Source organism: Manis pentadactyla, chromosome 5, assembly GCF_030020395.1.
Source record: "Manis pentadactyla isolate mManPen7 chromosome 5, mManPen7.hap1, whole genome shotgun sequence".
NCBI lineage: Eukaryota > Metazoa > Chordata > Mammalia > Pholidota > Manidae > Manis > Manis pentadactyla.
Genome location: NC_080023.1, coordinates 146,256,912 through 146,323,745, shown reverse-complemented (window position 1 = coordinate 146,323,745; position 66,834 = coordinate 146,256,912). Strand labels below are relative to the sequence as shown.

The 66,834-nt window shown below is 43.1% G+C and overlaps 1 protein-coding gene across 2 annotated transcripts; it reads right to left on the bottom strand.

Annotated features, from left to right (window-relative positions):
• Positions 1–9,152: 9,152 nt before the first annotated feature.
• Positions 9,153–21,215, bottom strand: PROKR2 (prokineticin receptor 2). 2 transcript variants are annotated; one of them, XM_036885072.2, is made up of 4 exons: positions 21,078–21,187; positions 19,660–19,729; positions 18,418–19,022; positions 9,153–12,398 (listed from the first exon to the last, which is right to left on the bottom strand). In XM_036885072.2, the coding sequence occupies exons 3-4, from the start codon at positions 18,957–18,959 to the stop codon at positions 11,702–11,704; spliced, it is 1,239 nt and encodes a 412-aa protein (XP_036740967.1). In that variant the 5' UTR covers positions 18,960–19,022; positions 19,660–19,729; positions 21,078–21,187; the 3' UTR covers positions 9,153–11,701. The 2 variants fall into 2 exon arrangements, with proteins under 2 accessions (XP_036740967.1, XP_036740968.1); XM_036885073.2 differs by lacking the exon at positions 19,660–19,729 and having other exon boundaries at positions 21,078–21,215.
• Positions 21,216–66,834: the final 45,619 nt, after the last annotated feature.

Here is a 66,834-nt window from a genome sequence, read left to right as displayed (position 1 = left end):
TATTTCCTTTTTCTGTCCTGTCCCCTTATCCCTTTCAGCACCTCCACAACAGAGTGTAAGGGTAGGTAGGAGGTGTAAATTTTTAGTTAGAAGAGGTGTGTAAAAGTCTTGCTTTTATTTCTCTATAACAGATTTGATTAGCTCTTGAGCCTTGATTTTTACATTTTGGAGAAAACCTAATTTTGCCAATTCCCATAGGTACATGCATCTGTATCTGGGACTTCATATTCTATTTCAGTGGCCTATTTGTCTATTCAGGTATTGTTCCTGAATACCTCACTGTTTAAATTACAATCGCTTTATAATAAATATTGTTCTCTGTTAGAATAAGTCCCTCCTTCAAAAAGGTGCTGTGGTTTGAATTTTGGGATAAGCTTGTCAAGTTCACTATGATTTTTGTTTCTGGATCTTGTAGCCAAGTAACTTGCTGCACTCTCTTATTTGTTCTATTAGTTTTGACTAAATTATTTCAGATTTTCTGGGTAGGCAATCACATTATCTGCAAATAATGACAAGGACATTTTTCTTTTCTTTTGTTATAGTGTTTTTTTCCCTTGTCCTATTATGCTGACTTCTAATAGAGGTCGAATGGAAGGGATGAGAGCAGACATTGGTATCTTGTTCTTGATTTAAAAGGGAGCTCACCCTTCTCCTTAGTTCTCACTGTGGGACTCCCACTCAACTTTCTAGAAACTCCACTGGCTACCCAAAGGATCTGCCTCACCCAGGATCTGTCCCTCTTCCCTTGCCAGTACTTTCCCTGGTGCTGAGGAGCCCCATCTGTCAGAATGCTCTGGGGATGGGGGTCAGGGCTCTAGAAGGGCAGATCCAGGTGGCTTTTGACTTTCCAAATCCCCCAGAGCAGCCCCAGAGGAACTCTTCCTTCCACATCTGCTCTCCATTTGCGTATTTTGTAGGCACACCTCTTCATCCTTCCCATTTTTCAGTGAGTGGCTGTTGAATCAGGTGGCAAGGCATGTGACTATATGTTCTCTCTATCCCCCTCCCGCCCTCTTTCCTCTTTCTCTCCCCAAGAAGAAATGATAATTGTCAGAGACAGTGAAAAACCACAAAGAGGCAGAATAACATTTTCCTTCATGCCCCATAATTTTTTAAAACCATGTCTCTTCCATGGAGTTAAACTGCACATTTTTATGTGGAAGATTGCTGGCTCCTTTCCTTTGTCTCAACCTTCTCCTTCAGACTGTGCACCTGGGTGCCCTGTGCATGAGAAATAGGGCTTAGTAGCTGTTCCTTTGAAAAGCTTTGAAATCGCCCTAGTATGGCTCAATTAAAGTCTTAGCCGAGGGCTACACTCCTTTCCACACTGGGATGAGGAGACTGTGTGGTTTTCTTCTTCTTGTTCCATAACAATAGTATAGAACACCGATGAGCTATAAGCTTTCAAGCTCAGTTTTTTTTTTTTTTTGAATGGGGTCCCCAGAAAGTGTGGCCTGAGTTTTCGTTAAATATGTGTGTTCCCATAGCAGACCTTCCTTTCTAAGGGGTTTCAATTGGCATCAAAGTGGCACACTCATGTAGGAGGGATGGCGGGCAGACATCTGTGAGAAGTGGCAATTTGACCAATTCAAGCCTTGGACCCCATGGTTTTATTCAACTAGCACCTCAAGTTATGTCTTGTGACAAACAAGGTTTGAAGTCAGGAGATTGCAATAGATGATTCTCATTATACGGAGTAGCTACGTGTAGAAAGTCACCTCCAACACTGAATTATTAAATATTGGACCACTTATCCTAGAGGAATTTCAGGGTTAGGTTTCTATGAGCCTTTGACCACAGCATTTTGTCAACTAGTCAATACATAACCTTGTTCTATGTGTGTTTCTGTTTAAAGACACTTTTTAAAATGTACACCCTTGATTCATTAACATTGAACCAATGGCCAACAGCATATAACTCGTGTCCGAAGAAAGCCAATCTTCATATGTTTTCTCTTTCTTCCTGCCTTGGGGGCCCTTCAGCTGTCATTTAAATGGCAAAAACCAACAAAAAAGCACAAAAGAGCAGAAACCATGGCACTACACCGAGAACGACAGGTGTTTGCAGTGTGGGAGCTGGAACAAGGAGGCAGAGCATCAGCTTCGGGGCCCCAGCTGGGAGCATGTGCTTTGGGTGACTCAGATTTTTCCCTGCTCTGTGCACGTCTGCAAACGACCATGGAAAGGCCATGAGTATTGATTTTGGGGTTACAAATAAATTTTAGTATGTAAGAGAATTCACAAATACAAAATCCAAGAATAATGAGGATTGACTGCATATAGAAAAAAGGCTATACATTAAAAAACATTTGTCTATTTAAATACATACTGTAAACTTATTCTTTGAACAATTCCTCGGTGGTCTTAGGTGCCTAATGCTCCCGACAGCTATTCACAAGGGGGCCCTGATAACAATTTCCATTTCACTTTGCCTATTGATTTCACTCTTACATCAAGGGCTTCCAGATGAGGCAAAGGTACAGGGATTTAACCATCCTTAATCAATGAAGTGAAATGACACAGAGGTTTAAACGTGCTTCCACAGGTCAGTTGTATTTCACAGAACCTGCCTACCAAGAAGGTGCCTTCTTATATCCTGTCCTTTTCATCAGTTTGATTTCACCTCTTTTAAGAATGGTGCCAGGACAGTAAGAGGATAGTTGAGAATGGAGAGGATGTAAGCTAACCACTCTGGCTTAGGAATTCCTAAATTTCTAAGGAGGACTGAGCCTAGATTTACTGCATAAGAGCGAGTGCTGTAAAGCCAATGGAGGCAGTACTTGGCTTTGGATGACGTGTTTTCTCTATGGCCTGAGAGGTCTGATGAGTGCATCCAGATAAGAGGGAACTCAGCCACTTAGTTCTGTTCCAATTTTAGTGTAAGGCAGGATTTTCCCAGGGGCCTTTAACCTCTTCCTGTGGCAAACAACTCCCCAATTCTCTTGACCTGCCCAGGAGCTGAGAACATCAGTCTGTTCCTTGGGGCTGAGTTTGCTGTCTGACTGCCTGGACTCTGCCTATTCCTCCTGCTTTTATTGCTCTCCATAAACTTGATCCTTAGGCTGCCTTGACGGACAGTATTGCCCTGTCCATTTCTGTATCACCTGTTATGTGTCTTCCAGATCAGCTTCATGCTATGGCTGTCCTTGCTGATGCGACAATAGGAGGGTAAATATCTATCCAAAGTGCTCCCAGATTACCCTCAAAGAAAACAGTGGAATTGGTATCTGGCTGTATTAGTCTCCCATAGCTGCTGTAACAAGTAGACACAAATTTATCAGCTTAAAATAACACAATTTATTATCTTACGGTTCTGGAGGTCAGAAGTCCAAAATGACTTTGTGAGGCTAAAATCAGGGTGTCGACAGGGTTGCGTTCCTTCTGGAGATTCCAGGGGAGAATTTGTCTTACTGTCTTTTTCAGCTTTTAGATGGTATCTGCATTCCTTGGCTGTGTCTCCTTCCTCCATCTTCAAAACACGTCATTCCAACCTCTGCTTCGTCATCATAACTTCTTGTTCTGACTTTGTTCTTCTTGACTTCCTCTTATAAAGATTCTTGTGATATACATTGGGCTTACTCCAGTTAATGCAGGAGTATCCCCTAATCTCAAGATGCTTAATCACACAAGCAAAGTCCCTTTTGCCATAAGATTACATGTTGACAGGTCCCAGCAACTAGGACTTGGGAGGTCATTATTCAGTTCCCCACAGGGGAATAGAAGATCACTTGGAGTCACTTCAGTGGTTTGTAAACCCAACATTAAGAGAAGTTTTTACCTAAAATCCTGCTTGAATCAAAGAAGTCAAGCTCAGGTGGAATAAACTGAGAACTAGAAACATCAGCATAATGTGTTTTTATGATACTATAATCAGAATTATATTTAAAAAATAAGAATTTTAAGATGCTATAATAAGAGATGAAGTTGGGTTTTCCCTTTCATGAAATGATGCTCAGAGATGTGGAATGCAGTGGCCTAATTATAAAACAATACTGTTATGAAAAGTGGCTGTGGATAGCAGTGCATTTCTGGGTCAGCCATGGACTTCCCAATTTTCTGTTTCTTTCCCTTGATGGTCCTACAACTCTCCGCATATGGTAAATGGTGATAATAATGAGGAGGAGGAGGAGGAGGGAACTAATTCTCAGAGTTCGTCTACAGCTGCCTCTACATGATACAATGACCATTGCTGAAATAAAATAAAAAGACAGGACCTCAGGCATATTATCCAGGTGAGTATGTCAAACCATGCGTGAGGCTTTTGTGAACAAATCAGTCAAACAATTTGAATGATGAATGACTTATCCAAGTGTCTGCTGTCCCTTCCATATCTCTTTCAGGGATCCAGACCTTTGATAATCTTGCCTTCTCATGATTAAATCAAGTAATGGGTAAAATCTTTAGGTTGACACAGAACCTTTAATCAATATATTTTTTTTAACCAGCTAAAACTCTATCTAGTTAAAATATCACTTAGTCTATAAATCCTCTGTTTTCCCACAATGCTCCCTTAAAAGAAGGCATCAAAAATTTAACTGAAGTCTAGAAAAGATAGAGCTTTGACATTCTTGAAGGATTAACCCTAGACCTTTGGGAATCACCAGTTATATGACCAGCACATGGCGTATAATTTCTTTCATAAATGTAATTTTTTTCCTCACAGGCTGGAGCATTTTCTGAGGGTGTTATGAGTTATTTCTTATTTGTGTATAAAGTGTATATTCAATTCATTCATGCCATGGACTGGAATAAGCAAATATGTCATTATCTTCCTTAAGTTCACCTATTCTCTGGTTAAGAATTATCATTTTCTTAGGGGATACTTAACTTCTCACCTAGTAGCATCTTAATTTCTTTCTTCACTTTCCACATCAGCACCGGTTTCCCTCACCAGAAAGCCACTGGCTCTCATTGAGGGGGAATTGTTTTGGTTTGTGTTACTAAGAAATACGATATTTTATAATTTCGTGAGAGCAACTGGATATACAATGTTGAGAAAAGAACAAGAAAGCACCATTGACATGGCGACTGCCATGTCGTTGGCTGGCCAAGTCATTGGTACGCAAGATGGAAACTTCTGCCTCCCAAAATAACAAATAATCACATCAGGACTCTTTGTTATTGAAAGTTGCCAATATCAAGGGCTACCACATACTGTATCAACCATTCACATTGAAGACATACTCTCTTCTCTTTATTATTTTGGGCACTACTCCAAATGGTCTGGATCTGGATTCCGTGGGACATTTCCCATTCTTGTCAGGTGTCCATTGTGACAGCTTCTCTTCCTCTTTTTGCCCTACTCAGGCCCCGGCTTCTGCTGCCTCTTCATCACTGTGATGCATGTAACGTTGGCAGACCCACCACTTGAGTGAACAGGGAAAATGTAGCTGCTTGACTTTTCTGTCATTGATCAAAGCTTCACGAACCCCCATCTCATTGGGAGGTAGAAAAGCAAACTTAAACTTAGCTGTTAATGATATATAGTCTTTTTGAACTTAAACAGACTCCCCTCAGTTTAAATCACCCACTTTCAGACACATTTTGGATTTCAGTCCCTGTGCCCTATTCCTTCCTAATGTGGTGGAGTTTTCTGTGGCCTCCTGTTGGAGGACAGGCGAAGGAAGACTCAAAATTATGGGCTGCTATATGGATCCTGGATCCTTGCTGGCTGTGCTGAAGGATGGACTGCTGAGAAACAGTGGGTCCTGTCTGGGCTCCTGGCTACTTGTTCTTGACTGCAGAGACCTCACATACACATAATGGCCTCTTTGACCCAACCTCAGGCTTCTGTCCTGCCATCTAAGTGGGGCACATGGGTATTTATGGATCTCTGCATGTCACTGCTTGCTGCCTCAGACTCCTGTATCTTGTGGCCTCCTCTGCTGCTGTTTTGCTATCTTGCTGGGTCATATACAGGGCTCCTCATAGGGGGCTGGGTCCTTCTCCATTGAGCCTGGTGAAGCATTCTCTATCCCTTGATCTTAGGCTTCCCTGTAATTTAGATGCTTCTATTGCATCTCCACCTCCACTACCTAGATTTAGCCCATGAAAGAGAAAGAAAGGACAAATGCATCTGGTCTTCAACTAACTTCTGTTTTTCTTTCCCAACATCACAGGGACTGGAAGGGGTGGGCTCTGTTTTCTTCTTTCTCTATGGAAAGGACTTCCCCTACATCATAGTATCCCCTCCTGGGGGAGTCATTAAACTTCTTGTCTCAGCCTTAATAGTGGAAGGGCATCCTCTACACTATGGAAGAAATCCTGTGATTTGAGCTGGCCCAGTATGATTGGGAGTCCAAGGTGACTAGAGACTTGGGAACACAGAAAGTAAAAATACTCTGGCTTAATGATGCCAATATTATATCCATTATACATGCCATAATGTGTATATCCAGGATTCATCTAGAAGTTATGTTCCCATAATTAATCATTCTAAAAATAACGTAATATCTATTGACTTCTTATGATGTGCTTGGCATTTTTCTAAGATATATACTTAATCCATATATAATCCTATGATGTAAATACTATTGTTATTCCTATTTTATACATGAGGAACTAAGGCCTAGATAAGGAGTATCTTTCCAAATTCATATAGTTAAGTAAGAATTACTACTTGGACTTGATTCTGTCTGATTGTGCAGCCCAGGCTCTTTCAGGCCACTCCCAGCCCCTGGCATCTTTCATCACCCTACTCTTCAGCCTGCTGCCTGAGTTCTTCCCCTAAACATGCTGTATTCTTTTATACCCATCAAACCAAACAATTTCTGTCCTGCTTATATTCCATCTCATGTCCTCTCTTCTATGTCTTTGCTCATCCTGTTCCCTTTGCCTGGGATACCCTCTCCCCCAATTCCCCATCTTCCAAGGCCTGGCCTAACTACCCCTCTACCCTATACCTTTTCAGATCATCATGGCTAGAAGGAATCTGTCGTCTAAATTCCCTCCATTTTTGTGCTTCCATTGTCTCTCCAGTGCGTCAACTTTGACATTGAATTAATCATATATTGTTTCAAGAGTCATCTTGAGCTACAGGCTTGCATCTCCATCACCTTTGTTTCTCTACATCAGCCAGCACAGGGACAGGAGGAGGGAGCGGAAAATCCTTTTCTATGTGCACTGCACCATCCCTGCAGCTGAGTTCAGTCAGGGGATTATATTGGGATTTTGCCTAGGCACTGGATCCAGAGCTGAAACCCAAGGTCAGCATTAAATGAGATTCTGGAGACAACCTCTTTCATGTCAGCTTGTGACTCATACGTGGAAATTCAGTACAGAGAGTTAACAAAAGAATGCAAGAACCTTGTGTCTACATGACCTCCTGTTCCAAGGGCTGACCTCCCTGCTTCTTGGAGGCAAACCCCCTACCTACTTCCCTGTTCATGGATAACTTGTATGTTCCAATGAGCCCCGTGCTTCCCATCAATTTATTGTATCTGTAGAAAGTGCCAAATACATCTTTTTCCCACACTAGCTTATCTCTTGGAAAAACTGTCCTATTTTTGTAACTCTGTGAGCATCTGTAAAGGAGTAAGTGGCTTAAGCAACTCCTGGAAGTGATGTGTACCTGGCTGGCATACTTCAGGAGAGAGACTGACCAGAAGCACCATTTGGTTCCTGGGAGGCACGAAGAATGACCGCTGCTGAGGGTCAGCCAGCAATAACTTGTGTGAAGACTGCACACTGACTTGGGTGACCTCAGACTGACTTTGCCTTTGAATGTGAGCAGCCCCTTCTCCCACCAACTACTCCTCCTCAGGCCAGGGTCACCTCCCATCACAATATGCTTTCTCATGTGGCTCTAGCATATTGAAGGGGTTCAGAACAAGCCTTCCTAAAACATACCACTTTGGCATGGGGATTATTTTGAGCTGTAGACAATAAAGACCTGAAAGAATCAGGAAGAGCTTTTGCCTCTCCCTTAACTGCCTCTAAGAATTTAGATAGAGGACCTGGGAGAGACCTGTCCCCAGAGACGCCTAGGAAGAGTATAGGCTAGGAGTGGCAAGCGTGGGGGAGCTTGGCAAAGCCTGCTTGTTCAAGCACCTCTCTCTGTCCCATGTCTCTGCATGGTAGGACAAACGTTTGTTTACCACATGTTTCCATCTTCCTGTGAATTGTCTTCTTTCTCTGTGAAGCCCCACCCCTACCCCTTCGCCTTAGCTCAGGATGGCATATAAGCCTCAATTGCCTACCTGTTCTTTAAGCCTCTCACATCTTTGTGGGGTTCCTGAACAAACAAAATTAAATTTGTTTTTCTCTTTTTAATCTGTCTTATGTCAAGTTAATTAATAGACCAGTCAAAAGAACTTAGAAGGGAAGAGAAAAAATTTTTTTCTCCCCTATATTTTCCAAATAGCATCATGTACACTTGAGTCTGACATGTTCTACATTCCCCAATGGGGACATTTCTCTTATTAGGGAAAAAGAAGTCAGGAGCATTAGGGTGGCCCTTGTGTCATTCTCTCTGGTTTTTCTGGAATCCTGGAGTCTGGATTATGAAGGCTCTTGGATGGAATGCACTCTGTTTGCCAGAGAGAGGGAAGGTCTCTTTTGTGCACCTAAAATTCTCCCAAGAGGTCAGAAGCCAGTTCTAAATGGCCGTTTAAGCATTCTTAGCAAGGGTTATTTCCTTTGGAGATGGGAGGCAGTTACTGAGTGAAGTTACTGGACCAGAAGAAGGTCCTGGGGCAGTGTTCCAGCTCCAACCAGCATTAGCTTTGCCCGTAGCAAGTCATTTCCCCATTTGGAGTTCAGAGCTCCTCACCTAAGAAAGAAGAGAGTTGAGTTATATGCCCATAAAAGGCCTTTTTTCCTGCTCTGGTGTCTTATTGGTGCATGGATGTGCCTTCTTGAGCCCGAGGGAGAGATAATGGTTAAATTGAGGAGATATATTTCAAAGCCATCATTTTCCCCTAGAAATAGAACTCATGTTCACTTTTCTAATCACCTCCCATGTGTCATATTCTTCGTCATAAGTCTAGAATTGGTTTTTGTGTCTGAGAGCTTGACGCCATCTGCTTTCTTCCATTTGAGAAGCAACTGATTTTAGACATTGGATGCTGAAAGAAAAATCTCTAATAGTTTCATCACAAAGTTGTCTTTTCTCTTATTCTGGCTGAGAAAATGGATCTGTTTTGTCAAATGAGATGAAATTTCCACTATATAATTGTATATATAAATGGTTACATATCTTAGCATGTTAAAAGTATCTTAAGCTTATCATTAATTCGTCTTGAGAAGGAAAGGGTAAATTCAAATTATTTTATTACTTTAACACCAGTTAGATGAATGAACACTCTCCATGCAAACAGCAGTTTTCATTCAACAAACAAGATAATTTTAAAATGAAGGGATAACATGGGCACAGAGTAGTGGTTCTCTGCTTATTTGCATGCATGACTTCTTCTAGGCTGTTAAGCTTAAGGGATGTAACCAAGATGGGATGGGACTTGTTGCTGGTATGAGCTACCACTACTCTAAAAATGCCTTCAACAACTTCCTTCTCTGTTTCAGAGTTGAATTGTTTAGATGGCTATTACTTATATCTAAATACACTAACATATATGAAAGATCAGTGGGGCGGGGGTGGAGGGGAAGCTTGAACACCGTGTGGTTGAGACTCCTTATGTTACTTAATTTGATAACATAACACTTCTATTCAATGGAAAAATCACAAATACACAAGGGTATTTACAAAGGTTGTTTCGGTTAAAATAAATGAAGGGAGGATGGGACATTTTTGGATTAAGAGGAAAAAGGGGGTTGAATTCTTTTGACAAACATAATTGGTACACGGTCTACCCTTAAAGAGTCTTATTAGAAGCATCAGGATGGGGTAATAAATAAAAATACAGTTATTACTATGTTCGTAACCCCAGACACCTACTTGCCTGGCTTTAGAATACACTCAGAATTTATAAACCATTTGGCTTAGGCTAATATTAAAGTAAGTTTACATTTTCTGAGGGTACAGACTGGGCTGAAAGTGAGTCTGCTGGGTGCTGATGGAAGAAAATGTTGACTGAAACTTCACTGTTGGATAAACAAACCAAAAATGAATTAAAAAAAAAAAGACAAGCAAACAACTAAATAACTCCTACTCTATAGAAAAGTAGTTGTCCAAATGTGGATGGGTTATTCCCAAACCAGACACCATTTGTATAGTCTCTGCTTCAAAATGATTCAGGAAGAGATAAGGGCAAATATACACAACCACCACAGATGTATAATAATAGAAACAGATTATGCAGCCCTGGGGAGTGCTGTTTGGCAACATTCAGGAAGATTGTTAACACTTCTAGGGCTGTGGGATGCTGAGTCTGGAGGGGTCACTCAGACCCTGCCAGTGAATCTTCCTGATTAGAACCCAGGCCTTTTTTGCTCCAGCAGAGATGGGCTACACTATGGAGAGTTCAGGGATCCAAAGAATAGGTATGAAAAAGTGCAAGTGTTTCTTCATAATAAGCCGTAGTGGATGGGGTTTCCTTTGTGCAAACAAACTGTTCAGTATCACTTACCCATTTTTATCACTTGATTGTTGAAAAGCACTTCTACAAATTATGACCTCAATGGGGATACTCCCAATAGTCCTGTAAGCTAGACAGCACAGGTATTTTCATTATCCTTATTTCATTGAAGCAAAGCTGAGATACAGAGAGAAATATCCAGGTCATACGAATCTTGGAGTTAGGACTTCATTCCAGCCCTTTGGATTCCAGGCAGAGCTCATCTTGTAAAAGGGGGTTTGTTCTAGAAAAGTGGTCCAGGCCTTAGCAAAATGGCCACAAAGATTATGTTCATTGCCAGGTGCAAGCTCTGTCTACCCTTTTCTCTGTCTCCTTCCTTCATGACATTAGAGCCCTTGAAATCCTTTACACTAAGGAGTCAGAATCTGGACGTGTTCCTCCCTGAAGGACTGTATATGTTCATCCAAAAGAATAGTGAGCTTTCAAGCATCAGTGGAAAAGAGATTTTTTTTGGTTCTTTCCTTTGAAATTATATCACTGTAGACAATCAAGGGCCTGGTTATGAGAAAAATTCTTTTCTGGCAGCTAGAATCTTCGAGAATATCCTAGAGAGGTAGTAGGAGCTGAGTGGGAAAGCTCAATGTGATGGCATGAACTCTCATTCCATAAGGCTGTATGTAAACCCCACACTCGGACAAACGTTATTTGTACACTTCCACTGTGTCTAAGTGCCTTATTCTATGGCCTTCTCACGTCTGAATTGATGAGACACAGAATAAGGGAAGATGGAAAGTGACTCCAGACTCCAGATAGCCATTTGTGGCCTCTGTCTGGTCATCTATACATCTGGATATAGCTTGATGACCCCAATAACTTCTACCATTTTGTTCTGTTATTTAAATATTTTTGTACACAGTGGGTAATCAGCCCAGTCTTATCTCACTGTTGTGGCTAGCACACAGTAGACATTCAGTCAATGTCAGTTGCTGTTACCTGTGTCTGGGCTCACGGGTGTGGTTGTGCACACATGATGTGTTGAGCTGAGATCAGGAAATGTTAGCTGCTGTGGTTTGTGTCTAGTCTCACTGTGCTTTAAGGCCCAGAACATCCAGCTCTCCAGGGTGCTGAGGTGTGAACCTAGTTGCCCTTTCCCCATGCAGCCTACGCGCTTGGGTACTGGTGAAGTGTGCTCTAAGGGTTGGCTTTTTGGGTGTCTGAAACACCAACGGATCACTTCAGCCTGATACAGTCCACCTCTTCTGTGGCCGGCATGCCGCTCGTTTTGAGGTCGAGGTCAGCACTGGACTTGCTCCCGTGGTGGGAGGGACGCCAGTGGAGCAGCATCATCTTCTTGAAGTACTTCATGGTGTTGTTCTTAACCGTCACGAAGCACACGGTGTTGATCATGCTGTTGCTCATGGCGATGCACTCAACGATGTAGAAGGCCGTGAGGTAGTGCTTCTCCTTGATGAACACTGTGGGGAAGAAGTCGCGCACAATGGTGAAGCCGTAGAAGGGCGCCCAGCACAGCACGTAGGCGGTGAGGATGCACATGAGCACCAGGACCGTCTTCCGCCGGCAGCGCAGCCGCTTGCGGATCTGTTCCGTCTGAAAACCAGGCACCGCCTTGAACCAGAGTTCCCGCGAGATCCTAGCGTAGCACAGGGTCATGGTCACCACTGGGCCCACGAACTCGATGCCGAAGATGAAGAGGAAGTAGGACTTATAGTAGAGCTGCTGGTCCACTGGCCAGATCTGGCCACAGAAGATCTTTTCCTGGCTTTTGACGATGAAGAGAACTGTTTCTGTGGTGAAGTAGGCCGATGGGATGGCGATGAGAATGGACACCATCCAGACCAAAGCAATCAGGAAAGAGGCCGTCTGATAATTCATCCGTGGTTTCAAGGGGTGAACGATAGCGAGATACCTGGTGGGGGAGGGGAGCCATCAATAATAATGAAGTGTGCTTGGAAACACGATGAGTTTCCAACTAACCCCAAGGACACACACAAACAGACAAAATGGCACAGCGGGGCCCTGCTTACCTATTATCCAGCGTCAGCAAGTTTCATCTTACGTTAGTAACATCATTTGGCATTTGGAGTAGTGATTTAGTGGACACAGCACAGCCTTTGATTGAATGCAGGAATAGATTTTGGCTTTTTCCCGGATTGGTTTTGGTGTCTGGAATGAATCACTTAATCTCTCTGAGATTTGTTTCTTCAAAGCAACATGGGGTAAAATGACACCTACCTTGCAGTGCTGCTGTGAACGTTAAATATGACAATGTTTGTAAAATGCTTGGCAAATAATAGGTGTTCAATAAATACATATGGTCTGTTAATATTATGAGTCCTTGGTTTTCAACCTCGCCACTCTGCCCAAGAGCATAATACTTTCAAAACTCTTCATTCCAAATATCTTACGGTTTAGAGATGAAAGCAGGGCTGTGGACCTCAGAGAGATGGAGAACTTTCTCAGGGCAGTGGACTAAGGCTTTCTCTCTCCTCCCCCTAGGTGTCATTTTACCTTACAGAGCATGAGGTAGGGTGGGTTTGTTTGGGGGGAATCTAAGGCATCTAATGAAGTAAATGACTTGCCCAAATTCAGTTGGTCCAGGGATTAGAATCCAGGTTCCTCATACAAAGTTTTTACATCCAGTACGCTGGGCTGTCCTAAGCTCAGATGAGAAGATATGTGGTTGAATACCTTCTTTCCAAAGACCTAACAACACCTACTAAATACTTTAGTGCTCTGGGATCATTTCTGTGCATTTTATGGGGAGAGAGGAAGAGGTGGCAGGAGAAGGTGGAGGAAGAGAAAAGGTATGAGGGGGCAGGGAGGAAACAATTCAACCTTGGAAATGAAAGTGTACACCTTACCTGGAGCTTGAGTCAGATTGGGACCAAGAGCATGAAGCCACTTGTAGAAATTCTATTAAACTTATTCTTCCTTTATAACCAGACCCTTTGGTCCACCTCTCCAAGTTTCTAACTTGACCAAGAAGGCTTTCTTGCCATGTTATTTCTGCCTATCCCTGCATATTTTGCCATGAGATTGTTTTATCTTCTGTGGCCTGCCCCTGGTTCACTGGCAACTCTGACCTATAGAATTCAGCTAGACCATAGCAGTAGGCCTCTCCCCAGCTTGCAGTTTTTTGAAGATCTGAGATGAAGCTGAATCCCATCCCAACCATTCACTGCACCCTAGCTGGATGTGTTAATGGAAAGTGGTTGCTGGAGTTCTTCACCCATCCATGGCACCCAGCCTCACCAACCTAACCTGCATGACTTGCCTGGGTGGCACAAGGCTCACAGAGCTGGAGTTTCGAACGAATGGGCTGGCCCATCCTTGACTGGGACAGGGACATCTCACATTTACTGTCTCTCTGCGATGGCTGAGGGTGTTAGCTTCCAGTTGCTGCTTTAACAAATTACCACAAACTTAGTGGCTTAAGTGACACAAATTTATCCTCTTACAGTTTTGGAGGTCAGAAGTTTGACATGAGTCTTAATGGGTTAAAATCAAGGTGTTGGTAGGTTTGTGTTCCTTTCTGGAGGCTCTGAAGGGAGAATCTGATTTTTGTTGTTCTTTTTCCCTTTTCTAAGTTGTGCATTCTTTGGCTCATGGCCCACTTCCATGTTCAAAACCATCAATGACCACTCGAGCTTTTCCCACATTGCATCACTCTGATCCTCTGACACTGACTCTCCTGCCACCCTCTTGCACATTTAAGGACCTTTGTGATTACATTGGGCCCACCCAGATAATCCAGTGTAATTTCCTTGTGTTAAGATCAGCTAATTAGCACTTAATTCCATCTGCTACCTTAATTCCCCCTTGGCATATAACATAACATATTCACAGGTTCTGGGATTAGGATGTGGGTATCTTGGGAGGGGCATTGTTCTGCCTACCATGCTGAATCCAAAGTCCTTAGATAATGCAGAACAAATTCAGGACTGAATAATTCTATCCCTCAGTCTGGTTCCAGCATGAAAAGTATCTCAATAACCAATGTCAAAGAGAATTTCCACATTACTGCTTATTCTGTTGTCAACTCTTTTAAATTCTTTTTCATCCAGGAACTTCTTTCTTACTCTATAGGATATTCCAAAATCCATAGTTGTCATCAAATATATCAGAAAGGGAAGAACACTGGCCTAGGAGTTATTCAGAAGACCTGGATTCCAGCTGTACACCTGAATCCAAGCTGGGAACTTGGATAAATCACTTAGGCTCCTGGGACTTGGTTTCTTCATCTGTGAAATGGAGATAGTAATGACTTTCCTGACAACCTCTCAGACTTTTTGTCAGATTCTTAGGAAGTAAACATACATAAAGCATGTTGGAAGCTATAGAACTTTGTTAAAACCTGTCTTTTCCCCTGACTCTTTCATTGGCAAGAGGGACATCTGCAAGGTCTTTGTTGCTATCTGCTTGGATCTGTGTTTCTTGAGGTCAGTACTCCTTCTAGGGTCTGCATGATTTGAAATAGCATATCTTCCAGGTCCTCTGCACAGGAACCTTGCTCTTTTCTGGCTGTGGCATCCAAGATGGCAGTAGGTAGCCCTTCTGATATTTGTACATAGTAGGACAGGCATATTTTACCAAGGGGTAAACTGAAGTACACAGAGGCCCATGCCTCTCCTACCCTGGCTGTGTTAAGGTTTGCAGGTCTATCTAATATTGAGTATGAAGTGGTCCCTCTGCCCACACATAGAAATCTTGTAATCTAATATCCTTGTCATCACAACAAAAGTGAGTTAGGCCATGCATCTTATCATTTTGCCTTATTTTTCAATTGGTTTAGAACCTGAATGAGAAAGAGGGCCACTATTTATTAGGCTTCTGTATTGTAAGACCTGAAATTCCAGGTGCTGCTTTGACATCTTTGAGCCCTGCAGGGCCCCAAAGGCCTAGCCGTGGGTTCCTCTGTTCTTTGCCCCTCAGGAAAGGCTCCTGTCCCACTAGTTCTTCCATCAACTGGCCCAACTATACCCCAATCCTCAACCTAATGGGTGTCACCTCTCTGTCAGTTGGCCAAATTATTCAAACAAGCCAATCCCATTCTCCCAGGATAGCAAAGGGTCACTCATCCTCTCATTCATATGAAACCTGCTATCCACAGCCCCTACTGGTTCATTCTATACCCAAGTGCAACTCCAGATGGCCCTGCATGGGTGTAGTGTCCTTCTCCCCTGGGCTCTGAGTGTATGTGACTAATTTACTGCTGTCAGTCTCATCTGCTCAGTGTCCAGGCAAGAGAAAACTGCCTTCATCAATGGGGTAAATGGGAGGTGGTCAGAATAGCATACTTGAATCTCAACATCTTCATGAAGCTTTCCCAGACTATACCAATAACATAATGATCATGCCTTCCTTCAACTTAATTTTGATTTATTACTTGATTGCTGTAGTTTTTATGTAGATGAAAAGCTAAGGTCAAGGACTGTGTCTTCTGCAACTGTATGTTTCCAAATACATAAGTTGGGCACATAGCAGGACTAGCAACCTGCTGTGGATTTGCCAGGTTGTAGCAAACACCATTGGTACCCCTCTTATATCCCTTTGCTCTTGTCGCTTCAGTGCACACCTGTCCACTCCCACCTGTCAACACCTGCATTTCTTTGGCTGGCTTCCAGATTCCTGTTGGCTACTTGCATAGCATTTCCAGAGCAGCCCTTACCAATGACTTCTGAAAGTTGGTGTATAAATATCTCAGCTCCCTCCCTCCTCCCCCTCCTGGGTGATCTCTGAGGTGTGATCTACATCTGCTCAAAGAGTTCCTCAGCAGGAATAAGCTCCAGTTGCCCCCAGTGGAAACTTGTTCATTAACACAACCTGTATTGACTGCCTTCCCTTGCCTGCCTCAATTCCCACCCCTTTATAGGTGCTTCCTGGTGTCACCTGCACATGGGTCTTTGTTTCAGAGTCTATTTTGGGAATAAACCAAACTAAGACACAGGTATAAGGTTGTGTGCTAGTCACTGTGCAGACAGAAAGAAGGCATATGATTAATGAACTTGAAATACAAGGTTCTTTGGAAAAGACCATCTGTATTTCCATACACAGCATAAGATTGGAAAGACAGGTTGGCCTTGAATTACAAAGGCTGTGGGATGCTAGACTCAGAGTTTGGCATGCATTCTGTAGAGGGCTTGGCTTGTAGGAACTTCTGCAGGTTTTGTGAGCAATGAAATATTTTAAGAAGATTCATCAATGGTGATATTCTGATGCTTAATATGGATGAGTGTGGATTTCAGGGGATAGTCAGGAGCCCCTGAAGGGGTGGGGAGACAGGCTGGAGGAGCATTATGAAGGTCCAGCCATAACTTGCCAAGAAATGAGGCTGGAGAGACAGTTGCCCAGACTTGGTGTGGTGTTGAGCACAAAGGGTGGGTAGGTGCGGCTGGGGCAGGGAAAAAGGCAAAGAATGATGGTGACATTTCCTGCCTGGGTGAAATGGGAGAACTGCTGATGGAGCTGAGACCACCTGGGCAGAGCTGGTTTGGGCTGAAAAAGGAACTACTTTTTGTGTTGTAACAGGATAGCTGTTTCCTAAGAAACTCCTATGCTACCAAAAAACCCTGACATGATAAAGACAAAAGTTTCAATGAGAAAAAGGGATGAGGACAGTGATAACTTCTCTCTTTAGAACCACTCAGGGCATTGGATAAAAATGCAGATTCCTGGAACTTAGCCCAAGGGATTCCCATTCAGTAGGCTGGTGTAGGGCCCAGGAATCTCATTTTGTATTATTGTATCAAATGATGCTTTGTATCATTTCACTCGGGAAATTTTGTGCTGCTGGTTGATAGGTACATTTCATAAACACTGGTTGCAGGGCTGGAGAGCCTCAGAGTTGTAATAACAAAATTGTTCTTCTTGAAGGAATTATGTTATAAAGAGGAAGATGACTTTTAAAGCTGTATTTATTATTTATCATAAATGAAAAATAATCAACTGGTTGATTAAAGAGGACAACAAACCTAAACAGTACTCAGAACGAGGGAAAAATGGAAGAGGTGAAAGGAGACAAAAGAGAGAGAAGATGATGAAAAAACACGTTTTCAAAATGAGTTTCAGCACAGCTCATAATGGTGGACAAGAGGATGTGACCCCAGTTGTCCCCCTCAAACAGACCCACTGGTGGTCCATGGCTGGCCTACAGCTGTTTACATAACTAAAACGTGTCAGATTTGTCACAAGCTGTTTTAGAAATTTTACCTTATATAGTTATAATAGAGCAAGGACTTCCAGGACATCTCATGCAAATGTATGCAAATGATCCCATGGATATATGCAAAAAAAAAAGATAAGCATGTCCTTCTCTTTCTTGCAAACAAGCCCTGTTGTCTTATTTTAAAATTACCTGTGCAACAAAGTCACTAGAAACAAGAGTACATATTGTATGGTTCCATTTTTATGGTCTAAGAACAGGTAAAATTAAACTGGGATGATAGAAATGAGATCAGTGGTTGTGTGTGGGAGGGAGAATGACTGGTAAGGGGCACAAGGAAGTTTTCTAGGTGATGGAAATGTTCTCTATCTTGATCAGGGTAGTGGTTCCAGGAAAAACTTGGTATATGTTATCTTGATGGGAAATTGCCCTGGTTAACTTTCATGTGGTTTCTAAACAGTAAGGTGACTACACTTTCTCCTCTTGCTTTTGCATTTGATGGCACTCAAGGTCATGTGACATGCCTGCATCTGAAGTGGACATGGTATCTGGGAGCATGGCCCAGAGCTGGGGTGCTCAAGAATCTCACCCTTGCCCCCATTTGGGGGGCCATCAGCCAGAACTGGGGAAAACAGGTTTCCTCTTGCCCCGTGATGGATCAGCGAGCACTCAAATCTGGACCAATGCCAACTTGCCAGGGATGAAGTGAGGGAAGGTGCAGCCTGGCCCAGAACCCACCATTAGCCCTGCCCCACATCCTCACCTGTCAAGAGCGATGGCCAGCAGGGCGTTGGTGGAGACGTAGAGTGACACAGTCCGCAGGTAGTTGACAGAGGCACAAAGCACGTGGCCGTGTTCCCAGGAGAGCTGGCGCACCACATAGTAGTCCATCTCGAAGGGGCAGCAGATGATAGCCACCAGGAAGTCGGAGATGGCCAGGTTAGCAATGAACAGGTTGGTAAGGTTGCGCAGCTTCTTATAGCGGGCAAGGGCAGCAATAAAGACAAAGTTGCCAATGCCACAAACCAGCATGATGCCTGCCAGGGCCACACCAATGACTATCTTGGCTGCAAAGAAGGTCCGGGTCTTGGTCATATCCTCATCCTCATCCAGAGGGAGGTCATAATCACCGTAACTGAAGTTGAAGGGGAGGGAGGAGGCATGGTCTTCGTGTGGAGTGAAGTTGGGTGCAAAACTACTGTTGCCATTCTGGGTTGCCATGGGGAGGCTTGGAGGTGGAGTGGAGTGTGGGAGTCTCAGGGGTCTGAGCACTCTGAGCAGGGGATCCAGACCTTCTGCTCTCATGAGGTCAGAGAGCCTAGGACCCTGCTCACACCTCTGGGGAGAGTCAACCTGCAATCCTGGATCCTGGAAGGAGACACAGCCAGCTGATAATATGCAGAACACCTGGTAGTATTCCCCCAGGGCTCTCCAGGTATAGGCCAATCAGACCCAGTGCCTACCCACAGACAGAACTACCCAGGGTGCAGGGGAGAGGAGACCTGAGATCTGGAAATTGGACTCAAAGAAATTGATCCACGGGCTGTCAGAAGTCCTAGGAATAGGACAGATTGGACTCTCCCGAGACACCCAAGAAGAATGTGCATGTTTGCCTTTTCCCCAGGGGCCACGACCAGTTTGCCTGCCTAGCCATACTCCCCTTCCTCCACCAACTCCCATAGGGTCTTCTGGAAGTTTTACAAAGCTGCTCAAGCAGCTGGCCCAGGCTTCTATGGCAGTCACAATGCTGCACCATCTCTTGGCAGGGACAACAAAGCCAGAGGACTGGGAGGCGGCAGGATCTCTCCTCCAAAACAGTTCACTGCTCCTTCTGCCCTGGCCAAGCCACAGACTTGGAGATCACCAAATCCACTTTCACATCGACAGGCTGAGGTTACAGGAAGGTTTACAATCTTCCCATAAACCAAATTCCTGCTGCCTAGGCCAGGGCATGGCACATAGTGGGGGCGGGACAGGAATCTGTTGAATGAATGAATGAAAATACCAGGATTCTGCAAGAAGCTGGTTGTGGGTGGGAGCGAATTCCCTGCTGCTCCTTGTGCTTAGGCAACGGGCTCTAAAAAAAAATCCTTTGTCTGCTTCCCTTCCCTGCTCCCACCCTTTCGATCTGCTTCCTTGTCCCCTTCATGAGGCTCCCAGTTCCTATCTCAGAATCAGCCCTGACTGGGAGGCACTACATCTTATCACCAAGGTGTGTGTCCTCTGAAAGTGGTGGCTGTTCCAAGACCTGGCTTAATTCTAAACAGCTCCCAAGGCCAGGGTGGCCAGCGAGGACCCAGGAGTGCCCGAGGGCTGAACTGCCCCTCATTGCCTACGTCCTTTATACTCTCAGTGCCTCAGGATGCCCATACGAGAGGAAAATAAAGTGAAGTTCTGAGCCCTCAGGCAATAGGGCACCTTTCGGTTCAAGACTTTGGAGGGACAGGAAAAAAATCCCTATCACAACACCCCCAGGATGGGGAACACAGCCGTCCAGCTACGAACGGCCGAACATCCCACCCGCTCTCCCTGAACCCCAGCCGCCCTAGGACGACCTGGGAACGACTTGGGGCCGCGGGATGCCGGTAGCAAGAAGAGGACCACACTGGACAGTACGATGGGCCCGGCCATGTGAGAAGAGCCGGGAGCGAGGGCCAGGGGCAGTAACAGAGCGACAGCAGTAGCAGAGCTGCAACCCGCGGCACCCCGCCTGCCGCGTGCCCGACGTTAAAAACCTCCAGAAGTGAGGATCAAGGGTGCCCTCCGCGTTGCCTCTTCGTCACCCGCGAGGCCCCAGTCCGCGCAGACACGGCTCAGGAGTCACGCCGTCTGGGCTTCTCTGCTCGGTGGCTCTCTAGTTCCCAGACCCCAGAGGTGACCCCAGAGGCTGAGGCAGGTCCTGGCCCCATTGTCGCGGGGTAAATTCCCTGCCCTCGACCCGCTCCAGGAGCCCCTCCCTTCCCTTATCAGCCGCCCGGCGAGGCAGCACGGTCCCCGGAGGCGCCGCCCTGGCAGGGGCGGGAATCGAGCCAGAAATTTGGGCTCGGAAAGCAAAGCACGCGGGGCTTCCGGGCTGGAAGAAAAATGGGGGTAGGGGTAGGATGCGGCGAGCGGGAATGTCCCGGAGACGCTTGCTCTTCTCTGCTCACCTCTGGCGGGTGCCGCAGCCTCGCCCTCCTGGGGGCCCCGGCGCTCCCGTGCCAGCTTCCCGTGCCCTGCTCATCCCAGCGGGCCCGCGGCGGGTGGGGGGCCTCTCCCGACACCAACTCCTCCACGTCCAGCCAGCCCGGTAGAATCCCAGACTGGCGGGAGGCAGAGCAGCCCGAATCCCGCGGAGAAAGAGGCGGGTGTCAGCGCCCCAGCCAGGGCGACGTCCCCCGCCCCGCCAGCGGGGCCCGGGGCTGCGCGGAGCTCAGCACCTACCTGCCTCGGCGCCTCCTACCCGCGCGCTCCGCGGCCCGGCCACTCGGTTCCCGCCTCTGGGACCCGGACCTGCGCGTGCCGAGGCGCGGCGCCCGGCTGTTGCTCTTTCTTCCTCGCCCCAGCGCGCTTCCCGGGCGCGTCTCGGTCTCTGTCTTCCCGCTGGAGTTGGCGCTCCGCCCCCGCAGCTCCTCGCCGCGCCTCGGACCCGGCCCGGTGCGCCCCGCCCCGCGCTTGACTCCGCCCCGGGGTGCCCTGCCAACCCCCGCGCGGAGGCAGAGGGTGGGCGCTCCGCTTTTGCACCTGGTGTGCCCAGGGCGCAGGACGCACCAAGCTCTGGCCTCCTTAGCGTGGCCCCCCGCAGGGGTTTCTGCTCCCTGGCGCCCCGGTGTGAATGGGACCCCAGCAGCCAGGTTCAGATGGTGAGATTCCGAGGAACCCGCAAAGCCCTGTGCGCCCTGCCGTGGCGGCTCATGAGCGTCGCCAGTGGGAGAGCTGAGCGCGTCCTGTCTTCGGCTGGAGCCCAGTGCCAGCGTCTGCTCCCGCTACAAGGTGACTCCTTCAGGAGGAGCCCGGGGTGCATTGCATTCTGCCTGGGAACTGGTGCTGGGTAGACTCCTAGGAGTTTGGAATGAAACTTTTTGGGGTGGGCCATTGTAGTGGAGGAGGCCCCCCACTCTAGGAGGATGGTGGGGATCGGCCGCAGTTTGTGCTGCTCAAAGCCCCTACCCTGAAATCCTTACGCAAACCCTGCAATGCCCACCACTGCCGGATTCGTTGGCCATTCAAAGACCATTCCCAGTTAGGCTGCTTCTGCTAGTCTGGCGGGAGACCCTCGAGCACTCCATCTTGCTTCCAACAGACTCTGATTTTAGTCAATTTCCATGACTTCCTTGTCCTTGGTTTCCTTATACTTTGAGCGAGGGGGTTAAACGCTCAGGACCTGCTCATTCTAACTGCTGGAAAGCACGGAGGGAGGCTCTGGGTCTACAGAATTGGGACCCGAAGCTGTGGCTGGAGATCGAAGTTCGAAGGGTTGCTTACGGTTAAAACCCAGCGGGTTATTGACATCTTGAAATATGGACTCTGCTTTGTCAGATCTCCCCATTTTTCCAGAGTCTGGGATTTCAGAACTTTATAACCACTCTGTTGGGTTAGTTAAAATGAAAACCTTGTGTTGGCCAAACAAAACGTATCTCAGGATGAATAAAAATATCCATTGAGGTGCCCGCTTAAAATTCCTGAATAGATGATCAAAAAGCCCTTTGGGTGGTGATCTTTTGTGATTCTGCCTTTCCCACATTATGTGGGACTAACTCCACCTTCCTCCTCCCCTTGAAAAACTTTTTATTTTTTCCAGCTTTATTGAGATATAGTTGACATGCATTGTGTAAGTTTAAGGTATATAATATGATGATTTGATATGTGTATATTTTGTGAAATGATTACCACAATCATGATACTGTGACATAATTACCTCATCTTTTTTGTGTGGTGAGAACATTTAAGATTTACTTCTTGGCAACTTTTAAGTTTATAATATAGTATTGTTTAGTCACCACACTGTATATTATATCCCCCAGAACTTATTCATCTCATAATTAAAACTTTGTACCCTTTGACCAACATCCCCCATTTCCCCTGCCCCTGAGCCCCTGGCAACCACCATTCTGCTCTCTATGAGTTTGGCTTTTTAAATTTTTTCTTTCAGATTTCACATATAAGAGAGATTATACAGTATTTGTCTTCCTCTGTGTAACATCTCACTTAGATAATGCTCTCAGGTTCCATCTGTGTTGTTACAAATAGCAGGATTTCCTTTTTTATGGCTGAATATTATTCCATTGTATATACACTATTATATGTGTGTGTGTATATATACACACACACAAACACATATACGTACATACACCATCCATTCATCCATCAATGGGCACGTAGGTTGTTTCCATGTCTTGGCTATTATGAAAAATGCTGCAGCGAACATGGGAGTACAGATACCTCTTCAAGTTAGTGATTTCATTTCCTTGATATATACCCAGAAGTGGAGTTGCAGTTTCAAATGGTAGTTCAATTTTTTGAGGATATTTCATTCTGTTTCCATAGTGGTTGCACCAGTTTACATCCCCACCAACAGTGCATGAGGGTTCTCTTTTCTCTACATCTATGCCAACACTTATCTCTTGTCTCTTGGATGATAGCTGTTATAATAAGTGTGAAGTAACATCTCATTGTGGTTTTGATTTGCATTTCCCTAATAATTAGTGATGTTGAGTATCTTTTCACATATCTGTTGCTCATTTGTATGTCTTCTTTGAAAGAATGTCTATTCAGGCCCTCTTCCCATTTAAAAATCAGATTACTTGGTTTTTTTTGGCTATTGAGTTATATGAATTCCTTATATATTTTGAATATTAACTCTTTATCTGATCCATCATTTTCAAATATTGTCTCCTATCCTACAGGTTGCCTCTACATTCTATTGATTGTTTCTGTTGCTGTGCAGAAGCTTTTTAGTTTGATGTAGTCCCACTTGTTTATTTTTGCTTTTATTGCTTGTGCTTTTAGTGTCATGTACAAAAAAGTCATCGCTAAGAGCAATGCCAAGAAGCTTTCTCCCTGTTTTCTTCTAGGAAGTCTACAATTTCAGGTCTTAAAGTCTTTAATTCATTTCAAGTTAATTTTTTTGAGTGATTTAATATGGAGTTTTCATTTCATTCTTTTGAATGTCGAATATCCAGTCTTCCCAACACATTTGAATGTGAATATCCAGTCTTCCCAATACATTTATTGAAATAACTTTCTTTTCCCCATTGAGTATTCTTGGTTCCCTTGTCAAATGTTAGTTAACTAAAAATGGGTTTACTTCTGGGCTCTCTAGTCTATGTGTCTGTTTTTATACCAGTATCATACTATTTTGATTACTATAGCTTTGTAGTGTAGTTTGAAACCAGAAAGTGTGATGCCTCCAGCTTTATTCTCCTTTCTCAGGATTGCTGTGGCTATTTGAAGTATCCTGTGGTTCCACATGAATTTTAGGATTGTTTTTACTATTTCTGTGAAAACTGACATTAGAATTTTGACAAGGATTACATTGAATCTATAGATGGCTTTAGGTAGTATAGACATTGTAGCAATTTTAATTCTTCTGATCTGTGAACATGGGTTATCTTAACATTTATTTGTGTCTTCTTCAATTTCTTTAATCAATTTCTTATGGTTTTAGTGTACATATCTTTCACCTCCTTGCTAGGATATTTCCTAAATATTTTATTGTTTTAATATTATTATAAATGGGATTGTTTTCTTTATTTCCTTTTCAGATATTTTATTGTTAGGATATAGAAATACAACTGATTTTTATATGTTGACTTTGTATCCTGCAACTTAACTGAATTTATGTATTAGTTCTAACAGTTTTATGATGGGGTCTTTAGGGTTTTCTATATTTAAGATCATTTCGTCTGTAAACAGAGGCAATTTTACTTCTTCCTTTATAATTTGGATGCTTTTTATTTCTTTTTCTTTCCTAATTGTTCTGGCTAAGATTTCCAGTACTATGTTGAATAAGAGTGGTGAAAGTGGTCACCCTTGTCTTGTTCCTGATTTTAGAGGAAAGACTGTGGAGTATGATGTTAGTTGTGGATTTATCAGAGATAGCCTTTATTATGTTGAGGTATGTTCCTTCTATTTTTGAGAGATTTTATGATAAAAGGGTTTGAATTTTTTCAAACACCTTTCTGCACCTATTAAGAGGATCATTTGATTTTTATCCTTTATTCTTCTAATGTGGTATATCATGTTTATTGATTTATGTATGTCAAACCATCCTTGTATTCCAGGAATAAATCCCATTTGATCATGATATATTGGCCTGTAGTTTTTTTTTCTTGCAGTGTCCTTAGTTTGGCTTTGATATCAAGGTAACACAGACTTCATAAAATGAGTTTTGGAATGTCCCCTTCTTAAATATTTTGGAAGCATTGGAGAAGAATTGACGTTAGATACAGCACTAAAGGCATAATCCATGAAAGAAAGAAGAAGCTGGACTTCATTAAAATTAAAAGTGTCTGCTCTGCAAAAGACACTGTCAAGAGAAATGAAAAGACAAACAACACACTGGGAGAAAATATTTGCAAAAGACATCTGAGAGAGGCTTGTTATTCAAAATATACAAAGAACTCTTAAAACTCATCAGTAAGAAAACAACCCAATTAAAAAATTGGCCAAAGACCTTAGCAAACACCTTACCAAAGAAGATTTACAGATGGCAAATAAGCATGTGAAAAGATGCTCTGCATCATGTGTCATCAGATAAATGCAAATTAAAACAATGAGCTACCACTACAGACCTATTAGACTGGGCCAAAATGCAGAATACTGACAAGTATGTGGAGCCATAGGAATTCCTACTCATTTCTAGCAGGAATGCAAAATGGTAGACAGTTTGGCAGTTTCTTAGAAAAACTAAATGTATTCTTACCCTAAGATCCAACAATCATACTCATTGACATTTACCCAAAGTAGTTGAACATGTATGTCCCCACAAAAACTGGAACATGGATGTTTATTGCAGTTTTACTCATAATCACCAAAATTTGAAAGCAACCAAGATGTCCTTCAGTAGGTCACTAGATAAATAAACTGTGCTACATCTAGACAATGGAATTAAAGGTATGGAAGAACAGTAAATGCATCTTATAAAGTGATAGAAGCCAATCTGAAAAGGCAACATATTATCTGATTCCAGCTAAAAAGATCAGTGGTGCCAAAGGTTAGAGAAGAGAGAGGGATGAGTAGGTGAGCACAGACGCTTTTGAAGGCATGGAACTGCTCTATACAATACCATAATGGTGCATACATTTGTCCAGAGCCATAGAACACATTAACACAGTAACTCGAGGATTGTGGTTTTCTTAGTGCCAGGGGAAGACAGGCAGATGTCTGGATCTGTCTGCACATGCTCTTGCTCTAGCATGCCTCAGGGGGAGTGTGATATTGAAGCAAGAAATGGGAGAAGCAGGAGAAGAGCGAGTAAGATTCCCCAAGACCCGTGCCTGACTCTGGGGGATAGGAGCATTCCAGCCCAGATGACGATGTGGACAGTTTTCGAACTGCAGAGCGTGTCAAGACTTTTCTTGAAATATGCACCCTTGGACCCCATGCTGGTATCCCATATGTCAATAAGATTTTCCTGGCTTCATCAAGTGTTCATTCTTTACCAGGGTTACCATTAAAAAAAAAACAAAATACAGAAACTAAAAATACCCTGATGGAAATCATCAGCTATAAGATGTGGACCTTAATAAATTCTGCTGTGAAACAGCAGACCACCTTCTCAGCAGAATGGCATTTTGTTTTCTACTTGTAATCCCTTGTATCTGCCAAGATTGCATGAATGCTTGTCTTTTTTAAAATAAAAAATTGTGTTTGGGGCTTTCTTCCTTATTCAGTTCAGTGTGGGCATTTTTTGAACCTCTATCAGTTGAAAATGCCACTTACAAAATAAATACACAGGAGCAAGGAAGAAAAAGTTAGAATCAGTGACACATTCCACATGCTTTTCTGAGTGCCAGCTCTATGTAACACACATGTCTTGGCAATGTAGGGTTTTGCAAGGTGTGACTCAGAGTGCAGCTGAGCTGGGGCAAAGATGGGGTAAGGGAGAAATATCAGCTTATGCCAAGGCGCAGCTCGTCAGGAAACTGGAAGTAGATCTTGAGAAATTATACGCACTATAAATGGCTTGAATCATGCACATGTGTCTTTTTTTTAATAGAAAGCCATTAAGATTTAAGTCCCCAAGTGCTTTCATAGGAATGCAGAGCCATGATGAGGTGGAGTGGTTTGTGGGCTTGGGAATCCACATGTCTACCTGGTGATACATTTGTGGCATTTGTACCACTTTGGGCATAAACTGGGAATAAAGAAGCCTGTTGCTCCCAAATCTTATTGCTCCCGTGATGAATATTCTCAGTGAAAGAAGATAAAGGATGTCCCTAAACAAAAGCATGCCCTTGATTTTGAGAGTATGGTGGGCAAGAGGTGTGGGGGTTGTGCTAATAGGAACTGCACACCTGCTCTGAGGGCCTTAGGATTCTGCACTCTCTTCTTCAATAAATGCTGTCCCTGTCCCACAAGCCCTGCTGTCCCTGCCCCACGATCCTACCACAATAAATGCTGTCCCTGCCCTTTAAGTAATGATGAGGATGAGGGTGTGGGCAGGACCTCCTGAGACCCCTGGGCTTCCTGTGGCAAAAGCAGGGGTAGGGCTGAAGGGGGCTGAGATGTGATGTTGCACATGTTCATGTTTATATTTACCTTGAAAGGTAAGATGTGAAGGAGTGAGCCCACCATTGACACTGTAGTGTCTGAAGGACCAGAGGTGCCAGGCTCTTCCTTATAGTTCTATTGTTCCATTTCCCCCCCTTTTTTTAAATGGCAAAGGTCCTCCATATTCTTTGCTTTTCCATGGTGTGTCCATTCCCCTAGAATGCCTTTTGCTCTGTGACCCTTGAAGCTAGAGTTCAGACTGCAACTTCCTTTTAGAGGCCAGCTAAATCAATCTGCACCACTGGCTGTTGAATTGTGGGGGGTTCTGAAGTCACCATCTCCCTGTTTATTTCCGGGTACCTTCCAAGGTCAGTTAACACTGTGACCTTTCTGAGCCCATCTGGTGGGCTTGAGTTTCTCAGAGCTAGAGGCTGGCTTCTATGTTATGTGCTGAATTAGTGAGTGTTGCTATTTTTCTTGAAATACAGACTGTTCTTAATAGGACAGCTACTATCTTCCACATTTCCTTTTGCAGGCACTTCACACTCTGAGGGGGATCATTTTGCAATTGGATTGGTTTAGACAAAGTCTGGCAACTCCCTGGACTAGTAAATGATAGTCTATCATCATATATACATATTTAAAAATACATATACAGTGAAAAACATATACAATTTGCCACTTTAAGCATTTTTAAGTGTACAATTCAGGAATGTTAAGTATATTTACATTGTTGTGCAAGAGATCTCTAGAACTTTTCCATCTTGCAAAATTGAAACTCTAATTTTTCCATAAAACATGAATTCCTTTCTCCACCTGCCCTTGGCAACCACCTTTTCTCTGCTTTCTATTTCTATGATTTTGACTAGAATCTATCACCTTTGCATCTACCCCAAATGCAAGAAGCAGTACCTTTATTGTGCCTGATGGTTGCTCAAATAGGTTATCCCACTTGTGATTTGCCGCAAAAGCTCTTTAACTTCACTTTAGAAACTATTATTGATGAAAATGGCACTCCAAGCCAGGTTGGCTCTCCAAAAAGTCAATGTTCTGTAACAGAAAGCTGATTATAATCCAGAGACTATACACATGAAAAAAATATCAGAAAAAGAAACTGCAACATGTTAGCAGTCATTATCTCTAGATGGCAAAATTATGGATAAATTTTTAATTTGTCTTTATTTTTAAATGGATGCATGGAAGACAAGGATTATTTGTCTAACAAAGAAACAAAATACATACAAAACCAAACCAAAAGGTTGTCCAGATATTTGGTACCACGTAAACAACGATATCTCTTTTTGATACTTTCAGTGTTTTTGAAAAGCTAATTTGGGGAATGAATTAAATCAATCGGATAGTTTTGTAGAAATGTTTTCTAATAGCCAAACAACCAGTTAAGAACAATCTGGTCAGATGGTTAACCAGTGTAAAGGATATGCTAGGAGAAAGATAAACATGTTGATGAACCTTCCTTATGCCAGGGGCCCCATCAGTAGAGAACATTAGGGGAAGTTATACCGACTGGGTGCAGGACCCAGATGGTCCATCTCAAAGGCACCTGGAGAGTAGCTTTTCACAAGGCCTGTACCTCAGTCAAACGTCACTGGTTGCAACCACTAGAAATGCACTTGAACCAGTCCATGCCAAGGAGGAGGATCTGGGGGTGAGAGTGGGTCACATGCTGTATTCTTGCTTCTCAAATACTGGGGCTGCGGAGTGCTAAGGAGGGAACCCAGCTCAGAGTGCTTGGGGGCCAGAATCACAGCTGGAGGGCCACCATGGCAGCTTGTGCGCCCACATGCTGCGGGTTCTGCCTGGTTCTCTGTGTCTTGATCTCTTTGTGTGTTTGCTCTGTTCTATCTCCATGGCCCAGACCCAGCTCCACCTGACTTCTTAGCACAGGAATCCTCTGTGCTAGGAACAGGAAAGAATTTAATTGACCCAGCGTATGTCAGGCATCTGTCCAGGTGACCACTAGCCTACAGGGTACTTTTGTGTAATTTAGGAAAGGTGTTCTTCCTCCAGGCAGATGCAGCCTTGAGCCAGGGCACACTTGGGCTTCATTTGTACCACCTGCTCCTTTCCTTGTGCAGGGCACAACCCAGACAACAGTACATGGCAGCCCCTATCCACTTCTGGTTGAATTAGCTGTGGCTGGGCAGGCAGGATCACATGGTCTCCCCCAAGCCCGTGGATGTGGAGACAGCAGCCTCCCCTCTACCCCAAACCCCAGGAACAAACAGCTCTAGTACTTTCCACCCTACCTTTTTCAGGCAGTTCACATTACAGTGGGGCTGCAGGTAGTCTGTGCCAGTATATGCCATGAAGAAACTAACTTTTGTTTGTAAGCATGGAAACATAATTAAATCAAAGTTGATAAATGTGTTGATACATCTATAGCACGGGGAAAAAAAATGGAGGTCACCTGGGCTCAGTCTGTACCACCAAGAAAACTGAGTGAAATACAAGATAATTTTTTGAGACTACTGAAAAACAAATGGTTTATTAAAGGAAGAAATAGAAGTTGTCCTTCAGGAGATTTTCATTCTAGAAATGGAGGAGCACCTGGGATGCTAGGGGATGGTCTGCAGGCAGAGGAAGCAGGAGTGAGGCAAGGTCTGTGGTGCCCCTTCTGGCCCCCATGGAACCAGGATACTGGCCCTGAGGAATCCATCTGTTTTCCTTTTGAACTCAGTATGAACCCACTCCTATAAACTGGCTCATGGCTTTCTGAAATCTGTTTGTAATTGTCAACCTTGTTCCCACATGAGACATAAAGCCCATCTGTGTGTCAGGGGAGTCACTGGCTTCATCTGTGTCTGTCTTCCTCCCCACCCTCCACCGTCTCCTGTATGAAGAGACTCCAGTGCGCATGAGGAGTCTCGTGGTGCCCTTGTCCCTGCAAAGCAGACTCTTCTCATGAGTCACAATGCACTCGGGGCTGGCTTCACTCTTCTGCCCTTCTGGTGATATGGAATTTCCAGATTTCCTTGACCCCTAACTGCTACTGATGGCCCTTCCCTCCCTCCTCATCATCCCTCAGACTCAGCGCAGGTGAGCACACACTTCAAAATGTCACTCCATTAGAAAATGGCAAAGCATTTTCTCTTCTTGTATTTGGAGGTCAACATATTTATAACTGAAACTGATCTTAGAATATTTTTTGAGATACTGGGACTGTTCCTAGGTTTCCTGTTTCAGGTTTACCATTTTCTGCCAGAAAACAACCCCAACTTGGTTCAGTGCAAGGCATTCAATACCAACTCTGGGCTGTATGGGGCCATCACGGCAGGAGGTGCTGATGGTCACATTAGCAATGTGGCTGTAACTGGTTGGCTTAGCCCTGGCCAGGGCAGGGGGTCTGTGAAGTCTCTGCATCTTTTTCAACCCCAACATTCTGGTATGTTGTCTTCTTTTCCAGAAAATACTGAGTTATACAACATGTCATGCTGTCAGTTAGGCAACTGTTTAGTGGTGCCTTGGAAGGTTTTAAAAGTCTAGGGAGTAAAACAGTTTGGCTCCTTTTAGAGATCTTTGGCTCAGAAAGCTACAGGGGATTTGTAGGAACCAGGTTATAAAATGTAGACGAAATCCCTGAGCAATAAAAGACCTTTATGGAGTGTCACAGTGTAGACGCAATGACCTTTTGTGTACACGGTTTAGGAGTTCCATGGCTGAGCCATAAAATTATTAGGGTATAAGGGCCAAGGAACTCAGAATAGCAAGCCAAGAATAATCCTCAAAAGAAATGTCAAAGTGTTTTCTGCCAGGCAAGCACAGAGACAGAAAAGGGAATCCACAAAGTGGAGCAGGCTATTGAGAAAATTATTTCATTATTTAATCCTCTAATTAAATAACTGGACACCTTCTGGGATGTTTTGTTAATTTCTAGAGTCCAGCAGACATTCATCAGGTCTCTCATTTTACATTGCCCTCCCTAGAACATGAACTTGTTATGAGTAGAAGCTGGAGATGAATGAACATGTCCTCTGATGCTTTTGTAAAGGGCATCATGGAACATGTATTAGTGAGTGGATCACGTGTTGTATTCTTGTTTCTAACTTACCTGGACTGCAGAATGACTTACATCTGCTGATACTCATAAATGGGCACATTCAGTGGGTATGGTCTCAGGTGTGGCTGTGCACTAGAATCACCCAAGGAGCTATAAAAAAATAGTGATACTTACAGCCTATTCCCAGGGATCCAACTGAATTGGTCTGGATTATGGCATGGGTATTGGGATTTCTAACAGCTTCTCCAGATGATTCTAATATGTAACAAAGTCTGAGCACTCCATGGGGGTTTCTTACTACTTTAAATGTTTTTCAACAAATTTATTACTTGAGGTTGCATTGATTGGCCTTCACTGAGGCTTGGCATGTCTACTGAACAGTGTGTGTATGTTAACAACCCAGCTAAAGAACATTCAGAATGTTCCAACATATTTTTCAACTGTGCATGTCTATCTTGCACTAAAATAAGCATGTATATAGAAATTCATGAGATACTGATTTTGAGTTCAATTGAATTTAGAATTTGCTGAAACTATTTTAAATTTTTTTGGAAAGCCCTGCTAAGAGCTCAGTGTAAATTTTATTTTTGAAAAAGGTTATAATCTATGAAAAGGGATTTGGTTTTTTAAAAGACAGGTTTATATCTTGAATCAAAGTCTGTGAGTTAGAGTGGTTCCTAAGTGTATCAGTTAGCTTGTGCTGCATAACAAATTGTCCCAAAATTTAGTGGCTTAAAACAAGAACTATTCATTATTTGCTCTGAGCCTGTGGGCCAGCTGGGAAGTTCTGCCAATCTGGACCAGCCTTGGCTGATTGCTGCTGGGCTTATTCATGTATCTGAGATCAGCTTGTGAACCCGATGTGGGCTAATTGGTCTTGGGCGACTTCACACACATGTCTGCTGGTCTTCCAGCTATAGAGTGGGACTACAGGAGGGACTGGGCCATGTGGTCTCTCTTCCTCCAGCAGGCTGACCTGGCTTCATTCACATGGTGTGTCAAGTTTCTGAGAGTAACAAGCGGGCAAGTCCCAATGTGCAAGCAAGCACTTTTTCAGTTTCTACTTGTGCTGCTTGTTACTGTTCCATTGTTCAAAGCAAGTCATATGGCCAAGTTCAGAGCCCAGGTGGGAAGGGGACATGAGTATAGGGGGGCCAAGAACAAATTGGGTTCATTTCTGCAAACAATCCACTAGGGTGCCTGCTACCTCAATGCCACCAATTCTTCCAGTCTTCTGGGTTACCTTTTCCTTTAATTTGAAAGTAGAATGGCTCAAACCCTCATCCCATAAACCTTGGGGGTCCCATCATTTCCTCTTCCCAGCATCTCTGAGGATCCCTGGAGTGCGTGCGTGTGTGTATGTAAGGGTAGAGGTGCAGGAGAGCACTGGTTCTTCTCCCCAACATTCCTGCATTAATTTTCTTCTTTCACAGAATTGTTGATGGATCACGGTTTGTACCCCACCTCCAGTAATTAATTGTTCATCTTCTCCAAACTTCAGCTTTGAAGTATCAACCTGCAGATTACTTGTTAATTATGGAACAGGGAAAGTAGCTTTATGATGGAGTTGTCTAGAGGCCATCATGTTACCCAAGGGGTCAAAATTAACACCCCCAATCATGGAACAAACTGCATTATGTGACCTCTGATGTGATGTACTGAGATGGGCATAACCTCATTTTCGTGGTATTCCTGCCAAAAATGCATAAGCTGAATCTTGTTATGAGGAAAAAAGCCACACAAATACATACAGTTGGGATACTTTGTGCAAAATAACTGGTTTGGACCAATGTCATGTAAGACAAAAAGTGGCAGAACTAGTCTAGAGCAAAGAAAATTAAATAGACATGAAAATAAAATGTACTGTGTGAGCCTACTGTGGATCTTGGATTGAAAAAAAATCTGTAAGGCTATTGTTGGGAAGAACTGGGAAAATGTGAATATGAACTCTGTCTTTAATATTATTACAGTAATACTAACTTTGTAAAGCTTCCTTTTCTTTTGCACTTCACTTTTTCTTTTGTGGCTGTGTAGGAGAATACGCTTAGAAGACACATACTTCAACATTTCAGGGTTGATTGTCACAATGTCTGCAATTCACTTTCAATTAGTTTCAGTAAAAACAAGCAAATGTGACAAGATGATAAGTGGTGAGTCTGGGAAAATGGTATATGGTCGATCGTTGTTCTCTTCTTTCAAATTCTAATAGGCTTGAACTTTGAAGACAAAGTTAGAGAAAATGTTTTGGATATTTGCATTAAAATGCACTAAAATGACAAACTCTCATTCTTTGTCCTGGTCCGAATTTTCTGAGCTTGTTTTTGCGCAAAAAACAAGAACAACAGCAAAATCTCAGGGTTTTTCTCATATTACCTGCCAGGGGGTCTTTGGACACAAGTCTCCTAGGAAGTTGGGGTAGGTAGAGCGCCAGGAAACTTGTCCCATCCCTCGCAGGGGGATCTTTCTGCTCAAAGGCAGGACTTCTTTGCCATGTGCAGATCACCTGGGCTGAGAGTTAATTTGGCTTTTGAAATCAATTTTGCTACAGGAGGTGCCCTGCTCTTTCTTCCTCTGCCCTTTCTGGGAACGTCTTGGTGTCATGCTACTTTGATGCTTCATGCCTTCCCCTGGGAAAGTACAGGGAACATGGGAACTGTCATTGTTGCTCGTCAGTCCCTCTGCTTTCCTAAAACACCCACTCTAGAATCATTTGGGAAACAGGAACCAGATACTGTTCTCTGAAACTGCCACCTGTTTTACTTCAGAGAGACTTCAGCTCATTATACCATGTTGGCCAGGCATGCATTGCTTTTGAAAATTATTTCGAAGCAAGATCTGAATTTAGAATTAAAATTTCCTTCTCTCTATGGTTCCTTTCAAGGGCAGACCCAACTAGACCACTGGACCCTGGATGGTGAATTATTCCTTTCCCTGTACAATCTGGGATCTCACAGTGACTTTCGAAAGCTGTGTGCTGATGCCCTCTTGTACACATCGCCCAGTCCAGCAGGTCCTGGTCTGAACACCAGAGGCCCTAGGCTGACAGAAGCTAGTTCTGAACTTAGTTCCAGAGTATTCTTCATATTCTATTGTACCATTTGGATGTGGTTTTAAAATATGAATAATTGTATGCTATTGATTTCTTTATCTGAAAAGAAAAGAAAATCATCAGGTTTTGCATGTTAGCAAAACTAGGTAGGGGAGGGGACTCCGAACTGGTTTTGATGATGAGTTGGTAGCTAGGGAAGGAAGTAAATGGGTTAGGAGAGGGGAAGATGTTTCAGGCAGGTGACCATTGGTGTGGAGGTGCGAGGCTGCACAGTGCATTCTAGAAAGCACAGGCCATCTGGTGAGGCTGGAGAGCAGGGTAAGAGGCAGATAACCCTGAAGAGGTGGCTCAGGGACAGACCCAAAGCAGTCTCACGTGAGGAGACTGGTACATTAGGAGTTTAGACTTCATTTTCTAGGTCAGTAGTTTGCCATTTTTGTCATTTGTGAGTCATTTATTGGGTGTTATTATTCAAAAGGATTGTTGGTTATAGGTAAATTAAGAAGACACAATTCAACATAATCTTCAATAGTGCACCCGAAGCATATGGTTTTTAAAAAGAAATGAAAATAATTGTTTCATATCAGTGAGATGGTATTGTCTGTGCTCTTGTCAAAGTGCAAGGATAAAATGTTGTGCCATAAGATTCCCTCAATTTCTTCTTTTTGCCTTTCTAAAATTAGAAATTCTTATACCACAATACACAACAACAATGACAGTCAGTGTTTGGCTGTTCTTTCGATGGATCTACATACTTGGATGGGACAGAGACAGAAATTATGGAGGTTTCTCCTGAAAGGCCGCCTTCAGCCCTTTGTCGGACACAAAGTCAACAAGAGCACCACACTCTTTGGCTGGAGTCAAATGTTTCCACCTGGAAGGGAGCTGGTGAATGGATTCCTATTTACTCTGGTTGAATTCAGTTCCAGAATACTCTTCATATTCTATCATAGCACTTGGATGTGGCTTCAAAATACAAATAAATGATAGTATGCTATTGATTTCCTTCTCTGACAAGGAAAGAAAGTCATCAAGAACTGGCAAAGGAGCCAGTGCTCAAGAACTGAGCCATTTGTACAATATTTCAATTTGTTTCAAAGATATTTTTCTTCAACCCTCTGAAGATACTGATTACTCATATGACTTCTGCAGCAAAGTTGCTAAAGACAAACCCGCGTCAATCTAATTCTTGGTCTTCTGTAGCTAAGCTGCTTTCCATTCAGATTGCTTTTGGGTTTGATCTTTGTTCCTTTTTTATAAAGTTTTATTTTTAATAAGCCCTGGGAGGAGCGCAGGGCTGCCATGACCAACTGTGGCGCACGTTGTTCTCCCAGCTCATTCATTCTTTGCCCTTTATTGAGACAGGAGCCAAGTGACCCACCACTAAGGTAGCCTTTCATTCTGAAGTTTCACCATGTATATGTACTTGCAAATTAAAAACAAACAAACAGAAAAGACTTATTTTCCTGATCATTTGTCAGAATATTTTATTCTGACAGACAGAATAATCTGTGGGCGCCTGTCTTTATTCAGTGCTGAGAAACTCTTAGTCATTCTCTCTTCAATAGTATTTTTGCACTATTTTCTCTATTAAAAAAAATTAATTTCTTTTTGGTTTCTTTGGGTTTATGTTGTTTCTGATTTCTGCAATCTGGGCTTTTTTTCATGTGTTCCCTCTGTCTGGAATGTGCTTCTCACCAAACCCTCCCCCTGTTTCTCCAAGGTTCAGCCCAAACAACTGCTCTTCCATGAAATCTCTTGATCTTCAACAGCATGTGCTTGGTTCTCCGATCATCATAAAATCAAAAGCCCTTGTGAAGCCAGGATGGTGTCTTCTGTTCGTTTGTATTTCTCAAGGTCCTAGCAGAGTGCAGGACACAGGTGGACTCAAGGCATGTTATCTGGTTGATTCTGATGCATGAAAAAGTGTTGGAAGGTCACCATAGAGAAGGGAAACAGAATCCTGGTTCAGGGGGAAAGGATGGGGCACATGGGGCATTCTTCTTGGAAAATGCACATATGCATTCATAAATTATGTGAGCACATGGTGACTGCTGTCTCAGAAATAATGATAGCAGTTAACAGCAAATATTTATTGAATATAGTGTGGCAGCCACCATGCTAAGCACTTTCACTTCTTGTTGCAGTTCAGCTTAGAATAGGACAAGGAGGACAGCAGTATGATTCTTATTTTTCAGCTAGGCTCCCAAGGCTGAGGCTGTGGTGGTGATGTGCCCAAGCCGGTGAGCAGCTAAACTGGGACAGGAGCCCAGTCTGGTGGACTGCAGGGTGTGCTGGGATAACCATCATGTTCAAGGTCCCCCAAGAGGTGACGGTGGTATATACAGACCCAGGTCGCTTAGTGACCATTAAACATGGTGAATGTGTTGTATGGCTAGTGCCACAGCTAAAACTTACTTTTGTCCAGGAAATGTGATTTCTGTGGCAACTGGGTAGTCTTGTGGCCCGGCCAGCTCCAAACCAAAATTGATCTTTGGCTTTTGGAATCAGCTCTGGGCCACTACTTGTGTAACTGTATGACTTTTAAGAGTGGGAGCTAGTAATTGTATTTACATTTGAAGCATTATTAACACAATCCTCAGGGAATATTGGAACATTCTTATTCTTCTTGGGTAATTTGCAAAAGTCTTAAGTGTCAAATGCAAAGAGTCAGTAACATGCGAAGAATCTGTCCACATTTATGTCTTTATATTCACAGGGGAAGCCCATCATTCCTGCAAAATTGTAAAACCACGTCATTTATGGAGTAAGCCTGACCAACCTGCCAAATTTTTCTGGTCATAAAGATCCTGTTTTGGCTCGATCTAGTCTGGTATTTTGAAGAGTTGTGATTTTCTTACAAAGTATGTGATGCTAATTACATGATAGCAAAATGCTCTCTCTTTGCAATTTTGTAAATCGGTCTGAGAATAAATTAGGGTGCTGGGTGTAACCACCTTCCAGATGTAGACACCAAGGGTATGGGTTTTGTTTTCTTGAGTGTCCAGGGGAGTAAATTAATGGCTTTCTCAAAACTGGGTGGGAAAATTAAGACCATCAGTTTCCAAGGTAGTGGCTTTATTTTTGGGTGAGCAGTAGGGAATGAAGAAAGGACAGGTCATGCAAGGTGACAGTCACCTATGTGACCCCCTTCAGAACACTCTTAGCATGCCTGCCTGAGCTGTAACCTCCTCTGAAAGGTTCCTATATAAGGGCAGTATTATGGGTTGATTGTGTCCTGCCTCCCCCAAACCCTGCCCCCAAACATGTTGAAGTCCTATTTGGAAATATAATCTTTACAGATGTAATCAAGTTAAGACGAGGTCATTAGCGTGGGTCCTCACCCAATACAGCTGGTGTTCTCAGAGAAGAGGGGAATTTGGAAACAGACATGGGCAGAGAATAGATGGCCATGCGCAGATGGAGACACAGCCTGGAGTTATGCTGCTGCCAGCCAAGGACTGCCTGGGACCACCAGAGCTGGGAGTGGCAGGGAGGGGTCCTCCCTTACAGGCTTCAGAGGGAGCACGGCCTTGCCAGCACCTTGATTTTGGACTTCTAGCCTCCAGGTCTGTGAAAGAAGAAATTTCTGTTGTCTTAAGCCAGTGTGTGGTGCTTTGTCACGGCAGCCTTAGAAACATAACGTCAGCGACTCTCAACACTGGCTGGTGTTTAGAAATACCTGGGGGTCTCATAGATAATACTAATGCCTGGGCCCCCACCCTAGACCAATAGAATTTCCATGGTTTTAGCTTTGGCTTGGGCTATTTTTAAATTTATGATAAATTTATTACGATCAATTTAAATTATCTGGTAGGTAAGTCTAATGTGCAACCAAGGCTGAGAACCATCAATAAGGTCATCATTCTTTGTACCCCATGCCTGTGTTTCTCAGGCTACTACTACTGAGGCCAGTGATTGGCACTGACCCACAGGTAGGTATGATCTGGCCTTTGAAGTGCAAGAACTCCGCCCCACAGGAGCATCCTATCCAGGAAAGGCTATGTTGTAACCCAATCAGTTCTTTTGTGGGGAATTTGAATGCAAGCTGTGGAAATGATATCAGCAGATAGTGGAGAGGCACGGAAGTGCAGAAGGCAGTGAGCACAGCTCACAGCAGAAGCCACAAGTAAGGGGACGTGATGAGTGGGAAGCAAGGGGCAGGAGAGGGTCAGTGTGGGGGAGGCTGGGAGAAGCTACAGAGAAAAGCAGAAATGGAGGTGTCAAGTCTGAGCAGGGTAGACTTCTGGAGTTACTGTACGGGCCTCAGAGCTGCCAGCAGATAACCAGCCCTCCTGCAGTGTCTGGGTGGCCCACCCTCCACCATCTGGCTGCTGTGAGTTCTCTGGACTTGCAGAGTCAGCATCACCTGGGGGCTTGGTAGGAATGCGGAATGTTGGGCCCTACCCTTGACCTTCTGGCTCAGGGTCTGCATTGTCCCAAGAAGCCCCATGTGATTCATTTATTCAATAAGTTTGTCAAGCACTCTGTATAAGTCCTGGCTGCCTAACTCCTGCTATTATTTCCTGGGCTTCTTTCCTCCCTATTTCTCCTTATAAAGACAATCACCTGAGGAAACCTGAGTGGATCTCTGTTTCTGGCAACCCAGAAGATCTCCTTTCCCTATGGAAGGAAGAAATAATTTTCTGTGTGAGAGCTGTACAAAGTGGGAGAGATTTTGAAAATGAGTCTGGGCATTAGGGACTGCTGCAGACAGCTTGTGCCCTTCACCCAGGGCTTTGGGAATGGCTGGTCCTGCAGAGGCAAAGCTTTACGAATATCTCTAGTTCAGTGGCTCTCAAAGTGGTCTCTCTCTAGTCAGTGGTCCCTGGACCAGCAGTTTCAGCGTCACCCAGGAATGTTGGAAATGCAATGTGTCAGGTCCCACCACAGATCTACTGCATCGGATCCTCTGGGGGTGGGATCCAGCCATCTGTGCTTTTAGAACCCTTCTGGGTGACTGCTGGAAAACCACAGCTCTAGCCACTGGTTTTAGACCACTCATTTGCTTGTCTTCAGAACTACTGGGCAAACGACCCAGGGATATTCCATCTGATCCTCTGATAAGAATACTGGTGGGACAGCTCTGTGTGTGATAATCCCACACTGAAAAGGACCAAATGCCCACAACAGCAGAATGGATGAACAAACTGAGGTATATTCATGTACTGAAATATAGTAACGAGAATGAATGATTTACAGCTACAGACAAAATGTTGAATGAAAGAGGCCAGGCATAAAAGGGTGCATATTGTATGACTCATGCATACAAAATACAAACACAGGCAAAAGCAATCTCTGTTGTGTACAGGATGCTCCACCTCCCTGGACACTGGCCCTACCCTTTCCTGTTTAAATCCTACTCATCCTGCCATTCTTAACTGAGAGGTACCTTTTCTGGTGACTTTCATTCAAAGTCAACTCAGAGGGCAAAGGGTCTGGAGGGAGGCAGAGGGAGGGCTTTCCTGGGAACTGGAAATGTTCTGTTCTTGTCCTGGGTGCTCACTACACTAGTGTGTTCGTTTTGTAAAAAATGTAACAAGCCATACACTTATCATTAGTGACTTTTCGGTAACTGTGTTATCGTACTTCCATAAAAATTTTATAACATACTGATTGTAAGGTTGAAGGCACTGGGGGGAGGGGGGAGCACATCAGACACTGATGACCTGCCAAAGTCCCCGGCTGCTGTCCCCACCCAACCTGAAAAATATGCCTTAGGCTAGCCAATCCTTGCACCGCTGTAATCTAAGCTCTGCCTCCCCCTACCTTCTTTAAAAACTTGCTGCCTATCTACTTTTGCGTGACTTCCCCAGCATCCAATTCCATAGACTGGGGAACCTCGCCCAGGGGCATTAAAATAAACTACCTGGCCCTTTGTTTCCTCTCTTCGCCTGCTTATTTCGGCTGGTGGTGGGTGTTGTAAAATGTTTAAGTCCTGATGTGATTTTCCTACCACATTTTTTTTTATAGCCTGTAATCTGGGGTTTTGGTTCAATCTCTTGTGTCCAATGCATGGGATCAGGAATGTTAGTGACCCGCATGGTTGTGTAAATTTATCTCCAAAACCTCACTTGGAAAAGCACTGACAGTTGAAAATGATTAGATGTTTATAAAGTGTTCTAAAGTACATCGTGCTTATGTTTCTGAGTAAAGTTATGCAATATAATTATTTTTTTTGACCCATGAACAATTTGAACTCATGTTTTTTTTCTGAAATGGTGGTTTTACCATCTCTATTCCCAGAGGACTCTCTTAAATCACCTTTTGAGGTCCATGGAAGAGAAAATGTCTGCATGATTATTTTTTCTCCTTAAGTGCACTCAGTAAATACATGGGCAGGGCTTTTTGAGGAAGTAATTTTATTGAGTAGATGAACATCTAGGAAATGTTACAAACTCATAATGAAGACATTTACAAATCATTACAGCTTCTTTCTAAAAAGCACAAATACTTGTTACACATGCACAGCCTAACCTGCATTTTAGATGAATAATCAGAAAAGAGGGAGAGACAGAAAAGCATACCAACATAATTAACGTTTATTCAAACCACAAATGGCATCGTGCTGCCCCCTCTGCCGTTGTCATTTACAAGGAGCGGAAGAAAGAAGAATGTTCCTTTTTGAGCGTTGCAGGGCTTGGTTTTATTTCCATTACCCAGACTGAGGCTTGATGGGAAATCCTGCCACAACTGTATCCAAATTAGATTCCTGGGGTTTTGAGGTGGAAGGAACATTCGAAGTCCTTTAGTGTAATCTGCTTCTTTGACAGGTAAGTAAAATGAGGCTCACAGAGGCTGAGTGGCCATGCACCTGATAGTGAAAGAGCTTGGCTCTCTGTCTGCGAACTCATGCATCTGGGCTTCTCCGTTGACAAGCTGAGAAACAGGCAGAGAGCTGGCCCTGGCGGAGAAGGAGGGAAAGTGATGGGAGCCCCAACTGCCTAAAACTAAGGTCTTTATTCTTCAAATAAGTGTAAGGAAGGCTTCCTATGCCTCAGAGAAATGGTACTGGTGTTACTCTCCAGCCACTCTCAGAACTGGGATGGGCTCAACTATAGAAGACTAGGCATTTCAATCCTGTCTCCTTGATTGTTTTACCTGGAGCACATTCATACTGGATCTTTTCTATCTTCTGTGAATTTTTTTCCTCTTTCCATTTTTCTCCATTAATTCAATTCAGTGCATGAGGTTTTGACAGCTATGTGCCAGGCACTTAGCTAAATGTTGGGGGTTTGTTAGTGAACAACACCATCCCTATCCTCAAGGTGTTGAAGGCTAGATACCAAATGAATCATGATGAGGGTGAAATACAGGGTGCTGAGAGGTGTCTAACAGGGTTTGGAAGCTAGTCTGGAGTGACAGAAAAAGGGTCCTGAAAAATTCCCTCAAAGCCAGGAATGGCAGGATGAATTGGCTTTAGACAGGAAAGACCAGGGGACGGGCTGGGCTAAGAACACTGTACCAGGCAGATGGAGCGTAACGAGCAAAGCCTAGATTTAAGGGACACAGTGTCACCACCAAGGAGACCTCTGAGTCTGTCCTTCAAGGCCTGAGCTACTCAACAGGAGATAAGTAAGCTAAAACATAATTATTTACATAGTGATTTCCTTTCAGAAAAATCAAAGGGAAATCTGAAACATCATTGTTGTCCTCAGAGAAACTCTGTCCCTCTTCTGCATGCTCCTATAGGCATATAACAAAAATCTCTGGGTATAGTCTGATTAAAATATTCAATTTTTAAAAATAGTATTAAAATACAAATACATACTTATTACTTGCATAATGCAAATAATCTATCCTATAAGATGTTTTGGAACAAATAATAGGAAAGTCAAAGTACATATAGAATTCTGTGTTCATAACCTTCCCTCAAGGCCCACTTACTAATGAGAGGAAGTGTGGGTGGGGACTGTTTATGAAATGGGATACATCCCATTACAATGGTCAGATTTCAAGATGGAGAATTAACTGGAAACTGACTTACTCAAGTAAAGGCAAAGGTACTGACATATCACAGTCTAGAGAAGAGGAGATTCAGGTAGGAAATAATGTTCATTATACTAGTCAGGGAACAAGCAACAGAAAATACCCCTGGCTATCTTAAGCCAAATCGGTATTAATTGATAGAAGGTTTGGGCCTATATAAATAAGGATAATAAGGATTAGGGTTGGAGAGTGGGTAGAAATTAAGGCAAGTGTGGCTCTGTTCAAGATATAACAAATCTGATTTAAATGCTGCCACTGCCTCCAATATCCCCTCTACCTTTGTGGTACTTGCCCAAGTTCTGGAGTCAGAGAGTGTCTGGCTGAGCTTAAGTCACATGCTGGACCCCTTCTATGCTGGGGTGCCCTGGAGGAGGCAGAGGGAGGCTGGCACTGTGAAAAGCCCTTACACCAAGACTGCACAGTATTGGAAACATCTAAATTGGGCATATAGCCAACTGTTGTTTTTTCTCATTTATTTATGTTTTTGCTTATTTATTTTCTGTCTCTTGCCCCTGGTATGTAACCTCTCCAACAACTGTCCACTGTTACCCACTGCTGTTCCCTAAACCTTGAATAGTAGACAATCAATAAATAGTTGTGGAATGTATTAATGAATGAACCTTCAGGGGATGTAAACATTCCACATTACTTCATGTGTAGACAAGAATGAATGTGTCATTGTTATGTTAATAGATTTTGGCTCAAGATAAGGAAAATTTTTGTAACAACCAGAGTTGATGAACAACATTATAGTCCATCTCATGAATAAGTATGGAGGTGGCAATGAGATTTCAACATAGACATTCTTTACCCCTTCTTGGGATTACAGACTTTGCAAACTTCTGTTTGAGCCTCCTTTTTCCACTCTCAGGCTGTGTGCTTTCTGAAAAGTGCACTCTATTTCCAAATACAGAGGCTAATTTTATTGGTAAATTCCATCCCCAAGGCCACAGAGACTAGTTCAAAGAGAGGCATGTGACCCAAATCAGGTCAAGCAAGGCCAAACGGGTGCAACCCAGGACTTTTGTTTGAGCATTTGGTGTGATGATGAGGGCCTGGAGTACCAAGGGGTCCTTTGTGAAACTTGAGAATGAAGCTGACATGTGTGGGTAAATTGTAATTTTTCCAGAATATCTCTCCTGGCTTTAGTCATCTGCATATCAATAGGTGTTCCTCAGGGGGTGGAGAGACGTTCATCTCAATATCAATTGGTAATTACCTGGGCAACCGAGGGATTAGCTGAACCTGAGAGGTTAGGGGGAGATCTTGTTTGCTTCCACCCAAGCAGGAAAGAGAGACGGCCCCAAACTGCAGTTTGTAAGCAATAAACTGGTTTTAAGTTTTATTTCTCCCTTTGACTGATTTTGGTTTTAGAGGTATTTTCCCCGGAATTTCCTTTCCCTGGAGTTACACAAAGAAGAAGGCAGACCTGAGAGAAGGAGGGAAGTCCTGTTCTTTGTGTGCTTGAAGGCTGATGCACCCTGAATTCTTATGACATGAGCCAACATTTTTCCTTGGGTTGGGTTTTCTGTTAGTTGCAACAAAATGAGTCTCAAATGATAGAAGTGCGAATTCTGATCAACTGCTGGTGACCACCTAGAGCACTGTGTTGAGGAGGATCCTGAGGCCAAATCCTGATACAGTGGAAATAGTAAGGTTGGTGAGTGTTGTCACAGAAGTTGAAAGGGGAGTGCTGTCATGCACAATATGTATTTGCCATCCTTGGGCTAGATGCTATTTCTCAGGATATCACAGTCCAGATTCCCACTGTGAATGGTAGGCTAGTCTACAAAAGTGCAGCTCAAGGGAAATATAAGAGGGGCCATACATGTAATTTAAAATTTTCTAGTAGCCATATTAAAATATTTTTAAATGAAACAGTGAAGTTTTATTTAACCCAACATGTCAAAAAGATTATCATTTTGACATTTGGCACTAGCCACATTTCAAAGGCTCAACAGTCACATGCAGCTAGTGGTTGCTGTTCTGGGCAGTACAGCTCTAGGACCACAGAGTATTGGGGCTAGAAGAGACTTTAAAAGCAGCTTCTGCTACCACCTCATTGTACAGAAGGGCAAATGGAAGCTGAGAGAAAAGTGAATGACCTTCGAAAGTACATGAGTAGTTGTATGGCTTCCTGTGGCATGTTTCCTTCTCTTCCAAACACTAAGTCTATATAGTGGGTGTGATAGACAGGATAATGCATTCCCCCTTCCAAGGATATACTAATTTTTACCATGCTAGACTTAGGTTTTTTTTTGAATCTCATCGAATCCTACAGTATTGAAGGGACTACTGAGATTGCTCATCCCCTCATTTCACAGTTAAGGAAACATGGCTCAGGGAAGTTGAGTGCCTGCTTAAGTCTCAGTACTAGAACTGAGGTGTCCTTATTCACAAGCCAGAGCTTCTCCTACTTCCTCATCAATTCCCTTTTCTTGTCCTATTTGTAAGCCAATAGTTTTTCTTAAGAATATCTAGGAAGTGCACTCCATCAAGCCCATGCAGGGGTGAAGAAGAAGGGAGAATGGTGCTGGGTGCCTTGTTGAGATGAAAATCTCTCCTGTGAGGATCAGCTGTTTGCATATGAATAACTTAGGGGAGATGTTTGGCCACCTCTGCTGCACTGATCACTGATGGTCACAAAATTGCCTCTTATTAATGTCAAGGCTTATATTTCAGAGTAGGGGCAACCAGTTGGGGAAAGGGTGGGTTTAGTGTGGGGAAAGGGGGAGTTCTGCTCTAAAAGGCTTTTTCCCTTTCTGACTCTGAAGTTCTGTAACACTCAGTTTTCCCCTAAAAAACTGACAAATAAAGAAAAACTCAGAGTTCTTCTGTGCTTGTTCTAGCTCTGAAAAACTCAAGGTACAGCCAAGTCAAGGGGAGAACAGAAGGCTATGTTTACCCTGTTTCTATTACTAGCAATCCTTTGTAGCAGTAGGCACTGATTTACCACCACCACACTCCGGTGCCAGGAAATTACATTTACCTTCCCTACCTTACACAAAAACCAGCTTCAGGTGGATTGTTGATCTAAATGTGAAAAGGAAAGCAATACAATTTTTAGAAGAAAACATCATAGACTATCTTTATATCCTTGGGATTAGAAAAGCTTTCTTAAATAGGTTACACATTGAAAAATTGAACTACATCAAAATCTAGACTATCCATTCACCAAAGGAGTATCCAAAGAGTAAAAAGGCCACAGAGTGGGAAAAGATAATGTGCAATATTTATGTCTATCAATGGCCTCATGTTCAGAATATGTAATTTCTGTAAATTGATAAGGAAAATTTGGACACCGAAACAGAAAAGTGGGCAAAGAATTGAACAGATACTAAACAATGGAGGATACCCAAGGTGACTGTAACTCCAGGGGGTGAATGTTTTCCCAGCCTGGGGAAAAATACCTTTGAAAACAAAATCAGTCAAAGGGAGAAATAAAGTGGGAAAAACCCATTTATTGTTTACAAGCAGTCATCCACTTCTGCTCACCTGTGTCTCTAGTGACCCGGCTGCAAAATGGGGCCCCACCCAACCTCTCCGGTTCACATATACCCTGGCTCCCCCTTGTAATTACCTATTGATATGGAGATGCACTAAAGGCCAGGTGAGAGATTCTGGAAATATTGCAATTTTACCCACAATGACCAATGCCAGATACGGTGTTAGAGGTTTCACCTATATAGCAGTGTACCAGCATCAATATGAATACATTATCCATTTATATAATACACTTTCAGGCTTTTCACTGAAAGTGAGTCAAGATCAATGTGTCAGAAACAGAAAGTTTAGCTGCAGATAAAGGGTAAACAAATACTTATCCATGTGGTTAGTTACTTCTTGAGAGATATCTCAGTTAAAAAGAAAAGGACAAAATAGGAGGGAGAAGCAGAAAAGGCCATGATACCCTGGATGTATTAAGGAATAGCTGGCTATTGGTTACCAAAGGAGGTAACATTTTAACTTAACTATTAATTTTTTCAATATGCCAGAAGTTGCCTTGTTTTTCAACCATTTAAAGTTATGATGGCAATATGTAGATGTCAACCTAACAATGTTTGGATGGGGGAAAGACAGAGTTTTTCAAAAATTTTCAGTAAGTTTACAATAAAAACGGTTGAGGACCATTGGCCTTAAGTGTCTTAGGACAGAGGGGTGGCGGTGGAGGCAGGGCATATAGGGTCTGGCACATGATGAGGGCATCACAGATGTTTTTCACTGAAGGACAAGTTCACATTCCTCACCCACTGCACGTTTTATTATAAAGTCCAGTGTTTATCAAACTGGTTGTCAACTCAGCTATTCTCACTTTCTGACTTACAGCTTCTGAGGGGGCAATTATCCTTAGAAATCTTCTTTTTTTTTAAATAGAAGAATCACAGATAAAAGGGCCAAATGTTTGGAGGTATATAATGTAAAAAAAAAAAAAAAAGAACAATGGAAAGCATAATAAATTTAGCATCTAAAATTGTTCTTCAAGAAAGTGGCTTGGAGGTGAGAGAGTCACTTAAGTTTCACTGTTTATTAGTATAACCTTAGCTGTCCCCTTAAGCAGTAAGTTGTCCACTATCTTGTGTAGATAAAGAATGGAGCATCTGGATGAATTAAACCTTTACCAAGTAATTATTATTGCATATATATATATATATATTAGTTTTCAAAACACATCAAAGTATACTTGATTTTATCACATAATTACTTTTCCTTTGGCAAATCAGAAGACATTTCAGGATTCTGTGTGCCTTGGAAACTTTCTTATGAATCTTAATTATTGTTGTCTTATAGATGTGTGAAAATGTTCATCCAGACAAACTGGCAAAAAATTTGTTTCTCTTGCTCTCAGAATGGAGACTGGAAGAGGCTGGCAGAAGAAACAAGAGACATACAAACCATTGCATGAAGTATACACACCAAAATCAAGGAGCATTTTTATAGGGTTTTGAATTTTAATGAATAAAATGGGCTTCTCTCTGGCTTTCACAATTCTAATTTTAATTTTCTCAACTAGTTCTCTTGGTAGTGAGTAACCTTGCATATTATAGGAAATGAAGAAGTAGTGAGTAAATAAAATAATTTACTTTCCTGTAGTCAAAGAATCAGGAAATTTTAGAGTTGGAAGAAACTTCCAAAGCTATTGATATGTAGAAAGAGAATGCTGGGCATAGTTATTCCTCCAAAATAGAACATTCATAATTGACCCATTAACAATTTGGTGGATATAAATCACTGAGAGTTTTGCTGTACGTTAAGTACACATTATTATTACTCACTGCAGATGACTGCCTGGAATTTGATTATGCAAGCAATTCTCATTTTACCAGAAGGTTGGGCTCCAAAATGTGCTGACTGGATATCTGGAATTTAGAAGATAATTTGTCATGGAATCAGTGTCATGAGTGGGTGTTGGGTTGCTAGGCCATCAGGCATAAATGCATTGTTCCCTAAGTACTGCTAAATACCCAACCCACTTCTTCACCTAATCATGGTACGGGCTTCAATGCTGCCTCTGCGTGGTGTTGGAGTCAATGACACAAGGGTTCGAATCCCAGCCCTGCCACACGCCAGCTCTGTGTCTTTGGGGAAAATGACTTATCTTCCTGTGCCTCAGTTTCCTTTATTGTGAAATGGAGATAATCATATGTCTGAAGTCATCGGACTCTAAGATGTTCCCCCCAAATCTCCCTTCCTGATATTCATGCCCTTATGTAGGCATTTCCTACACAGAAAAGGGATGACCTGCATAAATAGGATATTGTAGAAATGACTGAATGTGATGTCTGCTGCAAGATTATGAAACACATGGCAGCTTGCTGTCTCTTGAATCTCTTCTCTGGGGGCGGCAGGCAGCCATGCTGTGAGGACACTCTGACAGCTCTGTGCTGGGGCAGTCCCCATGGAGAGGAACGGAGACCTTCTCTCAACAGCCCGCCCTGCCTTGCCAGGCATGCAAGCGAGGATCCTCCAACCCTGGCGGAGGCTTCAGGTGACAGCAGTCTCACTAGAGCCACTGTGCTGGAGCCACCAGCAAGGCCATTCTCAGGTTCTGACCCACAGAAACTGAGTGAGATAATAAATGTTAATTGTTTGAAACTGCTGAATATTGGGGTAACAGATAACTAATATATCATCTCAAGTTTAGATAATGTAGGAATGTAGAGGATTTAGACTAGCATCTGGGCAGAGAAAGTACACAACGAATAAATAAATGGTGGCTGTTAAGCTCATCATCCCCCTGGTATGCCTTGAGTGCACTGAGAGATTTCATTACCAGAAATAAAACAATCACCCTTATGTCATCAGCTGTGAGCACACACAATACTGAGGACGGCAGGAAACATTTCTTTGTTCTTCCCATTGGGTTTCCCCTTGATTTCACAGATTTGCGAGCCTTGCCTGGTGCCCACAGTTCATTTTGCCACTGATCTCTCTCCTTGATTCTTTCCTACTGCTCTGCCCTCCTCCCAGGATCAGGCGGTACCAGGTGTCAGGGAGGTGGAGACGGTCAGGTGGTTGATTACAGTCTAGCAGATCCTTGATGCTTCACAGAAGAGTTATAACTTTGGTGCTTCTTTATGCTAAAGACCCTCCCCATCAGGGATGTGGGTCAATCTGAAGGATTGCGGTTAGCAACTCCAATATTATTAATATTATAATAATATTCATCTTTCATCTTTTCATGGTTATTCAATGTAGCATTCATTTCCACCACGTCCAATTAACAATCCTATTTTTTAAAATTTTGGTATCATTAATCTACAATTACATGAGGAACATTATGTTTACTAGACTTCCCCCATCACCAAGTTCCCCCCCCCACATACCCCATTACAGTCACTGTCCATCAGCGTAGTAAGATGCTGTAGACTCACTACTTCTCTTCTCAGTGTTGTACAGCCCTCCCGTGCCTCCCCTACATTATGTCTGCTAATAGTAATGCCCCTTTTTCCCCCCTTATCCCTCCCTTCCCACCCATCCTCCCCAGTCCCTTTCCCTTTGGTAACTGTTAGTCCATTCTTGGGTTCTGTGAGTCTGGTGCTGTTTTGTTCCTTCAGTTTTTTCTTTGTTCTTATACTCCACAGATGAGTGAAATCATCTGATACTTGTCTTTCTCCACCTGGCTTATTTCACTGAGCATAATACCGTCTAGTTCCATCCATGTTGTTGCAAATGGTAGAATTCGTTTTCTTCTTATGGCTGAATAATATTCCATTGTGTATATGTACCACATCTTCTTTATCCATTATCCATTCATCTACTAATGGACACTTAGGTTGTTTCCATTTCTTGGCTATTGTAAATAGTGCTGCAATAGACATAGGGGTGCATATGTCTTTTTCAAACTGGGCTGCTGCATTCTTAGGGTAAATTCCTAGTAGTGGAATTCCTGGGTCAAATGGTATTTCTATTTTGAGTTCTTTGAGGAACCTCCATACTGCTTTCCACAATAGTTGAACTAATTTACATTCCCACCAGCAGTGTAGGACGGTTCCTCTTTCTCCGCATCCTTGCCAGCATTTGTTGTTGTTTGTCTTTTGGATGGTAGCTGTCCTTATGGGTGTGAGGTGATATCTCACTGTGGTTTTAATTTGCATTTCTCTGATGACTAGCAATGTGGAGCATCTTTTCATGTGTCTGTTGGCGATCTGAATTTCTTCTTTGGAGAAGTGTCTGTTCAGATCCTGTGCCCATTTTTTAATTGGATTATTTGCTTTTTGTTTGTTGAGGTGCATGAGCTCTTTGTATATTTTGGATGTCAACCCTTTATTGGATCTGTCATTTATGAAAATATTCTCCCATAATGTAGGATGCCTTTCTCTTCTATTGATGGTGTCCTTTACTATACAGAAGCTTTTCAGCTTGATATAGTCCCCCTTGTTCATTTTTGCTTTTGTTTCCCTTGCCCTGGGAGGTATGTTCATGAAGAGGTCGCTCATGTTTATGTCCAAGGGATTTTTGCTTATGTTTTTTTCTAAGAGTTTTATGGTTTCATGACTTACATTCAGGTCTTTGATCCATTTTGAATTTACTTTTGTGTATGGGGTTAGACAATGATCCAGTTTCATTCTCTTACATGTAGCTGCCCAGTTTTGCCAACACCAGCTGTTAAAGAGGCTGTCATTTTCCCATTGTATGTCCATGACTCCTTTATCATATATTAATTGGCCATATATGTTTGGGTTAATGTCTGGAGTCTCTATTCTGTTCCACTGGTCTGTGGCTCTGTTCTTGTGCCAGTACCAAATTGCCTTGATTACCATGGCTTTGTAGTAGAGCTTGAAGTTGGGAAGTGAGATCCCCCCCTGCTTTATTCTTCCTTCTCAGGATTGCTTTGGCTATTCGGGGTCTTTGGTGGTTCCATATAAATTTTAAAACTATTTGTTACAGTTCGTTGAAGAATGCTGTTGGTATTTTGATAGGGATTGCATTGAATCTGTAGATTGCTTTAGGCAGGATGGCCATTTTGACAATATTAATTCTTCCTAGCCAAGAGCACGGGATGAGTTTCCATTTGTTAGTGTCCCCTTTAATTTCTCTTAATAGTGTCTTGTAGTTTTCAGGGTATAGGTCTTTCTCTTCCTTGGTTAGGTTTATTCCTAGGTATTTTATTCTTTTTGATGCAACTGTGAATGGAATTGTTTTCCTGATTTCTCTTTCTGCTAGTTCATCATTATACAATCTTATTTTTATAGCTCCTTTTTTGGCAGAAGGTGATGGGAGAGTTGGTTTCCTGACACCATCTGCAATTCTTTGTCTGGACAGCCCTTAGTAGCCCTGAACTGGATGCTATCTGAGCTCACTGATGGTTTTTTTCAGATGTTTTCTGGTGCTCCTGTGAAGTACTCACTCTTAGTCAGCACTGAGGCACTTGAGAGACAGAAATCAAATAGAGAATCATTATTCAGAATTTGCATTCATGTAGGCATATTAAATTAGAGCCAATTAGCAATTATGGCAAATTCTTTTCTGTTGTTGTGGGGATGAATGGAGGAATTCAAGAAAATAGAAAGAATTCTTGAGAGTACTTAGTAATTCAAACAAACATTAGGCTGAGCATTTCACATGAGGGAAAAACCTCAAGATGAAAATAATAAAAATACAACGAGGAACTTATTTTCAGAGAGTTCCAAGATGAATGAAATAATAACTAACATTTACCTGCATATCAGCACTTTACCCCTATGGGTCCTCACTTAGAACCCTGGGAGGAACATTCTTTAATCTCTGTTTTACAAATGAGGGAAAGAAGCAGAGTGGCTACAAAACTTGCCAGAGGACACTCAGCTGGGAAGAAACAGAAACAAGCTGTGGTATCCTCCCCAAAACCTCATGATGTTTCCCTCAGATTACAAGTTTTAGTCTATGAAAACATACAGTTAATAAAAGAATGAATTATTCATAGATTTTAGAAAACAAGTTCCTGAGTCTTTCTATTATGGTAAAAAAATGCATTAAATGAGCTTTACCCTCTTAATAAAATGTAAGTGTCTAACTCTTCTGTATTAGTATATGGTTAAGTAGTATTTACCATATCCTGTAAATAGTGATGGTATCTTCCCACAGTTCTCTACAGTAGCATTGTGCAAGGGAAATAAAATAGGAGTCATACATGTGATTCTAAATTTCCTGGTCTCCCTTAAAAAAAAATTAATTTTGTTAATAGATTTTATTTAATCCAGTATATCCAAAATATCAATTCAACATGTAGCTAATACAAAATTTGTTACTGAGATATTTTATATTTATTCATGTACAAGTCTTTGAAATCAAGTGTGTATTTTACATTTACTGCACATTTAATTCAGACACTCGATTTTTACGGGAAATATTTAATCTGTATTCAGTTTTCATAATACTTACAATTGAAAAAGTTCCAAAGTTACTTAAAGGTTCCTAATCACTGAATATAGTATCAGTTGTCAAACTGGAGTGACATAAAATTAAAATTTCAGTTCTTCAGCGGCACTAGCCCCATTTCAAAGGCCCCAAAGCCACAGGGAGTTAATGGCTACCATATTAGACAGCATTGATCTCCCAACAGGGGCCCACAAACTTTTTCTGAATGCCAGAGAGTAAATACTTTAGGTTTTGTGGGCTATGGTCTCTGTCAAAACTATCCAAGAGTGCCATTACAGTGCTAAAGAGCCACAGACAATTTGTTAATGAATGAATATAGAAGTATTTCAATAGGGCTGTATTCATAAAAATAGGCAGAGGGCCAGATTTGGCTGTAGTTTGCCTCTGGCTATAGTTTGTCAACTCCGACTCTAGAGAAACCTCAGTTTTCTCCCCTGTAAAATGGATTTTCTGATTAAACTCTATTAAGTTTAAATGAATTAGTGCATATAAGGTATGTAATGGAGTGTATGGTTCTATACATGTTTAAAAAATTTTCCATTTCCTGTTGTTCCACTTACAGGCATTTCCCAGCTCAGGTAGCTGGTCTGGCCCTTGTAAAGGCTCTTGCAGCACCTAGGAACTTGCCTTTTCCCTCTGTATTTCCCCACCTGTAGACTCTATGACAAACTGTCTTTTACTACCCAAGACCACTTCTGTTTCCATGTTTTAAATCTGTTTGGGTATTATATTAGTTTCCACTGCACCAGTAGCAAATTACCACAGACTTGGTGGCATAAGACTACATCGATTTATTCACTTACAGGTCTGGAGTTCAGAAGGTACAGAGATTTCCCACATGCCCCCTGCCCCACTCATGTACAGCCTTCCTCATGATCAACATCACTCAGCAGAATGGTACATTTTCTTTTTTAACCAAGGATGATTTCCATCAACACATTATAGTCACCCAGACTGCATAGTTCACCTTAGGGCTCACTGTTGGTGGCATACGTTCTATGGGTTTGGACAAATGTAGAATGACATGCAGCCATGATTATAATATCATACAGAGTATTTCCCTGCCCGTAAAACCCTCCACCGGTTTGTCCCTCCCCACTCCACCCTCTACCCTGGCAACCACTGCCCTTTTTACTGTCTCCATAGTTTTGCCTTTTCCAGAATGTCAGATGGTTGGAACCATCTAGAATGTAGCCTTTTCAGATTGGCTCCTTTCACTTAGGAAAACACGTTTTTACTTACATTTTATGAAATATTCCTTAACTCTTAGAGTCACATATAGAATTACTTACAAATGGAATGATATTATATCTAAGGTTTGCTTCAAAATAACCCTTCCTCGTGTGGGGTCAACAGGTGGGTGGAGATGACACGCGTATAATTTTTGAAGCTGGTGATGGGTACCTGGGGATCTGTGTATTAGTCTCTTTACTTTTGTACATTTGAAAATGTCCATAACAAATTTTTTTTCAAAACTTCTGTTACAGTTGCTTTTTAGTAGCTACCGATAATTTTTTCTCTGTATATAATTTAAGGTTATGTTCTTAGATCTATGCAGGTTTAATTATTGGATATTCTGGTAGAGTGTTCCTTTTATTATTAAGAAACAGTTTTAACCTTATTTTTACTTTATATTATTATTTGTCTGGTGTTAATATTGCTACATCGGTTTCCTTTTGGTTAGGTCCTTTTCCTAATACTTTATTTTCAACTTCTCTGGGTCATTGTCTTTTTCTTATAAAGAGCATACAGATAGAATTTTTAAAACCTGAGAATCACTGTTCTATTATGTCAGTGAAATCTATACATTTGCTGTTACATGTGGACTTATCTTTACCATGCTATTTGTGTTTTTTATTTATTTATTTTTTCCCGAGGGCTGCTTCTTTCTTCTTTTCCTGCCATCTGCTTGATCAAATTTGATTTACCTTTTTGTTTAGCTCTACTAAATAAAAATTTTTATTCTTTTTAATAAATTTCTTTCAGTGATCACCTTAGTATTTTAAGTGTTGCTGTTCTGCAACTGACATTTTGGGAAGCATGGGCTGAGGTTCAGAAATGCTGGTGTTTAGCACTTATTGACATGGCTAGAGCTGAAAGATTAAGCCCTCCCCAATCTGGGGCAGTGGCAAACACTCTTCCTTACACAGTGTATCACGCATGCATTTAACTGCTTACCTGCCCATCTCCTGTGAGGGTGGAGATACATGAAGGGAGGCAGCGTGTCTCATTCACATATTCATGCCTGAGTCTCACTTTCCCTTACCTCTGCCTCAGCCCCAGAGAGCTTCTACCAGAAGGTAGTCAACTTATATTTGTAGACTGAGTGTACAGAGTAGATGGAAATCAAGAAGTTAGGGTGTAGACCGCTGGGAATGAATCATCAGATTCAACAAACAGGAGAATTCACACCCCAGGAATTTCAGATTAAAAAAGAAATCTAGAGATAATAAAAGAAATGATTTCAGTTCATTGTATAAAATTTGGGGAATACTGATAAACGAAAAGAGGAAATTAGAATTAGTTCACCCTGAGCTAATACTGTTAATACCTTTATAGTCTTTTTTCTTCTGCATGTATGTACATGGATGTGGGTTTTTAATGCTATTTCCAATTTCTTTTCATTCTAGTGGACATCCCCATAGTTACATTTCTCATGCAGCTCATATAATGTCAGGAATATTTTCTAGGATAAATCCTTAAAAGAAACCTTGCTGAGTTTGTACTTTTCCAAAGCTTTTGATACCTGCCCCCAGATTGCCTTCCACAAAGTTTGTCCCAATTTGCTCAGTCAGGACTCAGTGCCATGAATGCAGCAGATTGGAGGAGCTCACTCCCCACCCATAACTTGTCACATGAGAAGTGTTGGCTGGGTAGAGGCGGGATGGATGAAACTTTTGTGTTTCTTCCCCTCTCCTCTGTGCTGGACACTCAGTGGTGGATTGGAAATGGTGTGGAGAAATACTATCGAAAGTGGTGAACAAAGCGCTCCTTGGTGCTTTCTGTCTAATCAGGAGATGAAAGTGTGCAGAAAACAATGGCAGAAGGTGCTGCCCTAGCTGACGTGAGGCATCCATGCACCCCAGACAGAGACACCTCTTCTCTCTCACGTGCTGTTGGGGAGGAAAGTTTTCCTTTACCCGTCGAGATGCTTTGAGCTACTCTAAGAATCAAATAACCATGAGACAAATTAACAGGAGAAAAAAAACAACCCAAGTTTATTACAGGTGCACAGAGGCCCAATCAGGAAATGAAGACCCAAAGAAATGGCTGAGGCATGCGATTTTTGCGTGTGTTAGATAAAGAGACAATAAATCTGTGAAGAATTGACAGAACAAAGATTTATGTTTGGGAGCTAAAATAAGCAAGGAATTCTAAACAGCATTTGGACTGGGGTAATAGATTAGTAAAAATGTAACAAGATTTGTTCAGCCCCTTCTGGGCTCTGAATTCCCTGTCCCTAGTGGTGAGATGCCTTCCACCCTCCAGGAAGATTTTTTCCTGGTTTGGGGTGGGAGCAGAAGAGGGTCTGAGCATCATTCCTGCTCTGGCTGTTTCTCCAGTTGTTTTAATTCAAAGTGATCAATATGCCATTGTGGCGCATCCTGGGTGGCCTGCCCTTGGCCCCTACAGTGCCAAAGTGTAGCAAGGCTCAGACTCAGGTCCTGACCTTTTCCACCAGCATCAGAGTAGTGGGAGGCAAAAGGGCATGGGGCGCTCTTCACCGATGAGGGGTCAGTAGGTCATTGTCACCAAGTGTGGGCTCGTGCCATTCACTACACAACATGCCAGCAAGTTGAGAGACAACATGTTGGGGCAAGGAAAGTGACTTTATTTGAAAGCCAGCAGACCAAGAAGAGGTCGGAGTAATGTCCTAAAACACCATCTTAAGTTAGGCCTGGATTCAAGCTTCTCTTAAGTTAGGGAAGGGAGGAACAAGTGGGGGTTGGGGTCAGGAGGTGTCAGTCGACTCAGACATCTGAATGTCAACATGGGTCTGAGGAGGGTGGTGAAACTTTTCCTTGGTCAGCTGGCTCCAGGTGTTTAGCTGACATGGGTCTGGCCATGGTGTCCCTGTAAGTCCCTGACAAATCAGTCATCAGTTTTGTACATACTTCCTTATCTCCTCGGGGGAGGTGGGTTTCGGGTGAGGGGCTGGTTGCATCAATCTTAAGTCATGAGCAAAATTCCTTTTGATGATTAACAAGCCTACGTGCAGGGCTGCAGGGCTGAGCAGAAGCCTTTTGACCCACAAATTAAGGCAGCAAAGGAGACAGATACTATATGAAGGCAGAAAGCCAAGTTTTTCCTCTGTTGGAGCGAGAGGGGCTCGGGTGCTGCAGTTCCACCCAGGCCCTGGCTCCAGCCTGTTGTCCTTCCCAGGGGGTGTTCTTGGAAGCTCTTAGTCTAAATAAATATGCTTCAGGGGTGGGGGAGTGGGAGTTGTCCATTCACACAATGGAATAGGAGCCATCCTTCCTGCAAAGAACAGCAAACACACTCTCTGGTGGTGGGATGAGCAGAATTTTTAAATGTAGAGACAGACACAGAGGAAGATTAATGGGCCCCTTGCCTGGCCAGAGCTACTGTTCACTCTGCGAACTGGCGGTCACTCCTGTGCCTTCCATGCGGCTTCCTCGCGTCATGAGACTCTGGTCCTATAGTCCCTGTGCAGTGAGGTTGTTCATTTAAATCAGGAAGAACACACACCAATTTCATCTGTCAGAATCCTGCATTAAAATGCAGCTGGCCTCACCACCTCACCCAAAGTATCTCTGATTTGGGAACCAAATTAGGAAAAAGTGCTTCCAGAAGTATCTCCCTCAAAGTGAGGGAAGGAGAGTGAGGTTTCTACTATATCTTATGCACAAAATTAAATTACAGAGGAATTGACCATCTAGAAGACCTTTATGAGAACCAGATGAAAATTTAGGAGAATCATTTTATAATCTTTGTCTGGGGAAGGACTTTCTAACTAAGGCTGAAATTCTGAAGCCAGAAAGGAAATTACTAACAACAGTGACTTCATAAAAATGAAACACTTTTGCAGAGGGAAAGACATCCCCCACCAGGCAGGGTCGGCAGGACGGGGTAGGGGAAGGCCCCAAACCAGAGTGCCCTTTAAGATTTAAGTGGAGCCCCAGCCTCAGAGCTAGCCCGCCCCGAGGCAAGGCAGCGGGGCATTCAGCCTTCCTGCTCCTGTCAGTCACGGCCAAGGGCCACCTGAGGGCTTCACAAACTTCCGGGCACTTGCAGGTCTCCGAGCTGGAGGCAAAGTGCCTCCCACAGCCTGAGGGCAGTCCACGGAGACGGGACACAGGTGTAAGCAAAGCACCTTGAACCCTGGGGAGGGGTGCTCAGGTCTGGTAGCAGGGATCCGAGGAGATGTCTGGGTGGAGCAACAGTAGAGACCTGAACTGAACGGGCGTGTACAACAAGGACAGCCGAGATCCTGAACCAGGCTGTTACGGTCATCCGCAAAGACGACTGGAGGGGAAGGGTGTAACTCCGGGGAGAGGAAATCCCGGGGCAAAATACCTAGCTGAAACCGAAATCAGCCAAAGGGGGAAATAAAGTTTAAAACCGGTTTATTGCTTACAAGCAGCATTCCAGGGGCCATCTCCCTCCTGCTCTGGCAGAAGCAAGCGAAGCCTCCTCCCAGCCTCTCAGGCTCAGATAAGCCCTGGTCGCCCAGGTAATTAATTACCCATTGATACGGAGATGAACTACTTCTCTTTTCCCGTTAGAAAAGTCTGTTGATACGGAGATATACTAAAACCAGGCAAGAGATTCTGGAAATATTAAATTTTACCCACAGATGAAGAACACTGATTTTTTAGGAAGCATCCTGGCATTCATTCGCTGACCCCAGCCTGGCTTTCTAACCTCTCAGATATTTCCTAATATCTGTTGGACGTTCTAGGCCCCCACTCGGCTACCGAGCCCACCTCTTCTCTCGTACTTGAGTGCTCCACACCCATATGGTGGACTGGCTGCCTCCCTAGAGTGGGAGCATGTGCCATTTCCCCGTGGCCGAGGCGCTCCGCTGGCTTCAGGAAGCCTAGCTTGGGAGGATGCCTGCTTGGTAGGACCCTCTCAGAGCTATGGAGGGGCAGGGGAGGTGACTGGTCTGCCCCAAGCTGGCATTTGATTTGGCTTTTCCATTCTGCTTTTTTATCTTCCAGTTGCTCATGAATATCATGAATACGCCCACAGTTGTTGGAAAGTGGGCAGAGTCAAAATAGGGAAGCTCTTTAAAGGGCTTTAAAGAACATGTCTTCAAAAACGTGGCCTGTACATCCACCTGGGATTTGTGGATGGTCTTCTGCCTCCTCCCCTTTCTCCCCTCCCATCTGAGCAGCCCATACCCCTGGGAGCCCGCAGCGAGGCCCGGGGCATGCCTGGGCTTCCTGAGCCCACATCAAGCTCCACTTGCTTCCTTGGGAGCCAAACAGCCAAGAGGATGATGCCAGCCTGGACCTTCCAGGACAGTAATTGTTCAACCCAAGGCTTTCCAAGGTAGTGGTTTTCCTTCTTCATAGAGATTTTCTTCCAAACTCTCTGAGTCCTTCATCAGCTGCATGTAACTGGCAGAGGAAAAGTAGAGAACAGACCAGTGAACACACAGATGGTGTGCTGTGTCCTCTGCTCCTGTGGGGTGTAGATGTGTGTGCACTGGGTTTGTGAGTGTCACTCAAAGCCTTGCTTCAAACTCTGAGCTCACTCTTTGGCAAGTGATGTTTGGCAAATTGCTTCTGTTCTTGAGAGCCCCGGATCCTCCAGAGCAGACAGGAGGAAATGGGGTGGAGGCTTAACTGTTGAAAATCTCTGTTCAGACAAATGTTACCAGGAACTCATCGTGTTGGAGAGATTCACCAGCTGGTTGAGAGTCTTAAAAGGTGCCTGAGAAGAGATGTGACACCAGGCTTGACGACAGTGTGAAACTGAGGCAGGAGATGCCAGCCCACAGAGCCTCTGCCCCACCCTGCAGGGCAATGAACAGACTGAGCCCTCTCTCTGGGTTCACATGTGTCTAACAGGAGACTTGGGGCCAGAGGTGAGCCTGAGAGGGAGATCTCGGCAGAGCAAGCAGGCCCCTTTAAAGGCCTCCCACGTGGTCTTGAGATGCACGGGCCTCCCCTGGAAGGGGATCAATGACCCACAGGCTTCCAGATGTCAGGCTTTGAGCAACCTGTCCCCACTGCCATGAACCCCACCTGTGTCCCCCTCTCCCAGGGATGTGCTGCCACTGGGAGAAGGTAGTCTGTATGAGCCAGGTCCACCTGAGAAAAAACAGGCAAAGGGCAGGGTTTCTGAGAAGGCACATTTTTTTTTGAAGTTATCATTGATATTCAATCTTATGTTGGTTGCAAATGTACAACACAGTGGTTCAACAGTTACCCCTATTAGTAAATCCTCACCCCCTCTGGTACAACTATTATCTATCAACATCGAAAGATGTTACAGAATCATTCTCCATGCTGTACTACTGTCCCTGTGAACAGTTTATATTGTGATTGTGAATTATTGTGCCCCTTTATCTACTTCACCTCCCCCCAACCCACCCCAACCTGCCTCCTTGGTAACCACTAGTCACTTCTCAGTGTCTGTGCATCTACTGCTCTATTGTTCCTTCTGTCTTGCTTTGTTGTTATACTCTGCAAATAAGTGAAATCATATGGTATTTGTCTTTCTCCACCTGGCTTATTTCACTGAGCATAATACCCTCCAGCTCCATCAATGTTGTTGCAAACGGCAGGATTTGTTTTCTCTTTATGGCTGAATATTCTATTGTGTGTATGCACCACATCTTCTTTATCCATTCGTCTACTGATGGACACTTAGGTTGCTTCCATATCTTGGCTATTGTAAATAGGGCTGTGATAAACATAGGGGTGCATATATCTTTTTGAATCAGGGATTTTGTTTTCTTCAGGTAAATTCGTAGGAGTGGAATTCCTGGGTTAAATGGTATTTCTATTTTTAGTTTTTTGAAGAACCTCCATACTGCTTTCCACAGTGGTGGCACCAATTTACAGTCCCACAAGAAGTGTAGGAGGGTTCCCCTTTCTCTGCATCCTCACCAGCATTTGTTGTTCTGTGTCTTTTGGATATTGGCCATCCTAACTCGGGTAAGGTGATATCTCATTGTGGTTTTAATTTGCATTTCCCTGATGTGCAGTGTGGAGCATCTTTTCATGTCTTTGTTGGCCATTTGAGTTTCTTCTTTGGTGAAGTGTCTGTTCATATCCTCTGCCCATTTTTTAATTGGGTTATTTGTTTTTTAGGTATTGAGGCATGTGAGTTCTTTATATATTTTGGATGTTAACCCCTTATCAGATATGTTGTTTACAAATATATCCTCCTATACTGCCTTTTTGTTCTGCTGGTACTATCCTCATTGTACAGAAGCTTTTTAGTTTGATATAGTCCCATTTGTTCATTTTTGCCTTTGTTTCCCTTGCCTGAGGAGATGTTCAGGAAAAAGTTGTTCATGTTTATATTTAAGAGATTTTCGCCTATGTTTTCCTCCAAGAGTTTTATGGTCATGAGTTACATTCAGGTCTTTGATCTATTTCAAGTTTACTTTTGTGTATGGAGTTAGACAATAATCCAGTTTAATTCTCTTACATGTAGCTGTCCAGTTTTGCCAACACCAGCTGTTGGAGAGGCTGTCATTTCCCCATTGTATATCCATGGCTCCTTTTATGGTATATTAATTGGCCATGTATGCATGGGTTTATATCTGGGCTCTCTATTCTGTTGCATTAATCTATGAGTCTGTTCTTGTGCCAGTACCAAATTGTCTTGATTACTATAGCCTTGTAGTAGAGCTTGAAGTCAGGGAACATAATCACCCCAGATTTTTTCTTCTTTCTTAGGATTTCTTTGGCTATTTGTGGTCTTTTGTGGTTGCATATGAATTTTAGAACTATTTGTTCTAGCTCATTGAAGAATGCTGTTGGTATTTTGACAGGGATTGCATTCAATCTGTAAATTGCTTTGGGCAGGATGGAGAAGGCAGGAAATTTTGGTTAGCCTGATTCTCGAAAGTTTGAGGAGTGAACAGCCATTCAGAACTCATTATTTTGCCATTATTTTGTCATACTGGGCAGCAATTTCTACAGACTTCAAACTCAAACTTAGGCTTACTAGTTTTAACTCTATCAGTAAAAATAATAGAAGGCAAATATAATCAACCCTTAATATTAAAAAATATCTCCCATTTAAAAAATTGAGATATACTTTATATACAGAAAACCTCACCCCTTTTCATGGGAGTACAACTACCACCAATGTCAAGACAGGAAATGATTCATCACATCCCCAAATTCCCCAGCGCTGTGCCTTGTAGTTAGAGCTGGCTCCATAATGTTCAGGCACCCATGCAAAATGCAGAAAAAAGGGCCAGTAAAGATAGTAAAACATAAAGCTTTTAAAATTTCTTCTGCAGTTTCTTTTGACTTGTCATGGTGTTCTTTTATCTGCTATTTAATGTTCTAAGTGAAGAAAAAAAAATTTTGCATTTTAGCATAAGTGCTGTTGTTCATTTTTAGACTGTGTAATGGCAGTTTTAAATGCAAATATAAAAGCATTAACTTGTATGCAGCATCACTGAAATTATACAATTCACATTTCATAGCTCATACATGTATACATATTTAATTCTACAAGAATGAGAGAAAGCTGCATGAAACTAACTCAGGTTTTATTTTTTTGCCTGATGTACACACTTTCTGCCAACACCCTAGGGAACTGGCAGGTTCTGTCACAGGCTTTCCTTATATTTTGACTCTGCCTGTACTAACGACATGGATCAAAGTTCTGTGTTGATGAGACATTGTGAACATTCTACGTGAATGTGGCAGGGATGGTGGTGGGTAAGAATATTGTATGTATCTTCTCTTCTCAAGGGTATGCTCCATGGATCCATCAGACTTCATTTATAAAAAACATGATTAAAAGTTTCAACACAGGAACAGGAGAGCAATAAATTAAGCCTAGGACCTATCTGAGCATGCATCCCTCTAATCCTCGATCCTGAAGTGGGCCCTCTTTGTAGTCAACCCCTCCCTCTACCGCAGTCATTGATTTGGCAAAACATTGATTGTTTTCTGTCCCTACAGTTTTGTCTTTTCATCAACAATCTAAGTGGAATCATTTAGTGTATGGCTTTCTCAGTATGAGCATCAGAGAGTCATCTCTACTGCCAGGTCTCAGTACCTGTTATGTGGGTGTATTATAATTAATTTCTTCTTCCCAGTTGAAGAACAACCTTAATCTTAGTACTGAGGGGTGTTCCTGTTTTTTGAGTTTTCATGTTAGGCAGATTGTTTTTTTTCTAGGCAGATCTTGGTTGCAGCTGCCAGACCCATGCCCATTTCATTTGCCGTGGCCAGAAGCCCTCTCGCCACCTTTATGGCAGTTGTACGGTGAGGAGGGATACCGCATGCAAAGAAAGTAAAAAGTGACCTCTGACCTGAGGGAGTTGGGAAGGGACATGCACTGAACAGGAAGGTATGTGCTACATATAAGAGGGTTACCTGGAATCAGCATCCTCAAGGCAGTGCTGACTTTTTACTTTTCTAGTTGAATTTATTCTTAGAGAATACTCCGTAGATCTGAATCTATTCTGTAGACACTGAGCTACTCCATCCCTGTGCTTTAGAGAAAATTCTGGAATGCAGACCCACCACTGCCCTGGTGTCCTGAGGCAGGGTTCAGAGCACTCCAGCCCGCTCCTGCCAGGCTCGCTCTCCAGGCCTTGCCTTACCTGGAGGGTTGGGCCTACCCAGGCAGGAAGTAGAAGAGGGAGTCCATACCGCACCCTTTGATCATTAAACAAGACTCAGGGGGCTGATGCCTTATGCTAAACCCATCTGTGTGACCTTCAGGGTTCCAAATGCACTGAAGCTGTCAGTGGCTGTCCACAGCCCATCAGCACCCATGGTTGCTCTGCTCAGTGGGCTTCTTCCTGTAAACCCTGGAGCTCTCCACCTACTACAGCATGCTCGGTACATGGGCAAGCTAGTCACAAGTGGTGGCAATTAGTCCTCAGTAAAAAGACAGACAGCTCCGGGGTGGGTTGTGCAGTTCCCAGAGGCCCCAGCCAGATTGAGCTCCAAGTGCCCGTGGTGGCCCCTCACTCCCTGTGCTGGCTCTCTTCCCTCCTCTGTCTCACTTCCTTACTTCCTGGCACCATTTCCCAAATGAACTGTTTGCACTCGAGACTGTATCAGGGTCAGGAGAAGAGGTTACGCTCCTAGGTAGGGGTCCAGTGGGTTGGCTACAGAGCCTTCTCTGTCCAACAGGTGCACCTCTGCTTCCTTGGCATCATGGACATGCCTCTGAGAGCTTACCTCGCAGTGTTGTACCTGCTGTCTACTCGTGCTTCAGCTCCAAGCATGTGGTTAAGGAGATACTCAGCTTCCAGTCTTCCTTTTTTAAACAGGAGTCAAATTCTTGGAACATAGCATTGCCTCAATGTCACTGTTGTTATTGTTGAGGAAGACGAGATGGAGATTTGGACACTAGGAGTCTATGATCCATATCTGAAGATGCAACCAGAGAGGTGGAAAAGCCACACTGAATTCTTAGTAATCTGAAGATGTGCCTTGGAAGTTTTGCTTATTGCTATTTTTCCCTGCCTCTTTGGGTGGGTTGTGGGCTTTTTGTGAGCTGAGTAGGGAAGGGGTAGAGTTGTGAATGTGGTGTCTGCCTAAATACTCTCTAGGTCCTTTCATCTATTTGTCTTTTGTCTCATTTTACTAAAGTCAACTTGAGGAAAGGGGAGGGAAGGATCTGGTAAATCAAAGTCTCCACTTGAGGGTTCCAGTTACCTGACAGCTCCTGCTGCTCTCCGTGGGGGCCCTTCCTGACTCACTGGCAACCTGCTTCCTGGTGATCTATGGCATCTCTACCCTGGAGTCCTTCAGCTTGTTGACTGGCTCCCGGCGCTGCCTGCATTCCTTGTGATGTCATTCATATCCTTTCTGGCTCACATGTTGGCAGAAGCCACTTGGGCCAAGCCAGTGCCAGTTGCTCAGGATCCTGGGTTGAAATGTATTTCTTTAGAGAACAAGTTGTAAACAGTGAGCCGTAAACAATGACCAAGGGAGACTTGCTTCCCTGCAAGGCTTCTTCTGACATAGCAATGCAAGAGGACAGGTACTTTTCATTCCTCTCCTCACCCTGAGCCCTCCCCTCGCCCTGAGCCCTCCCCCAGAACATCACATGCAGAGAGGTGGCATGAGGCTTGGGTAAGAGCCTGGAGTCCAGCATCAGACTGTCTGGCTTCCAATTTTGGATGTACCATTTTCAGCTCCAGGTCTCAGTCTTCCCATCTGCAAGAGGGATAAAATCATAGCACACCTATTACAGTGAAAATTTCATTTTAATTCTTTTGAAGAATAATGTACCTAAGCACATACGCTATATAAGTACAGTTGACAAACTTTCACATACTGAGCACACCCAGGTAACCAGCATCCAGATCAAGAACCAGAATATTCCCAAGACTCTTCATTCCCTCCTCCCCTGTAGTATAGGTTTTTTTTTTGAGGATAATGATATAATATTTGTAAAGTCCTCAGAACAGTGCTTGACACATAGTAATCATTTTATCACTATTTGTTAAAAAATAAATTAATGACCAGTGAACTTTGGTTTCCTGAAGCTGTAGTCGCTTAGTGCATTTTAGTGAAAGTATGGCTCTCACGCACGTTTAGACACCTCTCTTGTCATACGGTACAGCAGGCAGGGTGAGTTAAGAGTCTTCAAAATAATCAATTATTTCCTTATCACAGAGGAGCAGATGGTACATTATACAGCTAATAGTTCCCGTGGAATGGCAACGATTTTGGTTTGATGAGAAAATATGCAATTAGGCTGCTGTCATCCTTAACAAAGAGCCAGATGCACGGCTGCCAGGCTGCCACGAGGAGCCGGCACAGCCTGGGCCCAGGTTAGGGGCTGGGGGTGAGGAGGGAAGGAGGTCTGGGATGCAGCTTCCTCTGTCACCTCACATCCCATGACACACACAAGGAAACCTGGCTGGAGGCAAGTTCCTGGGGAACCGGCCAGAGGGAGCTGAAGCAGGGTTGAAGCATCAGTGTGCACATGGCTAATGTCGCACAGTTTTAAAACTTACAAACAGAGGAAATGGCTATATCATTTATGGTAACTTATTGTATGTTTATTGAATATTAGAATTTGTCTCGGTTCCATCTCTTGTCTCTGTGACACAAAGGCAAAAACATCAAACAATCAAATTAAACCATTTAGAAGAGGAAAGAAATCATGGTTAAATGGTTAACAAACTATTTTCTGGACCACATTAAATTCTGGGAAAAGAGCAAGAATTTTGTTTTGCCATTGCTTAGGGCCACCCGTAGTGATAAAGACACAGGGAAGAAGGTAGAAGAGGGTCTGAGGACATTTCCCAATGGGGTGGACTAGAGGGCAGGCGGCAGCTCCTGGAGTTGTGGGTGATTCCCTTTTCCTGAAAGCACTCACATTCTCAGGGAGAAGGTCTACATACCAACAGCATTAAGGAAAACAGCCAAACAAATTTCAGAAAATGTGCAGCATTCTCTGGGTTGCAGAGGCCTTTTAATTCCTAGATCCATCTTTGATGACAGCTGTTCTAACAGGTTTGAGGTGGTATCTCATTGTAGTTTTGATTTGCATTTCCCTGATGATTAGTGATGTTGAGCATTTTTTCATGTACTGGCTGCTCATTTGTATGTCTTCTTTGGAAAAATGCTATTGAGGTCCTCTGCCTGCTTTTTACTTGAATGACGTGTTTTTTTGCTGTTGAGTTTTCAGGCCTATTTCTTCCTAATGCTATATCATGATGAGAAAATGCTGGCCTTTAAAAAGAGAAATAACTGACTAGGAAGAGCATAAGGATGCTTTCTGAGATGGTAGAAATGTTCTCTGTGTTGATCTGGGTGGTGGATATACAGGTGCAATACGATCCAGGTGTATGCTTCAGATCTATACACTTCATATAAATTACACCTCAATAAAATACAGCTAACAACAGGTATGAGATACACCAGTTGGGGAGACTGTCATGTACTCAAATATTTTCAAAATAAGATGTGAGGGGAGTCATGAAGGTAGTATAGAGTGCCACACTCAAGAGAGGTCCAATTTGTTACCATGAGATTATTTCCATGATGTGCATTTCTTAGGCAAGCATCCCAGTGATCTGAAACAAATTTTGCTTAATCTTGGATGACTGGTTGGTAAGTGCACTGTTCTTTGCCAAGTCTTCCTGCCCTGAAAGAAGAGACTTTGCAAGTAAAAGCACGTAAACAAAAGAGCATTGGAATAGTCCCTAGATGCTGAGAGGAAACAAGAGAAACAAGGCACAGCCCTGCTGAGTAATGCACACTCACAACAAATACAGAACCATGTAAGTCATATTATGTATAATCAGAGCCTAGAATAAGTGGTCAGGTTAATACATAACAATTTCTTTGGCTTTTGGAGTTCAACATTCTGGACAGTTGCGCAGGCATCAGGACTTCTTCACCTGGGAAGCCTCTAATATTTTTAATATTAAT

Bases quoted from the DNA above. Each gene is read 5' to 3' on its own strand.
- PROKR2 (XM_036885073.2), bottom strand. From the start codon at position 18,959: ATGAGAGCAGAAGGTCTGGATCCCCTGCTCAGAGTGCTCAGACCCCTG. The intron at 12,399-18,417 runs GTGAGGATGTGG...CTCCCCCACCAG, and splicing joins CTGGCCATCGCTCTTGACAG to GTATCTCGCTATCGTTCACC.